We start from the raw sequence: 69103 nt of genomic DNA on the forward strand, positions 1-69103 counted from the left end.
CAAGTACACATTTGTACAAAGTAGTGTGTAATAAGTACAGAAGTACATATTTGTACAAAGTTACATGTAACAAATGTGCATTGTACAAAGTAGTGTGTAACAAATGCACAGTTGTACAAAGTAGTGTGTAACAAATACACATGTGTCCAAAGTAGTGTGTAACAAATACAAATGTGTACAAAGTAGTGTGAAACTAATATGCAGTTGTACAAAGTAGTGTGCAACAAATACACAGTTGTACAAAGTAGTGTGCAACAAATACACAGTTGTACAAAGTAGTGTGCAACAAATACACAGTTGTACAAAGTAGTGTGCAACAAATACACAGTTGTACAAAGTAGTGTGCAACAAATACACAGTTGTACAAAGTAGTGTGCAACAAATACACAGTTGTACAAAGTAGTGTGCAACAAATACATAGTTGTACAAAGTAGTGTGCAACAAATACACAGTTGTACAATGTAGTGTGCAACAAATACACAGTTGTACAAAGTATTGTGTAACAAATACACAGTTGTACAAAGTAGTGTGCAACAAAGACACAGTTGTACAAAGTAGTGTGAAACAAAGACACAGTTGTACAAAGTAGTGTGTAACAAATACACAGTTGTACAAAGTAGTGTGTAACAAATACACAGTTGTACAAAGTAGTGCGTAACAAATACACAGTTGTACAAAGTAGTGTGTAACAAATACACAGTTGTACAAAGTAGTGTGTAACAAATACACAGTTGTACAAAGTAGTGTGTAACAAATACACATTTCTACTAAGTAGTGTGAAACAAATATGCAGTTGTTCAAAGTAATGTGCGGCAAATATGAAGTTGTACAAAGTAGTGTGTAACAAATACACAGTTGTACAAAGTAGTGTGTAACAAATACACAGTTGTTCAAAGTAATGTGCGGCAAATATGAAGTTGTACAAAGTAGTGTGTAACAAATACACAGTTGTACAAAGTAGTGTGTAACAAATACACAGTTGTTCAAAGTAATGTGTAGCAAATATGAAGTTGTACAAAGTAGTGTGTAACAAATACACAGTTGTACAAAGTAGTGTGTAACAAATATGTAGTTGTGCAAAGAAGTGTGTAACGAAATATGTAGTTGTACAAAGTAGTGTGTAACGAAATATGTAGTTGTACAAAGTAGTGTGTAACAAATACACAGTTGTACAAAGTAGTGTGTAACAAATACACAGTTGTACAAAGTAGTGTGTAACAAATACACAGTTGTACAAAGTAGTGTGTAACAAATATGTAGTTGTGCAAAGAAGTGTGTAACGAAATATGTAGTTGTACAAAGTAGTGTGTAACGAAATATGTAGTTATACAAAGTAGTGTGTAACAAATACACAGTTGTACAAAGTAGTGTGTAACAAATATGTAGTTGTGCAAAGAAGTGTGTAACAAATACATAGTTGTACAAAGTAGTGTGTAACAAATATGTAGTTGTGCAAAGAAGTGTGTAACGAAATATGTAGTTGTACAAAGTAGTGTGTAACAAATACACAGTTGTACAAAGTAGTGTGTAACAAATACACAGTTGTGCAAAGTATTGTGTAACAAATACACAGTTGTACAAAGTAGTGTGTAGCAAATACACAGTTGTACAAAGTAGTGTGTAGCAAATATGTAGTTGTGCAAAGAAGTGTGTAACGAAATATGTAGTTGTACAAAGTAGTGTGTAGCAAATATGTAGTTGTGCAAAGAAGTGTGTAACGAAATATGTAGTTGTACAAAGTAGTGTGTAACAAATACACAGTTGTACAAAGTAGTGTGTAGCAAATACAGTTGTACAAAGTAGTGTGTAACAAATACACAGTTGTGCAAAGTAGTGTGTAACAAATACACAGTTGTACAAAGTAGTGTGTAGCAAATACACAGTTGTACAAAGTAGTGTGTAGCAAATATGTAGTTGTGCAAAGAAGTGTGTAACGAAATATGTAGTTGTACAAAGTAGTGTGTAACAAATACACAGTTGTACAAAGTAGTGTGTAGCAAATACAGTTGTACAAAGTAGTGTGTAACAAATACACAGTTGTACAAAGTAGTGTGTAGCAAATACACAGTTGTACAAAGTAGTGTGTAACAAATATGTAGTTCTACAAAGTAGTGTGTAACAAATACACAGTTGTACAAAGTAGTGTGTAACAAATACACAGTTGTACAAAGTAGTGTGTAACAAATATGTAGTTCTACAAAGTAGTGTGTAACAAATACACAGTTGTACAAAGTAGTGTGTAACAAATACACAGTTGTACAAAGTAGTGTGTAACAAATACACAGTTGTACAAAGTAGTGTGTAACATACACACAGTTGTACAAAGTAGTGTGTAGCAAATACACAGTTGTACAAAGTAGTGTGTAACAAATACACAGTTGTGCAAAGTAGTGTGTAACAAATATGTAGTTGTACAAAGTAGTGTGTAACAAATACACAGTTGTACAAAGTAGTGTGTAGCAAATACACAGTTGTTTAAAGTAGTGTGTAACAAATACACAGTTGTACAAAGTAGTGTGTAACAAATACACAGTTGTACAAAGTAGTGTGTAACAAATACACAGTTGTACAAAGTAGTGTGTAACAAATACACAGTTGTACAAAGTAGTGTGTAACAAATACACAGTTGTACAAAGTAGTGTGTAACAAATACACAGTTGTACAAAGTAGTGTGCAACATATACACAGTTGTACAAAGTAGTGTGTAACAAATACACAGTTGTACAAAGTAGTGTGTAACAAATACACAACATGTAACCAAGGCCCCCCAACTAAGTTACTGTCATAATTGGTAAACAATGTGTGAACATTACTCTCGATTCTTTAAAAAAAGTCTGTTTTTTACGCAGTAGTACTAAGTACTCATTGTACAATATTCTACTAAACCATTTTGACATCAAAGTGTGTTTCATTGACAAATATTCAGTCAAGGTCTTGTAGTAAAACCTGCCTGTGTTCCCCACAGTATTTGATAAGTTGAGTAGAATATTGCAGGAAAGAACAACCTCCAGTAGGAGAGTAGTATTACGTGTACATGAGGGAGTACACAGTACTCTGAAGTACTTCAAATCAGCCAAGCAGTGAAAGAAAAGTCAGTTAGCGACTTCCTGTCATGTCCTCCACTTCCTCAGCCTGGTGTCACTTCTCACCGTGCAGATGCCACACAGGGGAAGAACCTCAACACCCCCTCAGTTCTCACAGCCCCCTCATGGCTCATCTCCAGCCCTCTTCTTCTGACGCCATGAGTTGAGGTTGGAAATGACGTTTGTACGAGAAGGCATGAGGTCAGACCATGACGGATGATGGGGATTGTCCCATGCATGAGATGAAATGATAAAACATGATGTTTATGGCAGAATATCACTTTTATATTGACTATCTCCTACATGAGATAAAATGATAAAACATGCTGTTTATGGGAGAATATCACAATGATATTGACTATCTCATACATGAGATGATATGATAAAACATGCTGTTTATGGGAGAATATCACAATGATATTAACTATCTCATACATGAGATGAGATGATAAAACATGCTGTTTATGGGACAATATCACTTTGATATTGACTATCTCATACATGAGATGATGAAACATGATGATTATGGGACAATATCACATTGATATTGACTATCTCATACATGAGATGATAAAACATGATGTTTATGGGACAATATCACAATGATATTGACTATCTCATACATGAGATGAGATGATAAAACATGATGTTTATGGCAGAATATCACAATCATATTGACTGTCTCCTACATGAGATGAGATGATAAAACATGATGTTTATGGGACAATATCACTATGATATTGACTATCTCATACCTGAGATGATATGATAAAACATGCTGTTTATGGGAGAATATCACAATGATATTGACTATCTCATACATGAGATGAGATGATAAAACATGATGTTTATGGCAGAATATCACAATCATATTGACTGTCTCCTACATGAGATGAGATGATAAAACATGATGTTTATGGGACAATATCACTATGATATTGACTATCTCATACCTGAGATGATATGATAAAACATGCTGTTTATGGGAGAATATCACAATGATATTGACTATCTCATACATGAGATGAGATGATAAAACATGCTGTTTATGGGACAATGTCACTTTGATATTGACTATCTCATACATGAGATGAGATGATAAAACATGCTGTTTATGGGACAATATCACAATGATATTGACTATCTCATACATGAGATGAGATGATAAAACATAATGTTTATGGGGGAATATCACAATGATATTGACTATCTCATACATGAGATGAGATGATAAAACATGATGTTTATGGCAGAATATCACAATCATATTGACTGTCTCCTACATGAGATGAGATGATAAAACATGATGTTTATGGGACAATATCACTTTGATATTGACTATCTCATACAGGAGATGAGATGATAAAACATGCTGTTTATGGGAGAATATCACAATGATATTGACTATCTCATACATGAGATGAGATGATAAAACATGCTGTTTATGGGACAATATCACAATGATATTGACTATCTCATACATGAGATGAGATGATAAAACATGCTGTTTATGGGGGAATATCACAATGATATTGACTATCACATACATGAGATAATATGATAAAACATGCTGTTTATGGGACAATATCACAATGATATTGACTATCTCATACATGAGATGAGATGATGAAACCTGACCTTTATGGGAGAATATCACAATGATATTGACTATCACATACATGAGATAAGATGATAAAACATGCTGTTTATGGGACAATATCACATTGATATTGACTATCTCATACATGAGATAAGATGATAAAACATGCTGTTTATGGGACAATATCACTTTGAAATTGACTATGTCATACATGAGATGAGATGATAAAATATGTTTGTTAAAGAATATCGCTATAATATTGACTATCTCATACATGAGATGAAATGATAAAACATGCTGTTTATGGGACAATATCACTTTGATATTGACTATCTCATACATGAGATGAGATGATAAAACATGCTGTTTATGGGAGAATGTCAACATGATATTGACTATCTCATACATGAGATGAGATGATAAAACATGCTGTTTATAGGAGAATATCACAATGATATTGACTATCTCCTACATGAGATGATAAAACATGCTGTTTATGGGAGAATATCACAATGATATTGACTATCTCATACATGAGATGAGATGATAAAACATGCTGTTTATGGGAGAATATCACAATGATATTGACTATCTCATACATGAGATGAGATGATAAAACATGCTGTTTATGGGACAATATCACTTTGATATTGACTATCTCATACATGAGATGAGATGATAAAACATGCTGTTTATGGGAGAATGTCAACATGATATTGACTATCTCATACATGAGATGAGATGATAAAACATGATGTTTATGGGACAATATCACTTTGATATTGACTATCTCATACATGAGATGAGATGATAAAACATGATGTTTATGGGACAATATCACTTTGATATTGACTATCTCATACATGAGATGAGATGAGATGAGATGATGAGTTGGGCTTTGTGGAAGAAAATAATGATGTTGATTTTTTTTAATGAGAAGAAAGCATAATGTTTGAGGTCTCAGATGAGATGTAAAGTATTACAATGATGGTACACACATATAAAGTAGAAACATAGTGAAGTATTGCAGTCCTAGTAAATATAAAGTACAACATTAGTAGTATAACATATAAAAGAGAGTGAAGTACTACAAAGTGGAAGTATCAGTGTACAGTAGTGTTGTACAGTACATGACACACACAAGGGGAGGGGAGTTTTGTGGTCTCCAAAACTTCCTGCAATGACAAAAGTTGCAGTGAGTCACGTTTGTTTCACACGAAAAGACACATGATGAAGGTGAAGATGAAGATAAAGATACAGATAAAAAAATAAGATGTGGATGAAGATGAGGATGTGATGATGAGTCATGATGATATGGTGAGTACACGTCTTCATTCTCACTACTATTCTTTACTTTCATTTCATTACAAATTGTTATTTAGTACTTTCATTTATGTCTTACTTTGTTTCTTCCTCAAGGGCAGAACGCACACACACACACACACACACACACACACACACACACGCAAACACACACTCAGATGCTGATCACACATGGCGGCTCTTTGGCGATCATGGATCAAAATGTCTGCCATGACGCTGCTTCTGGTGCATCTCTGCAGAGGTAATTTGAATACTTTCGTTGGAAATTTACTGGGTTTTAAATACATACAATCATGTTGTAAATATTTACAATCATGTTGTAAATATTTACCATCATATCGAAAATATTCACAATCATAAATAATCATTCGTAAATACATACAATCATGTTGTCAATACATACAATCATGTTGTAAATACATACAGTCATGTTGTAAATACATACAATCATGTTGTAAATACATACAGTCATGTTGTAAATACATACAATCATGTTGTAAATACATACAATCATGTTGTAAATACGTGCAATCATGTTGTAAATACATACAATCATGTTGTAAATACATACAAATCATGTTGTAAATACGTACAATCATGTTGTAAATACGTACAATCATGTTGTAAATACATACAGTCATGTTGTAAATACATACAATCATGTTGTAAATACATACAGTCATGTTGTAAATACGTACAATCATGTTGTAAATACATACAATCATGTTGTAAATACATACAGTCATGTTGTAAATACATACAATCATGTTGTCAATACATACAATCATGTTGTAAATACATACAATCATGTTGTAAATACATACAGTCATGTTGTAAATACATACAATCATGTTGTAAATACATACAGTCATGTTGTAAATACATACAGTCATGTTGTAAATACATACAATCATGTTGTAAATACGTACAATCATGTTGTAAATACATACAATCATGTTGTAAATACATACAGTCATGTTGTAAATACATACAATCATGTTGTAAATACATACAATCATGTTGTAAATACATACAATCATGTTGTAAATACATACAATCATGTTGTAAATACATACAATCATGTTGTAAATACATACAGTCATGTTGTAAATACATACAATCATGTTGTAAATACATACAATCATGTTGCAAATACATACAATCATGTTGTAAATACACACAGTCATGTTGTAAATACATACAATCATGTTGTAAATACATACAATCATGTTGTAAATACATACAATCATGTTGTAAATACATACAGTCATGTTGTAAATACATACAATCATGTTGTAAATACATACAATCATGTTGTAAATACATACAATCATGTTGTAAATACATACAATCATGTAAATACATACAGTCATGTTGTAAATACATACAGTCATGTTGTAAATACATACAATCATGTTGTAAATACGTAAAGTCATGTTGTAAATACATACAGTCATGTTGTAAATACATACAATCATGTTGTAAATACATACAATCATGTTGTAAATACATACAGTCATGTTGTAAATACATACAATCATGTAAATACATACAGTCATGTTGTAAATACATACAATCATGTTGTAAATACATACAGTCATGTTGTAAATACATACAATCATGTTGTAAATACGTAAAGTCATGTTGTAAATACATACAGTCATGTTGTAAATACATACAATCATGTTGTAAATACATACAATCATGTTGTAAATACATACAGTCATGTTGTAAATACATACAGTCATGTTGTAAATACATACAGTCATGTTGTAAATACATACAATCATGTTGTAAATACATACAGTCATGTTGTAAATACATACAATCATGTTGTAAATATGTACAGTCATCTTGTAAATACATACAATCATGTTGTAAATACATACAGTCATGTTGTAAATACATACAATCATGTTGTAAATACATACAGTCATGTTGTAAATACATACAGTCATGTTGTAAATACATACAATCATGTTGTAAATACATACAATCATGTTGTAAATACATACAATCATGTTGTAAATATGTACAGTCATCTTGTAAATACATACAATCATGTTGTAAATACATACAGTCATGTTGTAAATACATACAATCATGTTGTAAATACATACAGTCATGTTGTAAATACATACAGTCATGTTGTAAATACATACAATCATGTTGTAAATACATACAATCATGTTGTAAATACATACAATCATGTTGTAAATACGTAAAGTCATGTTGTAAATACATACAATCATGTCGTAAATACATACAATCATGTTGTAAATACATACAGTCATGTTGTGAATACGTACAATCATGTTGTAAATACATACAGTCATGTTGTGAATACGTACAATCATGTTGTAAATACATACAGTCATGTTGTAAATACATACAATCATGTTGTAAATACATACAATCATGTTGTAAATACATACAATCATGTTGTAAATACATACAATCATGTTGTAAATACATAAAATCATGTTGTAAATACGTACAGTCATGTTGTAAATACATACAATCATGTTGTAAATACATACAATCATGTTGTAAATACATACAATCATGTTGTAAATACATACAATCATGTTGTAAATACATACAATCATGTTGTAAATACATACAGTCATGTTGTAAATACATACAATCATGTTGTAAATACATACAATCATATTGTAAATACATACAATCATGTTGTAAATACATACAGTCATGTTGTAAATACATACAGTCATGTTGTAAATACATACAATCATGTTGTAAATACATACAATCATGTTGTAAATACGTAAAGTCATGTTGTAAATACATACAATCATGTCGTAAATACATACATCCATGTCGTAAATACATACAATCATGTTGTAAATACGTACAGTCATGTTGTAAATACATACAATCATGTTGTAAATACATACAATCATGTTGTAAATACATACAGTCATGTTGTAAATACATACAATCATGTTGTAAATACATACAATCATATTGTAAATACATACAATCATGTTGTAAATACATACAGTCATGTTGTAAATACATACAATCATGTTGTAAATACATACAGTCATGTTGTAAATACATACAGTCATGTTGTAAATACATACAATCATGTTGTAAATACATACAATCATGTTGTAAATACGTAAAGTCATGTTGTAAATACATACAATCATGTCGTAAATACATACAATCATGTCGTAAATACATACAATCATGTTGTAAATACGTACAGTCATGTTGTGAATACATGCAATCATGTTGTAAATACATACAATCATGTTGTAAATACATACAATCATGTTGTAAATACATACAATCATGTTGTAAATACATACAGTCATGTTGTAAATACATACAATCATGTTGTAAATACATACAGTCATGTTGTAAATACATACAATCATGTTGTAAATACATACAATCATGTTGTGAATACTTACAATAATGTTGTAAATACTTACAATAATGTTGTATATACATACAATAAGGTTGGAAATACATACAATTGTAAATACGTATACTCATGATATAAATACATACAATCATGTTGTAAATACATACAATAATTTTGTAAATACAAACAATCACATTGTAAATACGTACAATTGTTGTAAATATTCATGATCACGTTGTGAATATGTAGAATTGTTGTAGATACATACAGTAATGTTGTACATACGTAGAATCATGGTGTACATATGTACGGTCACGTTGTGAATAGATACAATCATCTTTTAAATACATACAATTGTTGTAAACACACAGTTGTAAATCCATACAATCATGTTGTACATATTTACACACATGTTGTAAATACTTGGAATCAAGCAGGATTCTGCTAAAAAAAAAGATTTCAGCTGGGCTTTTATGTTATGTATTATGGTAGAACACATCAGAGTTCCCGAGATGCAAACTTGGGTAAAGTCAAGTTGTCATATTTCATATTAATTCTTGTCACGTGTCTCTCCCACCTCAGGCCAGACGACTTGTGCCATCTGGTCCAGCATTGGCACCGTAGTCCAGCGAGGTTCCAGTTTTGACGTGTACTGCACCTTCTTCACCTGCGAGTGTGACCGCTCCATGTTCAGCGGTCACCCGCCCGCACCGCTGCTCTTCGTTGTGGTCAACTCCAGTACGACGCGCTTCCACGTGGACAACATCACGGACGACAGAACCTACAGCTGTCGATGCAGATGTCGGAGACCGTTGGAGCCCTGCGGCCTCGACATCTGGGTTGAATGTGAGTCGTGCTAATACAGTTTGTGTGGGCTGGTTGCTCTCCTGTTGGGACTCCTTAGATTGGGCAGAATCTAGAAAGTAGGACCCCGAAGCGGAAAGAGACGGGATTCAGATATTAAAAGTTGTATACAAAAAGCGCACTCCGACGGAGTGGAGAAAAAACAATACTTAGGGGCGAAGCCAAATCATCCATCCATCCATCATCTTCCGCTTATCCGAGGTCGGGTCGCGGGGGCAACAGCCTAAGCAGGGAAACCCAGACTTCCCTCTCCCCAGCCACTTCGTCTAGCTCTTCCCGGGGGATCCCGAGGCGTTCCCAGGCCAGCTAGGAGACATAGTCTTCCCAACGTGTCCTGGGTCTTCCCCGTGGCCTCCTACCGGTTGGACGTGCCCTAAACACCTCCCTAGGGAGGCGTTCGGGTGGCATCCTGACCAGATGCCCGAACCACCTCATCTGGCTCCTCTCCATGTGGAGGAGCAGCGGCTTTACTTTGAGTTCCTCCCGGATGACAGAGCTTCTCACCCTATCTCTAAGGGAGAGGAGGAAACTCATTTGGGCCGCTTGTACCCGTGATCTTATCCTTTCGGTCATGACCCAAAGCTCATGACCATAGATGAGGATGGGAACGTAGATCGACCGGTAAATTGAGAGCTTTGCCTTCCGGCTCAGCTCCTTCTTCACCACAACGGATCGGTACAACGTCCGCATTACTGAAAACGCCGCACCGATCCGCCTGTCGATCTCACGATCCACTCTTCCCTCACTCGTGAACAAGACTCCTAGGTACTTGAACTCCTCCACTTGGGGCAGGGTCTCCTCACCAACCCGGAGATGGCACTCCACCCTTTTTCGGGCGAGAACCATGGACTCGGACTTGGAGGTGCTGATTCTCATTTTGGCCGCTTGTACCCGTGATTTCATCCTTTCGGTCATGACCCAAAGCTCATGACCATAGGTGAGGATGGGAACGTAGATCGACCGGTAAATTGAGAGCTTTGCCTTCCGGCTCAGCTCCTTCTTCACCACAACGGATCGGTACAACGTCCGCATTACTGAAAACGCCGCACCGATCCGCCTGTCGATCTCACGATCCACTCTTCCCCCACTCGTGAACAAGACTCCTAGGTACTTGAACTCCTCCACTTGGGGCAGGGTCTCCTCCCCAACCCGGAGATGGCACTCCACCCTTTTCCGGGCGAGAACCATGGACTCGGACTTGGAGGTGCTGATTCTCATTTTGGCCGCTTGTACCCGTGATCTCATCCTTTCGGTCATGACCCAAAGCTCATGACCATAGGTGAGGATGGGAACGTAGATCGACCGGTAAATTGAGAGCTTTGCCTTCCGGCTCAGCTCCTTCTTCACCACAACGGATCGGTACAACGTCCGCATTACTGAAGACGCCGCACCGATCCGCCTGTCGATCTCACGATCCACTCTTCCCTCACTCGTGAACAAGACTCCTAGGTACTTGAACTCCTCCACTTGGGGCAGGGTCTCCTCCCCAACCCGGAGATGGCACTCCACCCTTTTTCGGGCGAGAACCATGGTCTCGGACTTGGAGGTGCTGATTCTCATTCCGGTCGCTTCACACTCGGCTGCGAACCGATCCGATCGAAGCCAAATCAATAGAGACAAAACCAAAAGGAAGTTGCTGCAAAAGAACAAACCATTGCCACTCAGGGTACACACGGAATGCCCAATTCAAGAAAGATTTGCCAAAAAGGGAGCTATGTGGAGAATACGGAGAAACGATCAATAGAAGGAGATGAACACATGCATGAAATATTCAAATTGCACTGAAAGGTTTAAGACTTCAGGTGTGTGTACAGTGACTCTGCCCTGGAATGCCAAGAGGGGTGGTCCAGGGAAAGCAGATAAGCAACAGCTGAGCAGGAGAGTAACACACCGCAGTGTTCCCCCCCTCCTATGAGGTGACCCCTGGTTTGGGCAGATGGAGAGACTGGAAGTCGCGGAGGAACGGCAGGTCAAAGATATCCCATGATCGTACTCCTAGCCTGTAACCCACCCAGTCAAACAGGTACTGCGCTTCTCTTCCCCATCTCCCAGTGGCCTAGTGGTTAGAGTGTCCGCCCTGAGATGGGTCGGTTGTGAGTTGAAACCCCAAAGACTAGAAAAATGGGACCCATTACCTCCCTCAGCTTCAAGGGTTGGAATTGGGGGTTAAATCACCTCTCCTCCCCTCCCAGGGGGCGAACAAGGGGATGGGTCGAATGCAGAGGACAAAATTCACCACACCTAGTGTGTGTGTGACAATCATTGGTACTTTACTTTCAATCAATCAATCAATCAATCAATCAATGTTTATTTATATAGCTCCAAATCACAAATGTCTCAAAGGACTGCACAGAACCCACAAAAGGGCAAGGAAAACTCACACCCAGTGGGCAGGGAGAATTCACATCCAGTGGGACGCCAGTGACAATGCTGACTATGAGAAACCTTGGAGAGGACCTCAGATGTGGGCAACCCCCCCCTACCAGGGGACCGAAAGCAATGGATGTCGAGCGGGTCTAACATGATACTGTGAAAGTTCAATCCATAGTGGCTCCAACACAGCCGCGAGAGTTCAGTTCAAAGCGGATCCAAGACAGCAGCGATAGTCCCGTCCACAGGAGACCATCTCAAGCGGAGGCGGATCAGCAGCGTAGAGATGTCCCCAACCGATACACAGGCGAGCGGTCCATCCTGGGTCTCGACTCTGGACAGCCAGTACTTCATCCATGCTCATCGGACCGGACCCCCTCCACAAGGGAGGGGGGGGCAGAGGAGAAAGAAAAGAAGCGGCAGATCAACTGGTCTAAAAAGGAGGTCTATTTAAAGGCTAGAGTATACAGATGAGTTTTAAGGTGAGACTTAAATGCTTCTACTGAGGTAGCATCTCAAACTGTTACCGGGAGGGCATTCCAGAGTACTGGATCCCGAACGGAAAACGTTCTATAGCCCGCAGACTTTTTTGGGGCTCTAGGAATCACTAATAAGCCGGAGTCTTTTGAACGCAGATTTCTTGCCGGGACATATGGTACAATACAATCGGCAAGATAGGCTGGAGCTAGACCGTGTAGTATTTTATACGTAAGTAGTAAAACCTTAAAGTCACATCTTAAGTGCACAGGAAGCCAGTGCAGGTGAGCCAGTATAGGTGTATATGTATGTATATATGTATATAAAGGTATATACAGTATAGGTATATATGTATGTATATATGTATATAAAGGTATATATGTATGTATATATGTATATAAAGGTATATACAGTACAGGTATATATGTATATATATATGTATATAAAGGTATATACAGTATAGGTATATATGTATGTATATATGTATATAAAGGTATATACAGTATAGGTATATATGTATGTATATATGTATATAAAGGTATATACAGTATAGGTATATATGTATGTATATATGTATATAAAGGTATATACAGTATAGGTATGTATGTATGTATATATGTATATAAAGGTATATACAGTATAGGTATCTATGTATGTATATATGTATATAAAGGTATATACAGTACAGGCGTAATGTGATCAAACTTTCTTGTTCTTGTCAAAAGTCTAGCAGCCGCATTTTGTACCAACTGTAATCTTTTAATGCTAGACATGGGGAGACCCCGAAATAATACGTTACAGTAATCGAGACGAGACGTAACAAACGCATGGATAATGATCTCGGCGTCTTTCGTGGACAAAATGGAGCGAATTTTAGCGATATTACGGAGATGAAAGAAGGCCGTTTTAGTAACGCTTTTAATGTGTGCCTCAAAGGAGAGAGTTGGGTGGAAGATAACACCCAGATTCTTTACCGTGTCGCCTTAATATCACAATCACATATCTGTATCTGTACTAATAAGTAGTTCTGGTCTCTGGGATCTGGTTGAGGAATAAACAAAGAAGGGATACAATTACTCTATCTCTGTATACAACGTACACCTCCTGTAAAGATTTACAGGTGAATACAAAACAATCAAATGTATACCATGTAAATACTAATAGTATGGTTTTAACTATCAAACAAGCAGAACAAAAATACGTAGCTTATTAACTGACCCTATACCAAAGCTTTCTGATCTTTCATTCTGCACTGTTGTATGTGTGTGTGTGTGTGTGTGTGTGTGTGTATGTGTGTGTGTGTCCCAACTTTACTGTAAACGTAAACGCACAGGTCCTGGTTGGGGCTTTTAGGCTAAAGCTAGCAGACTCTACGTATAACAGTGTCACACCCCGCCTCGGGTGAAGGTAATGTAATCTTTGCAAACTGGACTTTAAATCAAGGATGGCAAGGCACGCAGTGGTAACAGTTTACAAACATTTATTTAAAATCCCAAAAAGTGTCAAGGGGAGAACAAAAACAGGAAGACAAAACACCCACAATCTCAGTAGTCGGTTTGATGTATGAACCTCGAAACTCTTGGTCAGGACAGCCAGCAGACTGCAGAAACGTGGCATTTTCCCCACTTCAAAAGCCCCTAGCCCCGCCCACTAGCTGAGACCAATTTGACAGGGGGAATTAAGAAATCAGTTATTTTGTAATTTACACCATAAGTAACTATCACATGTCTAAAAAGTAGTCACATTGTACTTTTGTATTTGTAAAGCAGTCATTTTTGTACCCAGTGCTTAGAAAACACAGCATTCAAATGTCCAGTGTGCCTCTTCAACACCCAGTTACTGACAATCATGGTTTGGCCCAAATTAGTCCAAGCAGGTGTGCTCACCTACACAAAGGCCTCAGCCCCTTCCTGACTCTTTTAGCCACACCTTCAGAGCCATGGTGAGCAGAGGTGGGTAGTAACGCGCTACATTTACTCCGTTACATCGACTTGAGTAACTTTTGGGATAAATTGTACTTCTAAGAGTAGTTTTTATGCAACATACTTTTACTTTTACTTGAGTATATTTATAGAGAAGAAACGCTACTTTTACTCCGCTCCATTTATCTACATTCAGCTCGTTACTCGCTACTTTTTTTTAATCGATCTGTTAATGCACGTTTTGTTTGTTTTGATTTTGTCAGACACGCATTCAAAGTAGGAACTACGCATGCCTGCGTTTCACCAATCACATGCAGTCACTGGTGACGTTGGACCAATCAAACAGAGCCAGGTGGTCACGTGACCGTCAAACGTCGAATCCGACCTAAATAAGCGGAGGCGGATCAGCAGCGCACAGATGTCCCCAGCCGATACACAGGCGAGCAGTACATGGCCACCGGATCGGACCGGACCCCCTCCACAAGGGAGAGTGGGACATAGAAGAAAAAGAAAAGAAACGGCAGATCAACTGGTCTAAAAAGGGAGTCTATTTAAAGGCTAGAGTATACAAATGAGTTTTAAGGTGAGACTTAAATGCTTCTACTGAGGTAGCATCTCGAACTGTTACCGGGAGGGCATTCCAGAGTACTGGAGCCCGAACGGAAAACGCTCTATAGCCCGCAGACTTTTTTTGGGCTTTGGGAATCACTAACAAGCCGGAGTCCTTTGAACGCAGATTTCTTGCCGGGACATTACTTACTTACTTAGGCCCATCGCTCCCAATGGAGCATAGGCCATCAATGACTCCTCTCCATGCAGCACGGTTTTGGGCTGTCCTTTCCGCCTCTCCCCAGCTGGTTCCCAACCTCTTCAGCTCCGCCTCAGAGTCCCGCCTCCAGGTGTTTTTAGGCCGTCCCCTCTTCCTCTTTCCCTGTGGGTTCCACGTCAAGGCTTGCCGTGTGATGGTAGTTGCTGGTTTCCTAAGGGTGTGCCCAACCCAACCCCACTTTCTCCTTAGTATTTGTTTCTCCACTGGCTCCTGATTCCCTTTCCTCCAGAGTTCCTCGTTGCTGATTTTGTTTGGCCACCAAATCCTGAAAATCCTCTTCAGACAACTGTTAATAAACGTTTGTAACCTTTGTACGGTCTTCTTTGTCATCCTCCACGTTTCAGAGCCGTAGAGAAGGACGGATTTTATGTTTGAATTGAAGATCCGGACTTTGGTTGTCATAGATATCTCCTTGGAGGACCAGATGCTCTTCAGGATGATGAAGGCTGCTCTTGCTTTTCCAATTCTTGCTGTTACATCTTTGTCGGTGCCACCCTGTTTATCCACAATGCTGCCCAAGTAGGTGAAGGAGTCTATTTCCTGGATAATTTCCTCTTCTTGCCGGGACATATGGTGCAATAAACAGAAATGTCATTCATTTTAAACGTCTGACAGATTACCCACTGACATTTTCGTCCGTTCTCGTCTCGTCAACAAAAACTCACACACGTCTCGTCATGTTTTCCTCATCTAGCCTTTAAATAGACTCCCTTTTTAGACCAGTTGATCTGCCGTTTCTTTTCTTTTTCTCCTATGTCCCTCTCTCCCTTGTGGAGGGGGTCCGGTCCGATCCGGTGGCCATGTACTGCTTGCCTGTGTATCGGCTGGGGACATCTCTGCGCTGCTGATCCGCCTCCGCTTGGGATGGTTTCCTGCTGGCTCCGCTGTGAACGGGACTCTCGCTGCTGTGTTGGATCCGCTTTGGACTGGACTCTCGCGACTGTGTTGGATCCATTATGGATTGAACTTTCACAGTATCATGTTAGACCCGCTCCACATCCATTGCTTTCCTCCTCTCCAAGGTTCTCATAGTCATCATTGTCACCGACGTCCCACTGGGTGTGAGTTTTCCTTGCCCTTATGTGGGCCTACCGAGGATGTCGTGGTGGTTTGTGCAGCCCTTTGAGACACTAGTGATTTAGGGCTATATAAGTAAACATTGATTGATTGATTGATTTTCTCTCTCAGGAAGGTAGTTACCAAGAGTTGTGGTTGCTGACGCAGATAAACACCGCCCCCTAGGGCTTGGAAAGAGAATTGCAAGTCACACGCCAGCCCCCGCGGAAGAGCTATAAACAAGCCAAAGACATTGACAGAGGGGGCATGACGTGGGACTGTATCCCGGCCTAAAGCCCAGTCAGAGGTACGGTCTGCTAAAACGAGGAATGAAGCCTCGACAAACGTCGACGAATCCCAAGAACATCTGCAAGTGCTTCCATGACGTAGGAGAAGGCCAAAGGACCACTGCCTGGATCTTGGCAGGATCGCTACCGAATGATGTACCCTAAAGTCGGACAGATGCTGGTGAAGACTCCTCGAAATAATACGAATATCCTACAGGTAAAAAAAAATAGAAAGTGGTTATTCATGTCTCTGAGCACGTCATCAGTCAGGCCGGGACATTGGTGAGACCAAAACCCATGACCAGAGACTCAAAATGACCCGTGGTGTAACCTAAGGCGCTCTTAAGCTCATCCCTTGCCTTGACTCTCGAAAGGTGAAGAACATTACACATATCTAGCATTTAAAAAGTAGGTAATAGTATAGTATGTAGTACATTCAAATAGAAATACATGTAATAGTTTAGTATCTAAGGTATAATGTAGTACATTCACATGTAAATACATGTAGTAGTATAGCATGTGAGGTATATGGTAGTACATTCACATGTAAATACAAGTAGTAGTATAGCATGTGAGGTACAGTATATGGTAGTACATTCACATGTAAATACATGTAGTACTATAGAATGTGAGGTATAATTTAGTACATGCACATGTAATACAAGTAGTAGTATAGTATGTGAGGTACAATGTAGTACATTCACATGTAAATACATGTAGTAGTATAGCATGTGAGGTATATGGTAGTACATTCACATGTAAATGCATGTAGTACTGTAGTATGTGAGGTATAATGTAGTACATGCACATGTAAAAATATGTAGTAGTATAGTATGAGAGGTATAATGTAGTACATTCACATGTAATACATGTAGTAGTATAGTATGTGAGGTACAATGTAGTACATTCACATGTAATATATGTAGTAGTATAGTATGTGAGGTACAATGTAGTACATTCACATGTAAATACATGTAGTAGTATAGCATGTGAGGTATATGGTAGTACATTCACATGTAAATGCATGTAGTACTGTAGTATGTGAGGTATAATGTAGTACATGCACATGTAAAAATATGTAGTAGTATAGTATGAGAGGTATAATGTAGTACATTCACATGTAATACATGTAGTAGTATAGTATGTGAGGTACAATGTAGTACATTCACATGTAATATATGTAGTAGTATAGTATGTGAGGTATAATGTAGTACATTCACATGTAATACATGTAGTAGTATAGTATGTGAGGTACAATGTAGTACATTCACATGTAAATACATGTAGTAGCATAGTATGTGAGGTATAATGTAGTACATTCACATGTAAATACATGTAGTAGTATAGCATGTGAGGTATATGGTAGTACATTCACATGTAAATACATGTAGTACTGTAGTATGTGAGGTATAATGTAGTACATGCACATGTAAATATATGTAGTAGTATAGTATGTGAGGTATAATGTAGTACATTCACATGTAAATACATGTAGTAGTATAGTATGTGAGGTATAATGTAGTACATGCACATGTAAATACATGTAGTAGTATAGCATGTGAGGTACAGTATATGGTAGTACATTCACATGTAAATATATGTAGTAGTATAGCATGTGAGGTATATGGTAGTACATTCACATGTAAATACATGTAGTAGTACTGTAGTATGTGAGGTATAATGTAGTACATTCACATGTAAATACAAGTAGTAGTATAGTATGTGAGGTATAATTTAGTACATGCACATGTAATACAAGTAGTAGTATAGTATGTGAGGTACAATGTAGTACATTCACATGTAAATACATGTAGTAGTATAGCATGTGAGGTATATGGTAGTACATTCACATGTAAATGCATGTAGTAGTATAGTATGTGAGGTACAATGTAGTACATTCACATGTAAATACATGTTATAGTATAGTATGTGAGGTATAATGTAGTACATTCACATGTAAATACAAGTAGTAGTATAGCATGTGAGGTACAGTATATGGTAGTACATTCACATGTAAATACATGTAGTAGTATAGTATGTGAGGTATAATTTAGTACATGCACATGTAATACAAGTAGTAGTATAGTATGTGAGGTACAATGTAGTACATTCACATGTAAATACATGTAGTAGTATAGCATGTGAGGTATAATGTAGTACATTCACATGTAAATACATGTAGTAGTATAGTATGTGAGGTATAATTTAGTACATGCACATGTAATACAAGTAGTAGTATAGTATGTGAGGTACAATGTAGTACATTCACATGTAAATACATGTAGTAGTATAGCATGTGAGGTATAATGTAGTACATTTACATGTAAATACATGTAGTGGTATAGTATGTGAGGTATAATGTAGTACATTCACATGTAATACATGTAGTAGTATAGTATGTGAGGTATAATTTAGTGCATTCGCAAGTAAATACATGTAGTAGTATAGTATGTGAGGTATAATTTAGTACATGCACATGTAAATATATGTAGTAGTATAGTATGTGAGGTACAATGTAGTACATTCACATGTAAATATATGTAGTAGTATAGTATGTGAGGTATAATGTAGTACATGCACATGTAAATATATGTAGTAGTATAGTATCTGAGGTACAATGTAGTACATTCACATGTAATACATGTAGTAGTATAGTATGTGAGGTACAATGTAGTACATTCACATGTAATATATGTAGTAGTATAGTATGTGAGGTATAATGTAGTACATTCACATGTAATACATGTAGTAGTATAGTATGTGAGGTACAATGTAGTACATTCACATGTAAATACATGTAGTAGCATAGTATGTGAGGTATAATGTAGTACATTCACATGTAAATACATGTAGTAGTATAGCATGTGAGGTATATGGTAGTACATTCACATGTAAATGCATGTAGTAGTATAGTATGTGAGGTACAATGTAGTACATTCACATGTAAATACGTGTAGTACTATAGTATGTGAGGTATAATTTAGTACATGCACATGTAATACAAGTAGTAGTATAGTATGTGAGGTATAATGTAGTACATTCACATGTAATATATGTAGTAGTATAGTATGTGAGGTATAATGTAGTACATTCACATGTAATATATGTAGTAGTATAGTATGTGAGGTATAATTTAGTACATGCACATGTAATACAAGTAGTAGTATAGTATGTGAGGTATAATGTAGTACATTCACATGTAATACATGTAGTAGTGTAGTATGTGAGGTATAATGTAGTACTTTGTTCTGTTGTCAGATCCTCCAGAGCCCCCTGCAAGTATTTCATGTGAGTACGAAGTACTCAGTACTGAGAAAGGAGTTTTGTATTGTTGGTGGGACAAAGTACAAAGAAATCCTTCTCAAAGTTCTGAGTTGTGGTAAGTTGGAGACACACCATTTACCATTTCTTCTCTTATGTAATCCTGTTACGTTGTTATGTTATTTTATGTCATGTTATATTACGTTATTGTACGTCATGTTATATCAAGTTGTTACGTTATATTGCATTATTATATGCCATGTTACATTATATTACATTATTTTACGTCACGTTAAGTTATATCCTGTTGTTACGTTACATTAAACATGTTTATGTCATGTTATGTTATATTATGCTGTTACGTTATATTATTTTATGTCATGTTACGTTATATTATTTTATGTAATGTTATGATACGTCGTATTACATAGTTTTATGCCATGTTATGTTACGTGAGATTATTTCATGTCACGTTAAGTTGTATCCCGTTGTTACGTTATATTAAAAATGTTCATGTCTCGTGACGTTATATTACATTATTTTATATCACGTTTAGTTATAAGCCATTGTTACGTTATATTAAAAATGTTAATGTCATGTTACGTTATATTACGTTGTTATGTTATATTACATTATTTTATGTGATGGTACGTTATATCACATTATTCTATGCCATGTTACGTTATATTACTTTACTTAATGTCATGTTACATTGTATTACATTATTTTATGTAATGTTACATCCATCCATCCATTTACTACCGCTTATTCCCTTTTTGGGGTCGCGGGGGGGCGCTGGCGCCTATCTCAGCTACAATCGGGCAGAAGGCGGGGTTACATTATGTTCAAAATTATTTTACGTCATGTTATGTTATATAAGATTATTTTCCGTCATGTTACGTTATATTATGTTATTTTATGTCGTTAAATTATATGACATTGTTTTATGTCATGTTACGTTATATTTTGTTACGTTACTTTGTCATGTTACGTTATGTTACATTGTAGCACATTGTTACATTATGTTACATTGTTCTATGTGACGTTACGTTATATTTGGTTACTCTATCGCACGCTGTTACATTATGTTACGTTGTCACATTATGTTACATTGTTTTATGTCACGTTACGTTGCATTACATTATTTTATGTCGTGTTACATCATATAAAGAAAAAAAATCACGTTACTTTATATTGCATCATTTTATGTCACGTTACGTTGTATTACATTATATTATGTCATGCTACGTTATATTATTTTATGACGTTACATTATTCTATGTTACGTTATATCACGTTGATATGTTATATTACATTATTTTTATGTCATGTTATATTATATTACATTATTTTTGTCATGTTACGTTATGTTACATTGTAGCACATTGTTACATTATGTTACATTGTTTTATGTGATGTTACGTTATATTTTGTTACTCAATCGCACACAGTTACATTGTTTTATGTCACGTTACATTGTATTACATTATTTTATGTCGTGTTACATCATATAAAGAAAAAAATTCACGTTACGTTATATTACATCATTTTATATCACGTTGCGTTGTATTACATTATATTATAACATGCTACGTTATATTATTCTATGTTACGTTATATCACGTTGTTATGTTATATTACATTATTTTTATGTCATGTTACATTGTATTACATTCTTTTATGTCATGTTACGTTATCTTACATTATTTTATGTCATGTTACGTTATATATTCTTCGTTTATGTTATTTTATGTCACATTACGTTATATTTTGTTACATTATGTTTTGTTATGTTATATTTTGTTACATTATATTTTGTTACATTATATTTTGTTACGTTATGTTATGTCATATTACGTTATGTTACCGTAAATTATGTCATGTATTGTTATACCATTACCTACTGTTATGTCATGTTAAGTTAGATTACGTCGTGTTGCGATATATTTTGTCACGTTACGTCATATTTTGTCGTGTTATGTCATGTTACATGATGTGTGTGTGTGTGTTTGTGTTTGTGTGTGTGTGTGTGTGTGTGTGTGTGTGTGTGTGTGTGTGTGTGTGTGTGTGTGTGTGTGTGCGTGTGTGTGTGCGCAGTCTGACAAGTGTATCAGAGTACGAAGAGACCCACAAAGTGCCGTTGGGTCCATCAGACAACGTGTTTACCTTCAACATGTCCAACAAAGTCCAGCGGGTGTTGCTGTCGCTGCAGACGCACTACACTCTGGGCTCCTCCGTGTCCCAACGCAACTACACACTTGCTGACATCGGTAGTTATTCATTTTCATTTCACGCCAGCTCACCTTTTTACTCTTCTTTCTTTGTTCTGGTCTTTTTCTACTCTTCTTTCATGTTTTATTCTTTTTCTACTCTTCTTTCTTATTCTATTCTTTTATCACTCTCCTTTCATATTCTATTATTTTTCTACTCTTCTTCCATTTTCTGTTCTTTTTGTACTCTTCTTTCTTATTTTATTTTTTCTACCCTTCTTTCATATTCTATTATTTCCTACTCTTTTTTATTCTATTATATTTTTACGCTTCTTGTATATGTATTATTGTTCTACTCTTCTTTAATAATCCATTATTTTCTACTCTTCTTTCATATTCTATTTTTTTGTAGTTTTATTCCATATTTTATACTTTTCAATTGTTTCATATTCTATTGTTTCTATGTTTCTTTCATATTCCATTCTTTTTCTATTGCCTTTCATATTTTATTCTTTTTTTACTTTTATTTCATAATCTCTTCTTTTTCTACTCTCTTTTATATTCTTTTCTTTCTCTCTTCTTCTTGCATATGCTATTATTTTTATTATCTTCTTTCTTTTTATATATGTATTATTTTTTTACTCTTTTATATTATATTATTTGTATACTTTTCTTTCATATTATATTATTTTTGTACTTTTCTTCCATAGTCTATTCTTTTCCACTCTTCTTTCATATTTATTATGGTTCTCTTTTTCTTTCATGTTCTATTATTTTCTACTCTTCTTTCATATTCTAATCTTTTTCTAAATTCATTTTTGCTCTTCCTTCATATTCTATTATTTTTTTAGTCTTTTTATTATATTGTTTTTCTACTCTTCTTATATAGGTATTATTTTTTTACTCTTCTTTTATATTCTATTATTTTATACCCTTCTTTCATATTCTATTCTTTTTGTACTGTTCTTCAATATTAATTTATTTTCTACTTTTCTGTCATATTATTTGTCTACTCTTTTTTACATGTTATATTCTTTTTCTACTCTCTTTAATACTCTTTTTCTACTCTTCTTTGATATTCTATTATTTTTCAACTCTCTTTCATATTCCATTACTTTTTATACTTTTCATTCATATTCTATTCTTTTTGTACTCTTTTTTTCTTCTCATATTGTTGTTCTACTTTTCTTTCATATTCTATTTTGATATATATTTGGTTGCTACTCTTCTTTCATATTCTATTCTGTTTTTGTAATTAATTTTGTATTCTATTTTTTTGTACTTTTCTATTTTATTATTGTATTACTCTCTTTTTATCGTATTCCTTTTGTCACTCTTTTCTCTGCTATTGTTTTCTCTATTCTATAGTTTTTCCTACTCTTCTACTGTTATTTTCCACTCTTTTTTCTTACAAACTATTTTTTCCAATTTTTTTTTCCTCTTTTTCCTCTTGTTTTTTCTTTTTTTCGCTATTAAAAGGTTAATTTGTTCCACCCTTGGCTCGCGGCTTTGTTCAGTTTTAAATTTTGAACCACTCTGTATTTGAGTTTGACAACCCTGTTATAGAGTATTAATACATCTTCTCATTCTTTAACTAGTTTTATAGTTTATTATTATACCTTATAGTTTTTTTTAATAAACCAATAGTTTATTAATAAATCGTATTGCTTAATACGTTGTATAATTGATTAGTTAGTCTTATAGTTTATGAATAAGTCTTATAGTTTAATAATATGTATTTTAGTTTTCAATAAGTTTTATCATTCTCAAAAAGTCATACAGGCCATTAAAAAGTTTGAACATTTTTTGATTAGTCTTATACTTTATCAAATAGTCTTATAGTGTATAATATGTCTTATAGTTTATTAATTTTGAAGTTTATTAATACATCTTAGTTTATTAATACATCTTATAATTCAATAATTTGTTCTATAGTTTATTAATTAGTTTTATAGTTTATTAATACGTCTTATAATTAAATAATTTGTCATGTAGTTTATTAGTTAGACTTATAGTTTATTAACAAATCTTATAGTTTTTATTGTTATAGTTTATTAATTAGTCTTCCATCCATCCATCCATTTCTACCGCTTATTCCCTTTTGGGGTCGCGGGGGGGCGCTGGCGCCTATCTCAGCTACAATCGGGCGGGATGCAGGGTACAATTAATTAATTAGTCTTATAGTTTATTAATAAGTTGTATATTTTATTAATAAGTCGTATAGTTTATTAATGAGATGTATAATGTATTATTTAGTGTTATAGTTCATTAACACATTTTATAGTTTTTAATCATTCTTATAGTTTATGGATAAGTCTTATAGTCTATTAACATGTCCTAAAGTTTATTAATTAGTCTCACAGTTTATTAAGTTTTATTATTAATAAGTTGTATAGTTTGTTGATACGTTTTAGGATATTTTTCTTCTTGATAGTTTTGCAGTTAATGCTTGTTTTCATCTATGATGGCAAAACGTGTTGTTGTGTTGTTTTTTGTGTTGTGTTTTTATTGCATTGTTTTTGTTGTGTTTATATTTTTTGCATTGTTATTGTTGTTATTTTTGTATTGTTATTGTTGTATTTGTTTTTGCATTGTTATTGTTGTATTGTTTTGGCTTTGTTTTAATTATGTTGTTTTTGCATTGTTATTGTTGTGTTGTTTTTTGCATTGTTAATGTTGTGTTGTCTATGCTTATTATTGTTGTCGTGATTTTGTATTGTTATTGTTGTGTTGTTATTGAATTGTTTTTGTTGTGTTGTTTTTGCATTGTTAATGATGTTGTTTTTGCATTGTTATCATTGTGTTATTTTTGCATTGTTATTGTTATGTTTGTATTTTTTGAATTGTTGTTGTGTTGCATTTGTATTGTTGTTTGTTTTTGCATTGTTATCGTGTTGTTTTTGCATTGTTACTGATGTTCTTGCATTATCATTGTGTTGTTTTTGCATTGTTACTGTTGTGTTGTTATTACATTGTTATTGTGATGTTTTTATTTTTCGCCTTATTTTTGTTGTCTTGCCTTGTTATTTTTGTTGTCTTGCATTGTTATTGTTGTGATGTTTTTGCATTGTTATCGTTCTGTTGTATTTGCATTGTTATTGTTGTGTTGTTTAGCATTGTTATTGTTGTGTTGTTATTGCATTGTTGTTGTGTTGTTTTCGAATTGTTACTATTGCTGTTTTGCATTGTTATTGTTGCTGTTTTTGCATTGTTATCGTTGTGTTGTTTTTGCATTGTTATTGTTGTGGGTTTTTTTGCATTGTTATTTTTGTGTTGTTATTGCATGTTATTGTTGTGTTGTTGTTTTTGCATTGCTACTGCTGTAGTTTTTGCCTTGTAATTGTTGTTGTTTTTGTTGTGTTGTTTTTGCATTGTTATTGTTGTGTTGTTATTCCATTGTTGTGTTGGTTTTGCATTGTTACTGTTGTTGTTTTTGCATTGTTATAGCTGTGTTGTTTTGGCATTTTCATTGCTGTGTTTTATTGCATTATTGTTGTGTTGTTATTGCATTATTGTTGTGTTGTTTTTGCATTGTTATTGTTGTGTTGTTTTGCATTGTTACCGTTGTGTTGTTATTGTATTGTTATTGTTGTGTATTTTTTACACTGTTATTGTTATGTTGTTATTGCATTGTTATTGTTGTGTTGTTTTTGCATTGTTATTTTTGTGTTGTTATTGCATTGTTATTGTTGTGTTGTATTTTGCATTGGTACTGATGCAGTTTTTGCCCTGTGATTGTTGTGTTGTTTTTGCATCGTTTCTGATGTCATTTTTGCATTGTTATTGTTGTGTTGTTATTGCATTGTTATTGTTGTGTTGTTATTGCATTGGTGTGTTGTTTTTGCATTGTTATTGGTGTGTTGTTATTACATAGTTGTGTTGTTTTTGCATTGTTAGTTGTTGTTTTTGCATTGTTATTGTTGTGTTATTGCATTATTGTTGTGTTTTTTACATTGTTACCGTTGTTTTTGCATTGTTGTTGTTGTGTTGTTTTTGCATTGTTGTTGTGTTGTTTTTGCATTGTTGTTGTGTTGTTTTTGCATTGTTATTGTTGTGTTGTTATTACATAGTTGTGTTGTTTTTGCATTGTTATTGTTGTGTTGTTATTGCATTATTGTTGTGTTTTCGCATTGTTGTTGGTGTTGTTATTGCATTGTTGTTGGTGTTGTTATTGCATTGTTATTGTTGTGTTTTTTTGCATTGTTATTGTTGTGTTGTTTTTGCATTGTTATTGTTGTGTTATTGCATTATTGTTGTGTTTTTTACATTGTTACTGTTGTTTTTGCATTGTTGTCGTTGGGTTCTTATTGCATTGTTATTTTCGTGTTGTCATTGCATTGTTATTGTTGTTGTTTTTGTTGTGTTGTTTTTGCATTGTTATTGTTGTGTTGTTCTTGCATTGTTATTGTTGTGGTGTTTTTGCATTGCTATTGTTGTGTTGTTATTGCATTGTTATTGTTGTGTTGTTATTACATAGTTGTGTTGTTTTTGCATTGTTACTGTTGTTGTTTTTGCATTGTTATTGTTGTGTTGTTATTGTATTATTGTTGTGTTTTTCACATTGTTACGGTTGTCTTTGCATTGTTGTTGTTGTGTTGTTATTGCATTGTTATTGTTGTGTTGTTTTTGCATTGTTATTGTTGTGTTGTTATTACATAGTTGTGTTGTTTTTGCATTGTTATTGTTGTGTTGTTATACATTATTGTTGTGTTTTCACATTGTTACTGTTGTTTTTGCATTGTTGTTGTTGTGTTTTTTGCATTTTTATTGTTGTGTTATTATTACACAGTTGTGTTGTAATTGCATTGTTACTGTTGTTTTTGCATTGTTATTGTTGTGTTGTTATTGCATTATTGTTGTGTTTTTTACATTGTTACTGTTGTTTTTGCATTGTTATTGTTGTGTTGTTATTGCATTATTGTTGTGTTTTTTACATTGTTACTGTTGTTTTTGCATTGTTGTTGTTGTGTTGTTATTGCATTGTTATTGTTGTGTTGTTTTTGCATTGTTATTGTTGTGTTGTCATTACATAGTTGTGTTGTTTTTGCATTGTTATTGTGTTGTTATTGCATTATTGTTGTGTTTTCACATTGTCACTGTTGTTTTTGCACTGTTGCTGTTGTGTTGTTATTGCATTGTTATTGTTGTGTTGTTATTGCATTATTGTTGTGTTTTCACATTGTCACTGTTGCTGTTGTGTTGTTATTGCATTGTTATTGTTGTGTTGTTATTACACAGTCGTGTTGTTTTTGCATTGTTATTGTTGTGTTGTTATTACACAGTCGTGTTGTTTTTGCATTGTTACTGTTGTTTTTGCATTGTTATTGATGTTTTTGCATTGTTATTGTTGTATTCTTATTGCATTATTGTTGTGTTTTTTACATTGTTATTGTTGTTTTTGCATTGTTGTCGTTGGGTTGTTATTGCATTGTTATTATCGTGTTGTTATTGCGCTGTTACTGTTGTGTTCCATTCTTGTAATGCTGTTGTGTTGGCAGCAAGGCCGTGCGCTCCACAGCTGGGGGGTGTAGAGTGCTGGTCCAGAGGCTGCAGGGTCACAGTGTCCCCGTGTGTGAGGTCATCAGAGGTGGACGTGCAGCACGCCATGGAGGGACAACACTCATGGAGCACTTGTCAGCTTGCTGTAAGAACAGCAAGTGGAAGAGATGACTCTTTACACACACACACACACACACACACACACACACACACACACACACACACACACACACACCTTCCACCAACCAATCAATTAATCAATCAATCAATCAACATTGTTGACAGCAGTCAGTCCTCCCAAACTGTCTTTGTGTTGATGAAATCCAGGAGGGACAACTTGGTCTGGATCAAATCTGGTCCGCTTCCTCTCTGGACCCGGGCAGCTTGTACCGATTCAGATCCAGAGCCAGATTCAGTACGGGCCTGTGGAGCAAGTGGAGCAGAGTCAGGACCGCATGGACTCAGGAGGAAGGTGAGGGATATCTGGACCTGATCAGGACTACACTCCATGCACACTGCCAGTGGACTTTTACTGCAAGTGGACTTTAGGTCAAGTGTATATATATATATATATATATATATATATATATATATATATATATATATATATATATATATATATATATATATATATATATATATATATATATATATATATATATATATATATATATATATATATATATATATATGTATATATATGTATATATATATATATATATATATATATATATGTGTATATATATATATATATATATATATATATATATATATATATATATATACACAGTATTTAGTCAGCCAGCGATTGTGCAAGTTCTCCCACTTCAAATGATGACAGAGGTCTGTAATTTTCATCATAGGTACACTTCAACTGTGAGAGACAGAATGTGAAAAAAAAAATCCAGGAATTCACATTGTAGGAATTTTAAAGAATTTGTTTGTAAATTATGGTGGAAAATAAGTCTTTGGTCAACCATTCTCACTGATGGAAGGAGGTTTTGGCTCCAAATCTCACGATACATGGCCCCATTCATTCTTTCCTTAACACGGGTCAATCGTCCTGTCCCCTTAGCAGAAAAACAGCCGCAAAGCATGATGTTTCCACCCCCATGCTTCACAGTAGGTTTGGTGTTCTTGGGATGCAACTCAGTATTCTTCTTCCTCCAAACACGACGAGTTGAGTTTATAACAAAAAGTTCTATTTTGGTTTCATCTGACCACATGACATTCTCCCAATCCATTTGTGTGTTTATATATATACCTGTGTGTGTATGTATGTATATATATATACACACACACACACACACACACACACATATATATATATTTATATATATACTTTAAACAATAGTACTTCAAGTGCTCCCAAAATGACTTCAATTTAAGTGAATTAATATTTAGTAGTTATCAACCTCAACTTCTTTCTTGTGTACAATGAAGTAAAATATGAGTTTTCATTTGTACTTTCTGTTGTCTTGCAGTTCCTGACAAAGTACTCGACGTGTGGTACATCCAACCTTCCTCCACGCTCGCCTACATCACCGTCTTCTGGAAGGTGATACTTCACACGCCGTGTACTAGTACCTCACACGCTATGTACTAGTACTTCACACGCCGTGTACTAGTACCTCACACGCTATGTACTAGTACCTCACATGCTATGTATTAGTACTTCACATGCTATCTATTAGTACATCACATGTTATGTATTAGTACTTCACACGCTATGTACTAGTACTTCACATGCTATGTATTAGTACTTCACACGCTATGTATTAGTACTTCACACGCTATGTACTGGTACTTCACATGCTATGTATTAGTACATCACACGTTATGTATTAGTACTTCACACGCTATGTACTAGTACTTCACATGCTATGTATTAGTACATCACACGTTATGTATTAGTACTTCACACGCTATGTACTGGTACTTCACATGCTATGTATTAGTACATCACACGTTATGTATTAGTACTTCACACGCTATGTACTGGTACTTCACATGCTATGTATTAGTACATCACACGTTATGTATTAGTACTTCACATGCTATGTATTAGTACATCACACGTTATGTATTAGTACTTCACACGCTATGTACTAGTACCTCACACGCGATGTACTAGTACTTCACACGCGATGTACTAGTACTTCACACGCCATGTACTAGTACTTCACATGCCATACTCCATCTATAGTAGTACTTTACATGCCATGTACTCCATCTATAGTACTTAGACTACTAGGTCTGAAGTGTTCCAGAGGTACTTGTACTTGGTCTGAAGTGTCCTAGATGTACGTGGTCTGAAATGTCCTAAAGGTACTTGTACTTGGTCTGCGTGTTCTGGAGGTACATGTACTTGGTCTGAAGTGTTCTAGAGATACTTGTACTTGGTCTGTAGCGTTGTGGAGGTCCTTTTACTTGTCCTGAAGTGTTCTCGGGGCACTTGTACTAGTCTTAATTTGAAGTGTTATAGAGGTACTTGTTCTAAAGTATTGTCGAGGTACTTGGTCTGAGTTGTACTAGAGGTACTTGGTCTGAAGTGTCCTACAGGTACTTGCACTAAGTCTGAACTGTTGTAAAGGTACTTGGTCTGAAGTGTGCTAGAGTTACTTGGTCTGAAGTCTCCTAGAGGTACTTGCATTAAGTCTGAAGTGTTGTAGAGGTACTTGGTCTGAAGTGTTCTAGAGGTACTTGGTCTGAAGTGTTCTAGAGGTACTTGCACTAAGTCTGAAGTGTTCTAGAGTTACTTGGTCTGAAGTGTGCTAGAGGTACTTGCACTAAGTCTGAAGTGTTGTAGAGGTACTTGGTCTGACGCGTTGTAGAGGTATTTGTACTTGATCTGAAGTGTTCTAGAGGTTCTTGGTCTGAAGTGTTCTAGAGTTACTAGGTCTGACGTTTTGTATTGGTATTTGTACTTCATCTGAAGTGTCTTTGTGGTACTTGGACTAAGTTTGAAGTTGTCTAGTGGTACTTGGTCTTAAGTGTACTCGTGGTACTTGGTCTGAAGTGTATTTGAGGTATTTGGTCTGAAAAGTTGTAGAGGTATTTGTACTTGGATTAATGTGTTCTAGAGGTACTTGGTCTGAAGTGAGCTAGGGGTACTTGTATTAAAATCTGAAGTGTTCTAGAGGTACTTGGTCTTAAGTGGACTAGAGGTACTTGGTCTGAAGTGTATTAGGTTTACTTGATCTGAAGTGTTATAGAGGTATTTGTACTTGGACTGAAGTGTGCTAGAAGTACTTGTACTTGGTCTGAAGTGCTTGAGAGGTACTAGGACTGAAGTGTTCTAGCGGTACTTGTACTTGGACTGAAGTTGTCTAGAGGTACTTGTACTTGGTCTGAAGTTGTCTAGAGGTACAACTGGTCTGAAGTGTCCTAGGGTTACTTGGTCTGAAGTGTCCTAGAGGTACTTGCACTAAGTCTGAAGTGTTGTAGAGGGTCTTGTCCTGAAGTGTTGTAGGGGTACATGGTCTGACGTGTTGTAGAGGTATTTGTACTTGATCTGAAGTGTTCTAGAGGTACTTGGTCTGAAGTGCCCTTGATCTACTTGGACTAAGTTTGAAGTTGTCTAGAGGTACTTGGTCTTAAGTGTACTAGTGGTACTTGGTCTGAAGTGTATTTGAGGTACTTGGTCTGAAGAGTTGTAGAGGTATTTGTACTTGGACTGAAGTGTTCTAGAGGTACTTGGTCTGAAGTGTTCTAGGGGTACTTGTACTAAGTCTGAAGTGTCCTAGAGGTACTTGGTCTTAAGTGTTCTAGAGGTACTTGGTCTGAAATGTATTAGAGTTACTTGATCTGAAGTGTTGTAGAGGTATTTATACTTGGACTGAAGTGTTCTAGAGGTACTTGTACTTAAGTGTTCTAGAGGTACTTGTACTTAAGTGTTCTAGAGGTACTTTGTCTGAAGGTAGAAAAGCGCTATACAAGTACAACTCATTTAAGTACTTGTACTTGGTCTGAAGTGCTTGAGAGGTACTAGCACTGAAGTGTTCTAGCGGTACTTGTACTTGGTCTCAAGTTGTCTAGAGATACTTGTACTTGGTCTGAAGTTGTCTAGAAGTACAACTGGTCTGAAGTGTTGTAGAGGTATTTGTACTTAGAGTGAAGTGTTCTACATGTACTTGTACTTGGACTGAAGTGTACTGGGGTACTTGTACTTGGTCTGAAGTGTTCTAGAGGTACTTGGTCTGAAGTGTTGGAGAGGTATTTGTACTTGTGTTCCAGAGGTACTTTGTCTGACGTGCTCCAGAGGTACTAGCTCTGAAGTGTCCTAGCGGTACTTGTACTTGGTCTGAAGTGTGCTACAGGTCTTTGTACTTGGACTGAGGTTTTCTAGTGGTACTTGTAATTGGCCTGAAGTGCTTGAGAGGTACTAGGTCTAATGTGAACTAACAGTACTTGGTCTGAAGTGTTCTAGGGGTACTTGTACTAAGTCTGAAGTGTCCTAGAGGTACTTGGTCTTAAGTGTTCTAGAGGTACTTGGTCTGAAGTGTATTAGAGTTACTTGATCTGAAGTGTTGTAGAGGTATTTGTACTTGGACTGAAGTGTACTAGAGGTACTTGGTCTGAAGGTAGAAAAGCGCTATACAAGTACAACTCATTTAAATACGTGTACTTGGTCTGAGGTGCTTGAGAGATACTAGGACTGAAGTGTTCTAGCGGTACTTGTACTTGGGCTGAAGTTGTCTAGAGGTACTTGTACTTGGTCTGAAGTTGTCTCGAAGTACAACTGGTGTGAAGTGTTGTAGAGATATTTGTACTTGGACTGAAGTGTCTACAGGTACTTGTACTTGGACTGAAGTGTACTGGGGTACTTGTACTTTGTCTGTAGTGTACTAGAGGTACTTGGTCTGAAGTGCACTGGTGGTACTTAGTCTGAAATGTTATAGAGGTACCATTAGTTGGTCTGAGTGTTCTAGAGGTACTTGTAGTTGGTCTGATGTGTCCAGATGTAGTTGTTCTGAGTGTACTGGGGGTACATATACTTGTCTGAAGTGTTCTACATGTACTTGGTCTGAGTATCCTGTTAATGATTGTACTTAGTCTGAGTGTTCTGGAGGTACTTGTACTTGATCTGAAGTGTTCTAGATGTACTTGGTCTAAGTATCCTGTTGATTATTGTACTTGGTCTGAGTGTACTGGAGGTACTTGTACTTGGTCTGAAGTGTCCTAGATGTTCTTGTACTTGGCCTGAAGTATTGTAGGGGTCCTGGGTCTGAGTGTTCGGGAGGTACTTGTACTTGGTCCGAAGTGTTCTCGAGGTTCTTGGTCTGAGCGTTTTAGAGGTACTTGTACTTGGTATGCGTGTACTAGAGGTACTTGTACTTGGTCTGCGTGTTCTGGAGGTACTTGTACTTGGTCTGCGTGTTCTGGAGGTACTTGTACTTGGTCTGCGTGTTCTGGAGGTACTTGTACTTGGTCTGCGTGTTCTGGAGGTACTTGGTCTGCGTGTTCTGGAGGTACTTGGTCTGAAGTGTTCTGGAGACACTCGTACTTTGTCTGAAGTGTTCTGGAGGTACTTGTACTTGGTCTGAAGTGTTCTGGAGATACTCGTACTTGGTCTGCGTGTCCTGGAGGTACTTGTACTTGGTCTGTGTGTACTGGAGGTACTTGTACTTGGTCTGCGTGTACTGGAGGTACTTGTACTTGGTCTGCGTGTCCTGGAGGTACTTGTACTTGGTCTGCGTGTACTGGAGGTACTTGTACTTGGTCTGTGTGTTCTGGAGGTACTTGTACTTGGTCTGTGTGTTCTGGAGGTACTTGTACTTGGTCTGCGTGTACTAGAGGTACTTGTACTTGGTCTGCGTGTTCTGGAGGTACTTGTACTTGGTCTGCGTGTTCTGGAGGTACTTGTACTTGGTCTGCGTGTTCTGGAGGTACTTGTACTTGGTCTGCGTGTTCTGGAGGTACTTGTACTTGGTCTGCGTGTTCTGGAGGTACTTGTACTTGGTCTGCGTGTTCTGGAGGTACTTGGTCTGAAGTGTTCTGGAGACACTCGTACTTTGTCTGAAGTGTTCTGGAGGTACTTGTGCTTGGTCTGCGTGTACTAGAGGTACTGGTACTTGGTCTGTGTGTTCTGGAGGTACTTGTACTTGGTCTGCATGTTCTGGAGGTACTTGTACTTGGTCTGGAGTGTTCTTAAGGTACTTCGTCTGAAGTGTCTCATAAGTACTTGGTCTGAAGTGTCTCATAAGTACTTGGTCTGAAGTGTCTCAGAAGTACTTGGTCTGAAGTGTCCTGGAGATATTTGGACTGAGTGTTCTGGAGATACTTGGACTGAGTGTTCTGGAGGTACTAGTACTCGGACTGTACACAAACGGCATACTTTGTGTGTACTTCCTGCAGGCCATGAGCGTGTCTGAGGCCAGAGGGAAGATCCTGGAGTACCGGGTCCGCGTTTACGGCGCCAAGTCCGAGGTGATGTGGACCAGCAGCCTGGGTGCCAACGTGACTAGAACCTCCGTGCCCTTCTGTGACCTCTGCCGGGTGGCGCTGTGGGCCATCAACTCCCGAGGCAGCTCTCCTCCTGCCAACATCACAGCACATCATGCCAAAGGTAACGCTCTTATTTTGAAAAGCCTTGACTCTATTATTAAATGTCCACAAAAATGTAAAACAGGATTTTTTTTTCAAACATAGGTTTATTTTGAAATACACTCATTTATGTTAACATATTCATTTCATAAATTTTGCAATAAACTCTGTTATGTTAACATATTAATGCATTTATTTTGAAATAAACTTGATCATGTTAACATTGATTAATCTATTTATTTTGAAACAAACAAATTCATGTTAACATATTCATTTCATACATTTATTTTTGAAATACAAATATTGATCTTAACATATTAATTGATGCATTTATTTTGAAATGAATTCATTTATGTTAACATATTCATTTCATACATTTATTTTGAAATAAACCCATTTATAATAACATATTGATTTCATGAATGTATTTTGAAATAAACTCCTTTAAGTTAACATATTAATTAATGCATTTATTTTTAAAAACCCATTTATGTTAACATATTAATTTCATACACTTATTTTGAAATAAACTAATTTATGTTAACATGTTAATTTCATGCATTTATTTTTTAAATAAACACATTTATGTTAACATATTAATTAATGCATTTATTTTTTTTTATGATTTAATTTATGTTAATATATTGATTCCATAAATTTATTTTTGAAATAAAATGTATTAGGTTAACGTATTAATGAATGCATTTATTTTGAAATAAACTAATTTATGTTAACATGTTAATTTCATGCATTAATTTTTTAAATAAACACATTTATGTTAACGTATCAATTAATGCATTTGTTTTAAAATGAATTAATTCATGTTAATATAATGATTTCATAAATTTATTTTTGAAATAAACTCAATTAGGTTAACATATAAATTAATGTGTTTATTTTGAAATGAACCCATTTATGTTAACATATTAATTTAAAACATTTATTTTACAATAAACTTATTTTTGTTACCATATAAAATTCATACATTTATTTAGAAATAAACTCATTTATGTTAACATATTAATTTCATACATATATTTTTTTTAAATAAAACTCATTTATGCTAACATGTGAATGCATTTATTTTGAAATAAACTCATTTAATGTTAACATATTAATTTAATTCATTTATTTGGAAATAAATAAATTTATGTTAACATATTAACTAACAAATTTATTAAAAAAAACATTTATGTTAACATTTTCATTTCATACATTTATTTTTAAATAAACTTGTTTTTGTTAACATATAAATTCCATATATTTATTTAGAAATAAACTCATTAAAGTTAACATTAATTACATACATTTATTTTTTACATAAAAGTCATTTGTGTTAACATATTAATATGATTCATTTATTTTGAAATAAACTCATTTATGTTAACTTTTTAATTTCATACATTTATTTTGAAATAAACTAATCTATGTTTAAATATTAATTTCATTGATTTATTTTGAAATAAACTCACTTATTTTAACATATTAATTTCATACATTTATTTTGAAATAAACTAATTTATGTTAACATATTAATGCACTTATTTTGAAATCAACTAATTTATGTTAACATTAATTTCATACATTTATTTTGAAATTAACTCATTTATGTTAACATAACAAAAATACTTGTACTTATACTGCATATCATCCTACATGTACATGTGTGTGTACTTGTACTGCATATCATCCTACATGTACATGTGTGTGTACTTATACTGCATATCATCCTACATGTACATGTGTGTGTACTTGTACTGCATATCATCCTACATGTACATGTGTGTGTACTTGTACTGCATATCATCCTACATGTGTGTGTACTTATACTGCATATCATCCTACATGTACATGTGTGTGTACTTGTACTGCATATCATACTACATGTACATGTGTGTGTACTTATACTGCATATCATCCTACATGTACATGTGTGTGTACTTATACTGCATATCATCCTACATGTACATGTGTGTGTACTTGTACTGCATATCATCCTACATGTACATGTGTGTGTACTTATACTGCATATCATCCTACATGTACATGTGTGTGTACTTGTACTGCATATCATCCTACATGTACATGTGTGTGTACTTATACTGCATATCATCCTACATGTACATGTGTGTGTACTTATACTGCATACATCCTACATGTACATGTGTGTGTACTTGTACTGTATATCATCCTACATGTACATGTGTGTGTACTTATACTGCATACATCCTACATGTACATGTGTGTGTACTTGTACTGCATATCATCCTACATGTACATGTGTGTGTACTTGTACTGCATATCATCCTACATGTACATGTGTGTGTACTTGTACTGCATATCATCCTACATGTACATGTGTGTGTACTTATACTGCATATCATCCTACATGTACATGTGTGTGTACTTGTACTGCATATCATCCTACATGTACATGTGTGTGTACTTGTACTGCATATCATACTACATGTACATGTGTGTGTACTTATACTGCATATCATCCTACATGTACATGTGTGTGTACTTATACTGCATATCATCCTACATGTACATGTGTGTGTACTTGTACTGCATATCATCCTACATGTACATGTGTGTGTACTTATACTGCATATCATCCTACATGTACATGTGTGTGTACTTGTACTGCATATCATCCTACATGTGTGTGTACTTGTACTGCATATCATCCTACATGTACATGTGTGTGTACTTGTACTGGGTCAATAATTATACTAATAACAAATATTTGTTATTCGTCTCTCGCAGCTGGAGGTCATTTGCAGGTGCGCACGCAGGCAGACCAGCACGGTGTCGCCCTCTGGTGGAGCGCAGCTGCACGTGCAGAACACCACGTGGTGCTGGAATGGTACCTTGACGGACTGATGACGCAACACCTGAACTGGCTCCGCCTACCCGGAACACAGCGCCACGCCCACATCACAGGTCTCCTCCTTCATGTCGAAGTTTCCATTTATTTTTTCCATTTATTATTTACATTATTGATCTCTTTCTGTTCATGTATTATCTACACTTTCACTCTTTCACTTTCTCTTTCCAATCATTCATGTTTGTATTTGTGTATTATCGATGTTTGTATTTTTGTATTATTGTTTTTATTGTGTGTTATTGATGTTTGGATTTGTGTATTATTGATCTATGTATGTGTGTATTATTGATGTTTGTTTTTGTGTATTATTGTTTGTATTTGTGTATTATTGATGTTTTTATTTGTGTATTATTAACGTTTTTATTTACATATTATTGTCTGTACTTGTATGTTATATATGTTTGTATTTTTGTATAATTGTTTGTATTTGTGTATTATTGATGTTTGTTTGTGTGTATTAGTGTTTGTATTTGTGTATTGTTGATGTTTTTATTTGTGTATTATTAACGTTTTTATTTACATATTATTGTCTGTACTTGTATGTTATATATGTTTGTATTTTTGTATAATTGTTTGTATTTGTGTATTATTGGTGTTTGTTTTTGTGTATTGTTGTTTGTAATCGTGTATTATTGATGTTTGTTTTTGTGTATTGTTGTTTGTATTTGTGTATTATTGTTTGTATTTGTGTATTATTGATGTTTTTATTTGTGTATTATTAACGTTTTTATTTACATATTATTGTCTGTACTTGTATGTTATATATGTTTGTATTTTTGTATAATTGTTTGTATTTGTGTATTATTGATGTTTGTGTGTATTATTGTTTGTATTTGTGTATTATTGATGTTTCTATTTGTGTATTGTTTTTATTTACGTATTATTGTCTGTACTTGTATGTTATATATGTTTGTATTTTTGTATAATTGTTTGTATTTGTGTATTATTGGTGTTTGTTTTTGTGTATTATTGTTTGTATTTGTGTATTATTGATGTTTTTATTTGTGTATTATTAATGTTTTTATTTACGTATTATTATCTGTACTTGTATGTTATATATGTTTGTATTTTTGTATAATTGTTTGTATTTGTGTATTATTGATGTTTGTTTTTGTGTATTATTGTTTGTATTTGTGTATTATTGATGTTTTTATTTGTGTATTATTAATGTTTTTATTTACGTATTATTGTCTGTACTTGTATGTTATATATCTTTGTATTTTTGTATAATTGTTTGTATTTGTGTATTATTGATGTTTGTTTTTGTGTATTATTGTTTGTATTTGTGTATTATTGATGTTTTTATTTGTGTATTATTAATGTTTTTATTTACGTATTATTGTCTGTACTTGTATGTTATATATGTTTGTATTTTTGTATAATTGTTTGTATTTGTGTATTATTGGTGTTTGTTTTGGTGTATTGTTGTTTGTATTTGTGTATTATGATTTGTATTTGTGTATTATTGATGTTTGTATTTGTGTGTTGTTGTTTGTATTTGTGTATTGTTGTTTGTATTTGTGTATTATTGATCTGTGTATTTGTGTATTGTTTGTATTTGTGTATTATTGATGTTTTTATTTGTGTATTATTAATGTTTTTATTTACGTATTATTATCTGTACTTGTATGTTAAATGTTTGTATTTTTGTATAATTGTTTGTATTTGTGTATTATTGATGTTTGTTTTTGTGTATTATTGTTTGTATTTGTGTATTGATGTTTTTATTTGTGTATTATTGTTTTTATTTACGTATTATTGTCTGTACTTGTATGTTATATATGTTTGTATTTTTGTATAATTGTTTGTATTTGTGTATTATTGGTGTTTGTTTTTGTGTATTGTTGTTTGTATTTGTGTATTATGGTTTATTTGTGTATTATTGATGTTTGTATTTGTGTGTTGTTGTTTGTATTTGTGTATTATTGTTTGTATTTGTGTGTTACTGTTTGGATTTGTGTATTATTGATCTTTGTATGTGTGAATTATTGATGTTTGTTTTGGTGTATTATTGTTTGTATTTGTGTATTATTGATGTTTTTATTTGTGTATTATTAATGTTTTTATTTACGTATTATTGTCTGTACTTGTATGTTATATATGTTTGTATTTTTGTATAATTGTTTGTATTTGTGTATTATTGGCGTTTGTTTTTGTGTATTGTTGTTTGTATTTGTGTATTATTGTTTGTATTTGTGTATTATGGTTTGTATTTGTGTATTATTGTTTGTATTTGTATATTGTTGTTTGTATTTGTGTATTATTGTTTGTATTTGTGTATTATTGATCTTTGTATTTGTGTATTATTGTTTGTATTTGTGTATTATTGATCTTTGTATTTGTGTATTATTGTTTGTATTTGTGTATTATTGATCTTTGTATTTGTGTATTATTGATCTTTGTATTTGTGTATTATTGTTTGTATTTGTGTATTATTGATCTTTGTGTTGATGTGTTTGTGTCTTGCAGGACTAAAATCCTCCGAGTGCTACCAGGCAACTATTTACTTTTTCCATGATGAAAGTACAAGTACTACCAGCAACTTTCAACTAAGTATCAACCAAACAGGTACTACTTCTATTAGTTCTCCATTACTGTGTACGTGTACTACTTCTATTAGTACTCCATTACTATGTATATGTAATACTACTATTAGCACTCCATTACTGCGTACATATACTACTTCTATTACTACATATTATTGTGTACAGGTACTACTTTTATTACTACATATTAGTATGTAGAGGTACTACTTCTATTAGTACTCCATTACTGCGTACATGTACTACTTCTATTACTACATATTAGTGTGTACAGGTACTACTTCTTTTACTACATATTAGTATGTAGAGGTACTACTTCTATTAGTACTCCATTACTATGTACAGGTACTACTTCTATTAGTACTTGTTACTATGTACAGGTACTACTTCTATTAGTACTTATTATTATGTACAGGTAGTACATCTATTAGTACTCCATTACTATGTACAGGTAGTACATCTATTAGTACTCCATTACTATGTACAGGTACTACTTCTATTAGTACTTATTATTATGTACAGGTAGTACATCTATTAGTACTCCATTACTATGTACAGGTACTACTTATATGAGTACATATTAGTATGTACAGGTAGTACATCTATTAGTACTCCATTACTATGTACAGGTAGTACATCTATTAGTACTCCATTACTATGTACAGGTACTACTTCTATTAGTACTTATTATTATGTACAGGTAGTACATCTATTAGTACTCCATTACTATGTACAGGTACTACTTATATGAGTACATATTAGTAAGTACAGGTACTACCTCTATGAGTACTCCATTACTATGTGCAGTATATATGCGTGTATGTGTCATGCAGAGTGCTATTAGTACTTGTACTACTAGTACTAGTAGTAGTATTACTAGCTAACGATGGTTGTAGTTCCTCAGGTTGGTCCGTCAGTCCAACAGGAAGTGGAAGGCAAGAGTTTAAAGGTCATGTGGGCGGAGCTTCCTCGGGCTGAGCGAGGAGGCTGTGTGACCAACTACACCGTCTACTTGCAGCACTTGGATGGACACGTACTCTCATGTACTTCATGCATACTTCACTTCATGTGTACTTCATGTGTACTTCACTTCATGTACTTCATGCATACTTCACTTCATGTACTTCATGTGTACTACACTTCATGTACTTCATGCATACTTCACTTCATGTACTTCATGTGTACTTCACTTCATGTACTTCACTTCATGTACTTCATGTGTACTTCACTTCATGTACTTCATGTGTACTTCACTTCATGTACTTCATGTGTACTTCACTTCATGTACTTCATGTGTACTTCACTTCATGTGTACTTCATGTGTACTTCACTTCATGTACTTCATGTGTACTTCACTTCATGTACTTCATGTGTACTTCACTTCATGTACTTCATGCATACTTCACTTCATGTACTTCATGTGTACTTCACTTCATGTACTTCATGCATACTTCACTTCATGTACTTCATGCGTACTTCACTTCATGTACTTCATGCATACTTCACTTCATGTACTTCATGTGTACTTCACTTCTCGTAGATTTCTAAGTATTCTAATGTTTATTTCCTTCTTGTCTTCTCATCTTCTCATCAGACTTGGTGCCAGCATCACACAGGAAGTTGCTCCTCTCAGATCTCCATGCAGGTGTTTATCACCTGTGTTTACTACCTGTGTTTACTACCTGTGTTTATCACCTGTGTTTACTACCTGTGTTTATCACCTGTATTTACTACCTGTGTTTATCACCCGTGTTTACTACCTGTGTTTATCACCCGTGTTTATCACCTGTGTTTACTACCTGTGTTTATCACCCGTGTTTACTACCTGTGTTTATCACCTGTGTTTACTACCTGTGTTTATCACCTGTGTTTATCACCTGTGTTTATCACCTGTGTTTACTATCTGTGTTTATCACCTGTGTTTACTACCTGTGTTTATCACCTGTGTTTACTACCTGTGTTTACTACCTGTGTTTATCACCTGTGTTTACTACCCGTGTTTATCACCTGTGTTTACTACCTGTGTTTACTACCTGTGTTTACTACCTGTGTTTATCACCCGTGTTTACTACCTGTGTTTATCACCCGTGTTTACTACCTGTGTTTATCACCTGTGTTTACTACCTGTGTTTATCACCTGTGTTTACTACCTGTGTTTATCACCTGTGTTTACTACCTGTGTTTATCACCTGTGTTTACTACCTGTGTTTATCACCTGTGTTTATCACCTGTGTTTACTATCTGTGTTTATCACCTGTGTTTACTATCTGTGTTTATCACCTGTGTTTACTACCTGTGTTTACTACCTGTGTTTATCACCTGTGTTTACTACCTGTGTTTACTACCTCTGTTTACTACCTGTGTTTATCACCTGTGTTTACTATCTGTGTTTATCACCTGTGTTTACTATCTGTGTTTATCACCTGTGTTTACTACCTGTGTTTACTACCTGTGTTTACTACCTGTGTTTATCACCTGTGTTTACTACCTGTGTTTATCACCTGTGTTTACTACCTGTGTTTATCACCTGTGTTTATCACCTGTGTTTACTATCTGTGTTTATCACCTGTGTTTACTACCTGTGTTTATCACCTGTGTTTATCACCTGTGTTTACTATCTGTGTTTATCACCTGTGTTTACTACCTGTGTTTATCACCTGTGTTTACTACCTGTGTTTACTACCTGTGTTTATCACCTGTGTTTACTACCTGTGTTTACTACCTGTGTTTACTACCTGTGTTTATCACCTGTGTTTACTATCTGTGTTTATCACCTGTGTTTACTATCTGTGTTTATCACCTGTGTTTACTACCTGTGTTTATCACCTGTGTTTACTACCTGTGTTTATCACCTGTGTTTATCACCTGTGTTTACTATCTGTGTTTATCACCTGTGTTTACTACCTGTGTTTATCACCTGTGTTTATCACCTGTGTTTACTACCTGTGTTTACTACCTGTGTCTATTACCTGTGTTTACTACCTGTGTTTATCACCTGTATTTACTATCTGTGTTTACTACCTGTGTTTACTATCTGTGTTTATCACCTGTGTTTACTATCTGTGTTTATCACCTGTGTTTACTATCTGTGTTTACTACCTGTGTTTATCACCTGTGTTTACTACCTGTGTTTATCACCTGTGTTTACTACCTGTGTTTACTATCTGTGTTTATCACCTGTGTTTACTATCTGTGTTTATCACCTGTGTTTACTACCTGTGTTTACTATTTGTGTTTACTACCTGTGTTTATCACCTGTGTTTACTACCTGTGTTTACTATTTGTGTTTACTACCTGTGTTTATCACCTGTGTTTACTACCTGTGTTTATTACCTGTATTCATCACTAGTGTTTTTCATAGTGTTTACTACGTCTTTATTACCTGTGTTTATCACCTGTGTTTATCACCTGTGTTTACTCCCTGTATTTACCACCTGTTTATCACCTCTGTTTACTACCTGTGTTTACTACCTGTTTATCACCTGTGTTTACTACCTGTTTATCACCTGTGTTTACTACCTGTATTTACCACCTGTTTATCACCTGTGTTTACTACCTGTGTTTACTACCTGTTTATCACCTGTGTTTACTCCCTGTATTTACCACCTGTTTATCACCTCTGTTTACTACCTGTGTTTACTACCTGTTTATCACCTGTGTTTACTACCTGTTTATCACCTGTGTTTACTACCTGTATTTACCACCTGTTTATCACCTGTGTTTACTACCTGTGTTTACTACCTGTTTATCACCTGTGTTTACTCCCTGTATTTACCACCTGTTTATCACCTCTGTTTACTACCTGTGTTTACTACCTGTTTATCACCTGTGTTTACTACCTGTTTATCACCTGTGTTTACTACCTGTATTTACCACCTGTTTATCACCTGTGTTTACTACCTGTATTTACCACCTGTTTATCACCTGTGTTTACTACCTGTGTTTACTATTTGTGTTTACTACCTGTGTTTATCACCTGTGTTTACTACCTGTGTTTATTACCTGTATTCATCACTAGTGTTTTTCATAGTGTTTACTACGTCTTTATTACCTGTGTTTATCACCTGTGTTTATCACCTGTGTTTATCACCTGTGTTTACTCCCTGTATTTACCACCTGTTTATCACCTCTGTTTACTACCTGTGTTTACTACCTGTTTATCACCTGTGTTTACTACCTGTTTATCACCTGTGTTTACTACCTGTATTTACCACCTGTTTATCGCCTGTGTTTACTACCTGTGTTTATTACCTGTATTCATCACCTGTGTGTATTACCTTTGTTCATCACCTGTGTTTACTACGTGTTTATTACTTGTGTTTATCACCTGTGTTTACTACTTGTGTTTACTGCCTGTCTATATTCCCTCTGTTTATTATATGTGTTTATTACCTGTGTTTATCACCTGTTGTTAGAAAGGTTCCCACACTCTGTGCTACCTTAGGAGACTATTACGAGCAGTCCACCTTGAGAGTGCAAGGCATTGTGGGACGCGCTTATTTATTTGAACCAAAACAGAGCACAGAGTGGTGAATGCCAGTCATTTACCTTTGCTGCCTGTATAAATATATATATATATATATATATAACTTGTGAGATTGTACAGCACTGCGGTGCCAGGTGCGTCAGTCATTAAATAGTTGTTTGGTGCGCAGCGGGCCTTGTTTACAGCGTCTAGACCAAGGTCGGGAACCTTTTTGGCTGAGAGAGCCATACAAGCCAAATATTATTAAAAGTATTTCCGTGAGAGCCATATAAGTTTATTTATTTTTTACACTATATGCGTGCATTTTTAAGAAAGACCAACACAGTATAATAAGTCTCTCATTCTTTTTAATAACATTGTTATTCTGAGGCTAACCAACTATGAATAAAACACTTCTTACCATTAATGCGACTTCTTTAACAGGTGCAGTAGAAACCGGATGGATGGATGAAAATGCATGAGAATGTTTTATATTTTGAACGTTATTTTTGACACTGTGATTACCAGCGGAATTATTCATTACTTATCGTGTTAAGCAATATAAGCTAAGATTTATCCGAGAGCCAGAAGCAGTCATCAAAAGAGCCACATCTGGCTCTAGAGCCACATCTGGCTCTAGAGCCATAGGTTCCCTAGCCCTGGTCTAGACTATGTATTTCATGTAACAGTCCTTTATCTCTGCAAAGAGAGCGTTTCGGACATTTATTACCTGTGTTCATGCACGGCAGGTCACAAGCACCACGTTTACATGCCTTCTGTAGCGTACAGTGACACCTTGTGGTCTAGTTAAGACATTTAAGTTCAGTTAAATGTTGGGATGATGTTATTTGAGTGTTTGGTTTGATGCCATCCTGTAGTGTGTATGGCAGGGCTGTTTACTGGTGAAGCTAGTTTATTACAATTCAGGTGTTTACTTCCTGTGTTTATTACCATGAAGGTGTTTACTTCCTGTGTTTATTACCATGCAGGTGTTTACTTCCTGTGTTTATTACCATGCAGGTGTTTACTACCTGTGTTTATTACCATGCAGGTGTTTACTTCCTGTGTTTATTACCATGCAGGTGTTTACTTCCTGTGTTTATTACCATGCAGGTGTTTACTTCCTGTGTTTATTACCATGCAGGTGTTTACTTCCTGTGTTTATTACATGCAGGTGTTTACTACCTGTGTTTATTACATGCAGGTGTTTACTACCTGTGTTTATTACCATGCAGGTGTTTACTTCCTGTGTTTATTACCATGCAGGTGTTTACTACCTGTGTTTATTACCATGCAGGTGTTTACTTCCTGTGTTTACTACCATGCAGGTGTTTACTACTTGTGTTTACTACCATGCAGGTGTTTACTTCCTGTGTTTACTACCATGCAGGTGTTTACTACCTGTGTTTACTGCCATGCAGGTGTTTACTTCCTGTGTTTACTACCATGCAGGTGTTTACTTCCTGTGTTTACTACCATGCAGGTGTTTACTTCCTGTGTTTACTACCATGCAGGTGTTTACTTCCTGTGTTTACTGCCATGCAGGTGTTTACTTCCTGTGTTTACTACCATGCAGGTGTTTACTTCCTGTGTTTACTACCATGCAGGTGTTTACTACTTGTGTTTACTACCATGCAGGTGTTTACTACTTGTGTTTACTACCATGCAGGTGTTTACTACCTGTGTTTACTGCCATGCAGGTGTTTACTACCTGTGTTTACTACCATGCAGGTGTTTACTTCCTGTGTTTACTACCATGCAGGTGTTTACTACTTGTGTTTACTACCATGCAGGTGTTTACTACCATACAGGCGTTTACTACCTGTGTTTACTACCATGCAGGTGTTTACTACCTGTGTTTACTGCCATGAAGGTGTTTACTTCCTGTGTTTACTACCATGCAGGTGTTTACTTCCTGTGTTTACTACCATGCAGGTGTTTACTACTTGTGTTTACTACCATGCAGGTGTTTACTTCCTGTGTTTACTACCATGCAGGTGTTTACTTCCTGTGTTTACTACCATGCAGGTGTTTACTACCTGTGTTTACTACCATGCAGGTGTTTACTACCTGTGTTTATTACATGCAGGTGTTTACTACCTGTGTTTATTACATGCAGGTGTTTACTACCTGTGTTTATTACCATGCAGGTGTTTACTACCTGTGTTTATTACATGCAGGTGTTTACTACCTGTGTTTATTACCATGCAGGTGTTTACTACCTGTGTTTACTACCATGCAGGTGTTTACTACCTGTGTTTATTACCATGCAGGTGTTTACTACCTGTGTTTATTACCATGTAGATGTTTACTACCTGTGTTTATTACAGGCAGGTGTTTACTACCTGTGTTTATTACATGCAGGTGTTTACTACCTGTGTTTATTACCATGCAGGTGTTTACTACCTGTGTTTACTACCATGCAGGTGTTTACTACCTGTGTTTATTACCATGCAGGTGTTTACTACCTGTGTTTATTACATGCAGGTGTTTACTACCTGTGTTTATTACCATGCAGGTGTTTACTACCTGTGTTTACTACCATGCAGGTGTTTACTACCTGTGTTTACTACCATGCAGGTGTTTACTACCTGTGTTTACTACCATGCAGGTGTTTACTACCTGTGTTTATTACATGCAGGTGTTTACTACCTGTGTTTATTACATGCAGGTGTTTACTACCTGTGTTTATTACATGCAGGTGTTTACTACCTGTGTTTATTACATGCAGGTGTTTACTACCTCTGTTTACTACCATGCAGGTGTTTACTACCTGTGTTTATTACATGCAGGTGTTTACTACCTGTGTTTATTACATGCAGGTGTTTACTACCTGTGTTTATTACCATGCAGGTGTTTACTACCTGTGTTTATTACCATGCAGGTGTTTACTACCTGTGTTTATTACCATGCAGGTGTTTACTACCTGTGTTTATTACATGCAGGTGTTTACTACCTGTGTTTACTACCATGCAGGTGTTTACTACCTGTGTTTATTACATGCAGGTGTTTACTACCTGTGTTTATTACCATGCAGGTGTTTACTACCTGTGTTTATTACCATGCAGGTGTTTACTACCTGTGTTTATTACCATGCAGGTGTTTACTACCTGTGTTTATTACATGCAGGTGTTTACTACCTGTGTTTACTACCATGCAGGTGTTTACTACCTGTGTTTACTACCATGCAGGTGTTTACTACCTGTGTTTATTACATGCAGGTGTTTACTACCTGTGTTTATTACATGCAGGTGTTTACTACCTGTGTTTATTACCATGCAGGTGTTTACTACCTGTGTTTATTACCATGCAGGTGTTTACTACCTGTGTTTATTACCATGCAGGTGTTTACTACCTCTGTTTACTACCATGCAGGTGTTTACTACCTGTGTTTATTACATGCAGGTGTTTACTACCTGTGTTTATTACATGCAGGTGTTTACTACCTCTGTTTACTACCATGCAGGTGTTTACTACCTGTGTTTATTACATGCAGGTGTTTACTACCTGTGTTTATTACATGCAGGTGTTTACTACCTGTGTTTATTACCATGCAGGTGTTTACTACCTGTGTTTATTACCATGCAGGTGTTTACTACCTGTGTTTATTACCATGCAGGTGTTTACTACCTGTGTTTATTACATGCAGGTGTTTACTACCTGTGTTTATTACCATGCAGGTGTTTACTACCTGTGTTTACTACCATGCAGGTGTTTACTACCTGTGTTTATTACCATGCAGGTGTTTACTACCTGTGTTTATTACCATGTAGATGTTTACTACCTGTGTTTACTACCATGCAGGTGTTTACTACCTGTGTTTACTACCATGCAGGTGTTTACTACCTGTGTTTATTACATGCAGGTGTTTACTACCTGTGTTTATTACATGCAGGTGTTTACTACCTCTGTTTACTACCATGCAGGTGTTTACTACCTGTGTTTATTACATGCAGGTGTTTACTACCTGTGTTTATTACATGCAGGTGTTTACTACCTGTGTTTATTACCATGCAGGTGTTTACTACCTGTGTTTATTACCATGCAGGTGTTTACTACCTGTGTTTATTACCATGCAGGTGTTTACTACCTGTGTTTATTACCATGCAGGTGTTTACTACCTGTGTTTATTACCATGCAGGTGTTTACTACCTGTGTTTATTACATGCAGGTGTTTACTACCTCTGTTTACTACCATGCAGGTGTTTACTACCTGTGTTTATTACCATGCAGGTGTTTACTACCTGTGTTTACTACCATGCAGGTGTTTACTACCTGTGTTTATTACCATGCAGGTGTTTACTACCTGTGTTTACTACCATGCAGGTGTTTACTACCTGTGTTTACTACCATGCAGGTGTTTACCACGTGTGGATGACCGCCTCCACGTCTGAGGGGCAAAGTCCTGCTGGTCCAAAAGTCAGATTTTACATCCAATGTCAGTAAACATTCTTGTTTTATTAAATGTTGTTTATTTTATCCAATGTGAGAAAATATTTGTATTAAATGTTTATTTTCATCCAATGTAAGTAAATATTTTTTTGTAATTTATTTTTTATCCAATGTGAGTAAATATTATTCTAATAATGTTTTGTTTTTTTAACTTAAGAGAATACTTTTTATTTGATTAATATTTATTTTTTATCCATTGTGAGCAAATATTTTATTTGATTAATGTTGTGTATTATTTCTTCAATAATGGTAAACTTCTTATTGTATTAAACGTTTGTTGTTGTGCTTTCAGCTGCAAAACAAGAAGTTTCGCGGTTCCTCTTTGTTGGTTTCATCATCCTGCTGCTGATGTCGCTCCTGATGTGCTGCCAGATTTCTCTCGGGAAAAAAAGGTTTGACTTTGGATTTTGTATCTTCACGTGTTTATTAGTTATGTAGTTAGTTTATGAGTTTGGCATCAATTAAAAGTTGATGTGATTTTAGGTGTGTGGGACTTTTGTGCTTCCTGTCCAAAGTTCCAGACCCTGCAAACAGCAAATGGGCAAAAGAATGCAGCCAGGAGACGGTAATGACATCACAGTTGCTAGGCAGACTTCACTAGAAGACAATAATGACATCATAGTTGCGAGGCAGACCTCACAAGACAATAATGACATCATAGTTGCTAGGCAGACCTCACAAGACAATAATGACATCATTGTTGCTAGGCAGACTTCACAAGAAGACAATAATGACATCATAGTTGCTAGGCAGACTTCACAAAAAGACAATACTGACGTCGTAGTTGTTAGGCAGACTTCCCAAGATGACAATAATGACATCATAGTTGCTAAGCGGACTTCCCAAAGAGAATAATGACATCATAGTTGCTAGGCAGACTTCACAAGAAGACAATAATGACATCATAGTTGCAAGCAGACTTCACAAGATGACAATAATGACATCATAGTTGCTAGGCAGACCTCACAAGACAATAATGACATCATAGTTGCTAGGCAGACTTCACAAGAAGACAATAATGACATCATAGTTGCAAGCAGACTTCACAAGATGACAATAATGACATCATAGTTGCTAGGCAGACCTCACAAGACAATAATGACATCATTGTTGCTAGGCAGACCTCACTCGAAGACAATAAAGACATCATAGTTGCTAGGCAGACTTCACAAGAAGACAATAATGACATCATAGTTGCCAGGCAGACTTCACAAAAAGACAATACTGACATCATAGTTGCAAGCAGACTTCACAAGATGACAATAATGACATCATAGTTGCTAAGCAGACTTCCCAAAGAGAATAATGACATCATAGTTGCTAGGCAGACTTCACAAGAAGACAATAATGACATCATAGTTGCAAGCAGACTGCACAAGATGACAATAATGACATCATAGTTGCTAAGCAGACTTCCCAAAGAGAATAATGACATCATAGTTGCTAGGCAGACTTCACAAGAAGACAATAATGACATCATAGTTGCAAGGCAGACTTAACAAAAAGACAATAATGACATCATAGTTGCTAGGCAGACTTCCCAAGAAGACAATAATGGCATCATAGGTGCTAGGCAGACTTCACAAGAAGACAATGACATCATAGTTGCTAGGCAGACTTCACAAGACAATAATGACATCATAGGTGCTAGGCAGACTTCACAAGACAATAATGACATCATAGTTGCTAGGCAGACTTCCCAAGAAGACAATAATGGCATCATAGGTGCTAGGCAGACTTCACAAGAAGACAATGACATCATAGTTGCTAGGCAGACTTCACAAGACAATAATGACATCATAGTTATTCACTTGTCGCTAGGCAGACTTATATATATACATACATGCATGTATGTGTGCATATATACACACAGTCGTGGTCAAAAGTGTAGATACACGTGTAAAGAACATGATGTCATGGCTGTCTTGAATTTCCCATCATTTCTACAACTCTAGTTTTGTTGTGATGTAGTGATTGGAGCACATACTTGTTGCTCACAAAAAACATTCATGACGTTTGCTGCTTTGATGAATTTATTATGGCTCTACTGGAAATGTGCTGGGTCAAAAGTATACGTACAGCAATGTTGATATTTGTTTACATGTCCCTTGGCAAGTTTCACTGCAATAAGGCGCTTTTGGTAGCCATCCACAAGCTTCTACTTACATTCTTGACTACATTGCTGCACTTCAGCTAAATGTGTTGCTTTTCTGACATGGAATTGTTTCTTCAGCATTGTCCACACCTTTAAGTCTGATTTAGCCATTCCTTTATCACTTTTGAGGTGTGTTTGAGGTCATTGTCCTGTTGGAACACCCAACGGCGCCCAAGACCCAACCTCCGGGCTTTATGATTTTAGCTTGTCCTGAACAATTTGGAGCTAATCCCACTTCTTCATTGTCCCATTTAAGGCAGCAGTTCCATTGGCAGCAAAACAGGCCCAGAGCATAATAATACCACCACCATGTTTGTCGGTAGGATTGGTGTTCCTGGGATTAAAGGCCTCACCTTTTTTCTTCCAAACATATTGCTGGGTATTGTGGCCAAAGAACTCCACTTTTGTTCCATCTGACATCACATGGCCAAAGATAAAGATATTTATACACTTACATATACATAGAAATATTTTATATACATATACACACATACATACAAATGTATATACATAAATACAGCTATATATATATATATATATAGGAGACCCTGCCCCAAGTGGAGGAGTTCAAGTACCTAGGAGTCTTGTTCACGAGTGGGGGAAGAGTGGATCGTGAGATCGACAGGCGGATCGGTGCGGCGTCTTCAGTAATGCGGACGTTGTATCGATCCGTTGTGGTGAAGAAGGAGCTGAGCCGGAAGGCAAAGCTCTCAATTTACCGGTCGATCTACGTTCCCATCCTCACCTATGGTCATGAGCTTTGGGTCATGACCGAAAGGATAAGATCACGGGTACAAGCGGCCCAAATGAGTTTGGGTCTCTCCCTTAGAGATAGGGTGAGAAGCTCTGCCATCCGGGAGGAACTCAAAGTAAAGCCGCTGCTCCTCCACATGGAGAGGAGCCAGATGAGGTGGTTCGGGCATCTGGTCAGGATGCCACCCGAACGCCTCCCTAGGGAGGTGTTTAGGGCACGTCCAACCGGTAGGAGGCCACGGGGAAGACCCAGGACACGTTGGGAAGACTATGTCTCCCGGCTGGCCTGGGAACGCCTCGGGATCCCCCGGGAAGAGCTAGACGAAGTGGCTGGGGAGAGGGAAGTCTGGGTTTCCCTGCTTAGGCTGCTGCCCCCGCGACCCGACCTCGGATAAGCGGAAGAAGATGGATGGATGGATGGATATATATATATATATATATATATATGTAGGTGTGGGGAAAAATCACAAGACTACTTCATCTCTACAGAACTGTTTCATGAGGGGTTCCCTCAATCATCAGGAGATTTTAATGGAAGCATTCACATACAATGGTTTATACAGGGCACAGAGTGGGTGGGTACAAGCAGGCGTAGGGTGTGGTGATTGGCTCATGTGTTACCTAGGAGGTGTTTCCGTCTATGGCGGCATGTTGAAATGACGTATTACCAAGCAAAGGTAACACGCAAGGACATTAACACATCCGACACGTACGTAGGATTAACCGAAGGAGCGTTCAAAACAAGATGGAATAATCACAAGGCCTCCTTTAGAAACCAGACTTTGCAGAAATCTACAGAACTCAGCAAACACATTTGGAAGCTCAAAGACAATAATGTTGAATATTCAATAACATGGCAAATTCTTGCATCCAGCACACCTTACAACAGTGGTAATAAAAGATGCAACCTATGCTTAAAAGAGAAACTGTTTATTATATATCATCCAGAGCTATCATCCCTCAACAAGCGCAGTGAAATCATTTCAACATGCCGCCACAGACGGAAACACCTCCTAGGTAACACATGAGCCAATCACCACGCGCCTACGCCTGCCTGTACCCACCCACTCTGTGCCCTATATAAACCATTGTATGTGAATGCTTCCGTTAAAATCTCCTGATGATTGAGGGAACCCCTCATGAAACACTTCTGTAGAGATGAAGTAGTCTTGTGATTTTTTCCCACACCTACATATTGCGCTCTACCACGGTATCGAGCACTATTCTCCGGATAATCCAATCAAGACATATATATATATATATATATATATATATATATATATATATATATACACACACATATATATATATATATATATATATATATATATATATATATATATATATATATACACACATACAGTTGTGATCAAAATTATTCAACCTCCACACACTTTTGGTGTTTTAGCAAGATGGACATTTATTCCGTATTTTGTTTATAGTCATATCAAATAAAGATGTGTCAAATCGACAAATGCAACTTAAATTGTAACACTGTATTTTACAAAATACCAAAAAATGACATTTTTCTTAATATCTCATTGACAAAATGCTTCAAGCCCCTAGTTCCATGCATCTTTAGTACTTAGTAGAACAGTACTGACATCCTTCAAAGGTGATACATAAGCTTCTTGCAAACATCTACAGTATTTTAGTCCATTCCTCTTGGACAAAGGCCTCCAGTTCTTTCATATTCTTGGGCTTGTGTTCTGCAACTGCCTTCTTCAAGTCCCACCTCAGGTGTTCTAGAGGATTTAGGTCTGGCGACTGTGAAGGCCACTCCAGAGTCTTCCAGACCTTCTTCTGATGTTGATTTGGAGGTATGCTTGGGATCCTTGTCCTGTTGGAAGGTCCAACATCTCCCAAGCCTCAGCTTCCTCACTGACTTCATGACATTTGCAGCTAATATATCCTGCTAGGAAATAGAATTCATAATGCCTTGAACGCGCTGGAGATTCCCGGTACCTGAGGCAGAGAAACGACCCCAGAACATGATTGACCCCCCACCATGCTTAACAGTAGGCAAGGTGTTCTTCTCTTTGTAAGCTTCATTTTTTCTCCTCCAGACATAACGTTTTGATTCATAGGCCCAAAGAGTTCCAGTTTTGTCTCATCACTCCATAGAACAGTTTCCCAAAACCTTTGGGGTTTGTCCAGATGATTTTTGACATACTGGAGTCTATTTTACTTGTGCCTGGTAGTCAGAAGTGGGGTGCGCCTGGGAGTTCTGGCATGGAGGCCTTCATCTCGTAGTGTCTGGGACAAAACCTGCCTTCCCCCCTCTGCAATGTCCTGTTGTAGTTCCTCAGCTGTTACCTGGGGGTTTTTCACCACTGTACGCACACAGCATCCTCTTTCTACCACGCCCAGGTAGTGTTTCCACTGTGCCTTTAGCTTTAAACTTGCAAATTATGCTCCCAACTGTGTCTCTTGGAATGTGTAATGTCTTTGCTATTTTCTTACATCCATATCCTTTCTTATGAAGAGAAATGACCTCCTCTCTTGACTTCTTTGACCACTCCCTGGACTTCACCATGTTGCAAATACACCATTGACCATCTACAAGAAGCTGAGCGTCACAGTCCTTTTCAATCAGTTTAATTGTTGCTCGTTATGGTTCTAATCACATCTACAGGTGTTTTCAACACCTGATTGAAAAGACCTTATTCAAGTTCTGTTCTTAAGAGTTATGATCTTCAAGGGGTTGAATAATGTTGTCAATGAGATATTAAGAGAAATGACACTGTTTGGTATGTTACAAAATATAATGTTGTAATTCAAGTTGAATTTGTCTATTTGACACATCTTTATTTGATATGACTATAAACAAAATACGGAACAAATGTCCAACTTGCTAAAACACCAAAATTGTGTGGGGGTTGAATAGTTTTGATCATATATATATATATATATATATATATGGAAGCGTTTATATATATAATTTCCATAAACTCCTTCATCCATCTGTAATTTTAATTTTTTTCTCCATTTCCAAGTTTGAGGATGAAGAGAAGTTCCAGCTGAGTGAGTCCAGCATGAAGGGAGGAGGAGGTGGAGGAGGAGGAGAAGAAGAAGAGTTGATCACAGAAGTGGAGGAGCTGTCAAATGTCAAGATGGACGCCTCTTCACCATCCATCATCAGCACCTACATCAAGACTTACTGCCAACCTTCTCTCTCTCACACCTCCTTCTGCTCACATCTCACTCACCTTCACCACCAGGACCTTGACCTCCACCACCTTCAGGACCATGGCCTTCACCACCTTCAGGACCAGGACCTTCACCACCTTCAAGACCAGGACCTTCACCACCTTCATGACCATGGCCTTCACCACTTTGGCCTGAAGGACCATCACCTTCACCACCTTCATGACCAGGACCCCCACCACCTTCATGACCAGGACCCCCACCACCTTCAGGACCAGGACCTCCACCACCTTCAAGACCAGGACCTTCACCACCTTCAGGACCATGGCCTTCACCACCTTCATGACCATGGCCTTCACCACCTTCAGGACCATGGCCTTCACCACCTTCAGGACTATGGCCTTCACCACCTTCAAGACCATGGCCTTCACCACTTTGGCCTGAAGGACCATCACCTTCACCACCTTCAAGACCAGGACCTTCACCACCTTCAGGACCATGGCCTTCACCACCTTCAAGACCATGGCCTTCACCACCTTCAGGACCATGGCCTTCACCACCTTCAAGACCATGGCCTTCACCACCTTCAGGACCATGGCCTTCACCACTTCGGCCTGAAGGACCATCACCTTCACCACCTTCATGACCAGGACCTCCACCACCTTCAGGACCAGGACCTCCACCACCTTCAGGGCCAGGACCTCCACCACCTTCAAGACCAGGACCTTCACCACCTTCAGGACCATGGCCTTCACCACTTCGGCCTGAAGGACCATCACCTTCACCACCTTCATGACCAGGACCTTTACCACCTCCAGGACCATCACCTTCACCACCAGGACCTCCACCACCTTCAAGACCAGGACCTCCACCACCTTCAAGACCAGGACCTTTACCATCTTCATGACCAGGACCTTCCCCACCTTCAGGACCATGAGGATGACGAGGAATGTTCACGCATGATGACCTTCATCCCTGCTTCATACTCCTTCACGCACACACTCGACCTCACGCTAACCCTCGATACTGTACACATCGACTGTGGTATCATATTTGATAACTCATGATAAACATCGAAACTGTACACGTTGAATGTGGTATATTTAATAGCTCACGATAGACAATACTGTACACATCGGCAGTGGTATCTTATTTGGTAACTCACAATAGGCTTTGATACTGTACGCGTTGACTGTGGTATCATATTTGATACACCTTGAAACTGTACACGTCGACTGTGGTATCATATTCGATGACGCACGATAGACTTGGATACTGTACATGTTGACTGTGGTATCATTTTTGATAACTCACTTTAGACCTCAATACTGTACACGTCGACTGTGGTATCACATTTAATAACTCACTATAGACCTGGATACTGTACACGACTTTGGTATCATATTTGATAACTCTTGAAAGACCTCAAAACTGTCCATGTCGACTGTGGTATCATATTTGATACACCTTGAAACTGTACACGTCGACTGTGGTATCATATTCGATGACGCACGATAGACTTGGATACTGTACACGCTGACTGTGGTATCCTATTTGACAACTCAAGACCGCAATACTGTATACAACGACTTTGGTATCATATTTGATACACCTCGATACCGTACAAGTCGACTGTGGTATCATATTTGAGACCTAGATACTGTACACATCGACTGTGGTATCATATTTGATAACTCACGATAGACCTGGATACTGTACACGTTGACTGTGGTATCATATTTGATAACTCTTGAAAGACCTCAAAACTGTACATGTCGACTGTGGTATCATATTTGAGACCTAGATACTGTACACATCGACTGTGGTATCATATTTGATAACTCACGATAGACCTGGATACTGTACACGTTGACAGTGGTATCATATTTGATAACTCTTGAAAGACCTCAAAACTGTACATGTCGACTGTGGTATCATATTTGATACACCTTGATACTGTACACATCGACTGTGGTATCATATTTGAGACCCGGATACTGTACACGTCGATTGTGGTATCATATTTGATAACTCATGAAAGACCTCGATATTGTACGCGTCGGCTTTGGTATCATATTTGATAACTCACAATAGACCAGGATACTGTACACGTCGACTGTGGTATCATATTTGATAACTCACGATAGACCTGGATACTGTACACGTCGACTGTGGTATCATATTTGATAACTCACGATAGACCTGGATACTGTACACGTCGACTGTAGTATCATATTTGATAACTCACGATAGACCTGGATACTGTACACGTCGATTGTGGTATCATATTTGATAACTCATGAAAGACCTCGATATTGTACGCGTCGGCTTTGGTATCATATTTGATAACTCACAATAGACCAGGATACTGTACACGTCGACTGTGGTATCATATTTGATAACTCACGATAGACCTGGATACTGTACACGTCGACTGTGGTATCATATTTGATAACTCACGATAGACCTGGATACTGTACACGTCGACTGTGGTATCATATTTGATAACTCACGATAGACCTGGATACTGTACACGTCGACTGTAGTATCATATTTGATAACTCACGATAACTGGTTTTGCTGAATTTCCCCCAGGATTCAGTAAAGTACTTTCTACTCTACGATAGACCTTGATACTGTACACGTCGACTGTGGTATCAAAATAGTATCAATCCCAGAGAGATTCTTGAGACATTCTATGAGATCACGGGGAAGCCAGTCATGTGATCCGTGACGTAGCGGAGGAACCACAGATCCCTTCCACATCAACAACAATGTAGACTTTGTGAGACAAGAAAAAGATGATCCAGAACCTTCTAATGGTGATATTGAGTGTGATCTACGATACATCCTGACATCCGCCAAACGTGATGCTGCGAGTCACCGTTGGCTTTGCAGCACTTTCAACATACAACTATCAATCAATCAATCAATCAATCAATCAATGTTTATTTATATAGTCCCAAATCACAAATGTCTCAAAGGGCTGCACAGAACCCACAAAAGGGCAAGGAAAACTCACACCCAGTGGGCAGGGAGAATTCACATCCAGTGGGACGCCAGTGACAATGCTGACTATGAGAAACCTTGGAGAGGACCTCAGATGTGGGCAACCCCCCCCCCCGAAAGCAATGGATGTGGAGCGGGTCTAACATGATACTGTGAAAGTCCAATCCATAGTGGCTCCAACACAGCCGCGAGAGTTCAGTTCAAAGCGAATCCAAGACAGCAGCGAGAGTCCCGTCCACAGGAAACCATCTCAAGCGGAGGCGTATCAGCAGCGTAGAGATGTCCCCAACCGATACAGGCGAGCGGTCCATCCTGGGTCTCGACTCTGGACAGCCAGTACTTCATCCATGGTCATCGGACCGGACCCCCTCCACAAGGGAGGGGGGGGACATAGGAGAAAGAAAAGAAGCGGCAGATCAACTGGTCTAAAAAGGAGGTCTATTTAAAGGCTAGAGTTTACAGATGAGTTTTAAGGTGAGACTTAAATGCACACTTCAGTATCGGACTGGCAAGCAAAACCTTGACGCTGATGCGCTGATGATTCATCTCTTGATACTTCCTCTGATCTGGATCTCATCCGTCAGTTCACCGATGGGCACAGCAGTGAAATTTCCCCAGTAGTCAAAGTCGTCTGGTGAAAAACTGGGGTTCAACCAGTTCCACTGATTACCCTCCCATCCCGCTGGTTGAGTCCCTGACCAACTCTGAGAGTTGTCTGGACGAAAATCAGCTGGGTAGTCGTTCCAGTCTTGTCTGTTGAGGAAATCAGGGAGAAACAGAGGTCTGATCAATCCCTCCGAGAGTTCATTCACCAGTTGGAAACGGGAGAGCATGTATCTCCAACAGTGAGTCACGAGCTTCCGCAATTGGCATTGCTTCTTCGAGAATTGAACCGCCCGGAATTGGCGGATGGTGTCCTCTACGGAAGAAGGAAAGAACTTTTCCAGCTCGTTTTACCTGAAGGGTCCGAGTCCATGGTTCTCGCCCGGAAAAGGGTGGAGTGCCATCTCCGGGTTGGGGGAGGAGACCCTGCCCCAAGTGGAGGAGTTCAAGTACCTAGGAGTCTTGTTCACGAGTGGGGGAAGAGTGGATCGTGAGATCGACAGGCGGATCGGTGCGGCGTCTTCAGTAATGCGGACGTTGTACCGGTCGGTTGTGGTGAAGAAGGAGCTGAGCCGGAAGGCAAAGCTCTCAATTTACCGGTCGATCTACGTTCCCATCCTCACCTATGGTCATGAGCTTTGGGTCATGACCGAAAGGATAAGATCACGGGTACAAGCGGCCCAAATGAGTTTGGGTCTCTCCCTTAGAGATAGGGTGAGAAGCTCTGCCATCCGGGAGGAACTCAAAGTAAAGCCGCTGCTCCTCCACATCGAGAGGAGCCAGATGAGGTGGTTCGGGCATCTGGTCAGGATGCCACCCGGGAGGCGTTTAGGGCACGTCCAACCGGTAGGAGGCCACGGGGAAGACCCAGGACACGTTGGGAAGACTATGTCTCCCGGCTGGCCTGGGAACGCCTCGGGATCCCCCGGGAAGAGCTAGACGAAGTGGCTGGGGAGAGGGAAGTCTGGGTTTCCCTGCTTAGGCTGTTGCCCCCGCGACCCGACCTCGGATAAGCGGAAGATGATGGATGGTTGGAAGGTTAAACACAAATGTGTATTTCACAAATAAAACCCAATTTAGTAAACCAATGTATTTCTTAGCAGTTTTAACTGTTTCAGCAACATAACATGGTAAATAAACTTTCCACCAGTAACCTTCATTGTCTCACACACGTTCTGGCGAGTCCCCAATTTCATGTTGACTTGAACTCAAGATGATGTTGACCGCCAGAATGTCTGGGCTGGTAGGAGGCTCTCGAGCTAACCCTTTGTCTTGTCGTGTCTTGGCTGGGTGAGCAGGTGTCGGACACCTCAGTCCCCAATTTCATGTTGACTTGAACTCAAGATGATGTTGACCGCCAGAATGCGGTTTTTATTATAAGATACAATTCTGAACGTTACAAGCTTGAAATTACAAACCTGAGCTTTTGCTTTTGTAGTCTATGCTGTCGGATCTGACTGGGCCAGAGCGGCGTGTGGTAACAGGACCCTGATGCACGTGTTGTGTACAAATCGTCAAACAAACGTTCGAACTTCTGACTTCGACTTCGGACTGCCGCCCCCCTACCGCCCCCTTCTTCCTCACCGCCCCCCCCAGATCTTTCCACTGCCCTCAGGGGGGCGGTACCACCCACTTTGGGAACCACTGGTCTAGCAGATGCCTATGGTGAGATACTTAGTAGCCCCCCTGCAGGGAACTCGAGCTTAGAACCACCCGTTCACATTATATAGTGTGCACCATCTTAAGGGGGGGAGGGTGTAACGCAGGTGTCAAATACATTTGCGGAGACTATTAGGCTCTTGTCTTTCTATTTACTCTTTGCGCACTTCCCGGTCACGTGACCGCCACAGTCCAATCAGCTGTAGGTATATACCGGTAGCTGAAAGTGACTGGTAATGCTCTTGCTCGAGTTAATCTTTGGCAACTCGGCGCACTCCTCTTTTGTCACGTGACCGCCGCGGTCCAATTAGTGGTGCTTATAAGCCGATAGCAGGAAGTAGCCAGGAGACAGGACATAAGAGATGGATTGCGTTTCTGCTCGAGAGCCGATTTCCGGCGCCAGATTCTTTGTCATTAAGCTGTGTTTGACTGTAGAAACTTAATTGGCCAGGCTTCTCTTTTTGTTGGCAAGCTAAGGAAAATAATCACCTAGTCCAAAGATCAAGTTTGGAAGATTCCAGCCAGGAACCTCACCACCTGCTCTGTCTGGGCTGGTAGGAGGCTCTCGAGCTAACCCTTTGTCTTGTCGTGTCTTGGCTGGGTGAGCAGGTGTCGGACACCTCAGTCACCTTGGACGTATCCTCGCTCATCCATGCGGACTGGACACTGGCCGAGAGTGGAGTCGGCTGTCTTGGTTGCTTTGTTGGGTCTGCTCCTGTCTCTGGCCATGCTCCCTCCACCCCAGCGGACGATGGCGTGGAACACCGCAGAGGCCACCACAGTGGATATGTTTCTTTTACTTTTTATTCATAGCTGTATGTAGAAGTGTCTGCTTGTATCTGCTGCTTTAATGTCTTTAATGTCCTCTGTGTTCTTTGATGTTTGATGTTTCCCTCTTATACACATGGAAGAGGGATGTGTACTATGGCTATGAGTTGTTTTTTTCCCCTTGGCCTCAGTCTGCACCCCCTCTCCAGGGCCCAGGCTAAGACTGATTTTTTAAATTTTATTTTAATCATTACCTAGGAGTCTTGTTCACGAGTGAGGGAAGAGTGGATCGTGAGATCGACAGGCGGATCGGTGCGGCGTCTTCAGTAATGCGGACGTTGTACCGATCCGTTGTGGTGAAGAAGGAGCTGAGCCGGAAGGCAAAGCTCTCAATTTACCGGTCGATCTACGTTCCCATCCTCACCTATGGTCATGAGCTTTGGGTCATGACTGAAAGGATAAGATCACGGGTACAAGCGGCCCAAATGAGTTTCCAGGTCTCTCCCTTAGAGATAGGGTGAGAAGCTCTGCCATCCGGGAGGAACTCAAAGTAAAGCCGCTGCTCCTCCACATGGAGAGGAGCCAGATGAGGTGGTTCGGGCATCTGGTCAGGATGCCACCCGAACGCCTTCCTAGGGAGGTGTTTAGGGCACGTCCAACCGGTAGGAGGCCACGGGGAAGACCCAGGACACGTTGGGAAGACTATGTCTCCCGGCTGGCCTGGGAACGCCTCGGGATCCCCCGGGAAGAGCTGGACGAAGTGGCTGGGGAGAGGGAAGTCTGGGTTTCCGTGCTTAGGCTGCTGCCCCCGCGACCCGACCTCGGATAAGCGGAAGATGATGGATGGATGATGGATGAATATTTATAGAGAAGAAACGCTACTTTTACTCCGCTCCATTTATCTACAATCAGCTCGCTACTCGCTACTTTTTTTTTTATCGATCTGTTAATGCACGCTTTGTTTGTTTTGGTTTTGTCAGACACGCATTCTAAGTAGGATCTACACATGCCTGCGTTTCACCAATCAAATGCAGTCACTGGTGACGTTGGACCAATCAAACAAAACCAGGCGGTCACGTGACCGTCAAACGTCGAATCCGACCTTTGACAAACTTATTGGGGTGTTACCATTTAGTGGTCAATTGTACAGAATATGTACTGTACTGTGCAATCTAATAATAAAAGTTTCAATCAATCAAAAGTGTAAAGGAAAAAAGACACTTTTTATTTCAACCGTACTTCCCGTCAAAAGCCTAAAGACTGAACGCACAGTTCCTGTCTTCACAATAAAAGCGCCGCTCCATCGCGCCCGCGCTAACAAAATAAGAGTCTCCGAAAGCCAGCGCAAACAAGCTAGCAAGCTACGGAGTTTGCCGCCAATGTATTTCTTGTAAAGTGTATAAAAACCAATATGGAAGCTGGACAAATAAGATGCCAAAAACTAACAACTTTCATGTGGTATTGGACAGGAAGGAGGAACTTTTTTTCTCCTCCATTTGAAAACGTTGACGTCTGATTCCAATCAATGCAAGTCATCAGTAACGTAAGGTAACGTGTGGAGTTCCCCAGGGTTCGGTCCTTGGCCCTGTACTCTTCAGCATCTACATGCTGCCGCTAGGTGACATCATACGCAAATACGGTGTTAGCTTTCACTGTTATGCTGATGACACCCAACTCTACATGCCCCTAAAGCTGACCAACACGCCGGATTGTAGTCAGCTGGAGGCGTGTCTTAATGAAATTAAACAATGGATGTCTGCTAACTTTTTGCAACTTAATGCCAAAAAAACGGAAATGCTGATTATCGGTCCTGCTAGACACCGAACTCTATTTAATAATACAACTCTAACATTTGACAACCAAACAATTAAACAAGGCGACACGGTAAAGAATCTGGGTATTATCTTCGACCCAACTCTCTCCTTTGAGGCACACATTAAAAGCGTTACTAAAACGGCCTTCTTTCATCTCCGTAATATCGCTAAAATTCGCTCCATTCTGTCCACTAAAGACGCTGAGATCATTATCCATGCGTTTGTTACGTCTCGCCTCGACTACTGTAACGTATTATTTTCGGGTCTCCCCATGTCTAGCATTAAAAGATTACAGTTGGTACAAAATGCGGCTGCTAGACTTTTGACAAGAACAAGAAAGTTTGATCACATTACGCCTGTACTGTATATACCTTTATATACATATATACATACATATATACCTGTACTGTATATACCTTTATATACATATATACATACATATATACCTGTACTGTATATACCTTTATATACATATATACATACATATATACCTATACTGGCTCACCAGCACTGGCTTCCTGTGCACTTAAGATGTGACTTTAAGGTTTTACTACTTACGTATAAAATACTACACGGTCTAGCTCCATCCTATCTTGCCGATTGTATTGTACCATATGTCCCGGCAAGAAATCTGCGTTCAAAGGACTCCGGCTTGTTAGTGATTCCCAAAGCCCAAAAAAAGTCTGCGGGCTATAGAGCGTTTTCCGTTCGGGCTCCAGTACTCTGGAATGCCCTCCCGGTAAAAGTTCGAGATGCTACCTCAGTAGAAGCATTTAAGTCTCACCTTAAAACTCATTTGTATACTCTAGCCTTTAAATAGACTCCCTTTTTAGACCAGTTGATCTGCTGTTTCTTTTCTTTTTCTTCTATGTCCCACTCTCCCCTGTGGAGGGGGTCCGGTCCGATCCGGTGGCCATGTACTGCTTGCCTGTGTATCGGCTGGGGACATCTCTGCGCTGCTGATCCGCCTCCGCTTGGGATAGTTTCCTGCTGGCTCCGCTGTGAACGGGACTCTCGCTGCTGTGTTGGATCCACTTTGGACTGGACTCTCGCGACTGTGTTGGATCCATTGTGGATTGAACTTTCACAGTATCATGTTAGACACGCTCGACATCCATTGCTTTCCTCCTCTCCAAGGTTCTCATAGTCATCATTGTCACCGACGTCCCACTGGGTGTGAGTTTTCCTTACCTTTATGTGGGCCTACCGAGGATGTCGTGGTGGTTTGTGCAGCCCTTTGAGACACTAGTGATTTAGGGCTATATAAGTAAACATTGATTGATTGATATAGTACTTGTGTTTTTCTCGTTGAATTGCTTTCATGCTGAATGGCCATTCAAGTCATTGTGTGTGTGTATATATCTGCTGTCCATCACTAACTCTCCAATACACGCTGTCAACCAAACTACAATTCAAGCTCCGCCTCTCTCTACGAGTTGAAACTAGTCTTCTGTTCCCAGCCCAAAATACCCCATATATATATTTATTGCATTTCTTTGTAGCACGTATAGGTTGCAATAGACAAGTTGGTGATGCAAGCAACCATTGGGGCGATCGTGACAGCTGCGTTTCTGAGAAATCTGCCGGGAATATTATCATGTCCTGCGGCTTTGTTTGGCTGCGGCCAGCTTGGTTTCTTTAACACGTCATCAGTTTTAACTTTGACTAACTTGGAAGTCATCCTTGCGTACTCCTTTGTTTTTGTACAAGTCTTAGGGTTGGTGTCAGGCAGAGGTGGGTAGTAACGCGCTACATTTACTCCGTTACGTCGACTTGAGTAATTTTTGGGATAAATTGTACTTCTAAGACTAGTTTTTATGCAACATCCATCCATCCATCATCTTCCGCTTATCCGAGGTCGGGTCGCGGGGGCAGCAGCCTAAGCAGGGAAACCCAGACTTCCCTCTCCCCAGCCACTTCGTCTAGCTCTTCCCGGGGGATCCCGAGGCGTTCCCAGGCCAGCCGGGAGACATAGTCTTCCCAACGTGTCCTGGGTCTTTCCCGTGGCCTCCTACCAGCTGGACGTGCCCTAAACACCTCCCTAGGGAGGCGTTCGGGTGGCATCCTGACCAGATGCCCGAACCACCTCATCTGGCTCCTCTCGATGTGAAGGAGCAGCGGCTTTACTTTGAGTTCCTCCCGGATGGCGGAGCTTCTCACCCTATCTCTAAGGGAGAGGAGGAAACTCATTTGGGCCGCTTGTACCCGTGATCTTATCCTTTCGGTCATGACCCAAAGCTCATGACCATAGGTGAGGATGGGAACGTAGATCGACCGGTAAATTGAGAGCTTTGCCTTCCGGCTCAGCTCCTTCTTCACCACAACGGATCGGTACAACGTCCGCATTACTGAAGACGCCGCACCGATCCGCCTGTCGATCTCACGATCCACTCTTCCCTCACTCGTGAACAAGACTCCTAGGTACTTGAACTCCTCCACTTGGGGCAGGGTCTCCTCCCCAACCCGGAGATGGCACTCCACCCTTTTCCGGGCGAGAACCATGGACTCGGACTTGGAGGTGCTGATTCTCAATCCGGTCGCTTCACACTCGGCTGCGAACCGATCCAGTGAGAGCTGAAGATCCCGGTCAGATGAAGCCATCAGGACTACATCATCTGCAAAAAGCAGAGACCCAATCCCGTGGCCACGGGATATTTATAGAGTGGAGGAGTTCAAGTACCTAGGAGTCTTGTTCACGAGTGGGGGAAGAGTGGATCGTGAGATCGACAGGCGGATCGGTGCGGCGTCTTCAGTAATGCGGACGTTGTACCGATCCGTTGTGGTGAAGAAGGAGCTGAGCCGGAAGGCAAAGCTCTCAATTTACCGGTCGATCTACGTTCCCATCCTCACCTATGGTCATGAGCTCTGGGTCATGACCGAAAGGATAAGATCACGGGTACAAGCGGCCCAAATGAGTTTCCATGTCTCTCCCTTAGAGATAGGGTGAGAAGCTCTGCCATCCGGGAGGAACTCAAAGTAAAGCCACTGCTCCTCCACATGGAGAGGAGCCAGATGAGGTGGTTCGGGTATCTGGTCAGGATGCCACCCGAACGCCTCCCTAGGGAGGTGTTACGGGCACGTCCAACCGGTAGGAGGCCACGGGGAAGACCCGGGACACGTTGGGAAGACTATGTCTCCCGGCTGGCCTGGGAACGCCTCGGGATCCCCCGGGAAGAGCTAGACGGAGTGGCTGGGGAGAGGGAAGTCTGGGTTTCCCTGCTTAGGCTGCTGCCCCCGCGACCCGACCTCGGATAAGCGGAAGATGATGGATGGATATTTATAGAGAAGAAACGCTACTTTTACTCCGCTCCATTTATCTACAATCAGCTCGCTACTCGCTACTTTTTTTTTTTATCGATCTGTTAATGCACGCTTTGTTTGTTTTGATTTTGTCAGACACAAATTCTAAGTAGAATCTACACATGCCTGCGTTTCACCAATCAAATGCAGTCACTGGTGACGTTGAACCAATCAAACAAAACCAGGCGGTCACGTGACCGTCAAACGTCAAATCCGACCTAAAAAGGTTGACAAACTTATTGGGGTGTTACCATTTAGTGGTCGATTGTACGGAATATGTACTGTACTGTGCAATCTAATAATAAAAGTATCAATCAATCAATCAATCAAAAGTGTAAAGGAAAAAAGACACTTTATATTTCAACCGTACTTCCCGTCAAAAGCCTAAAGACTGATCGCACAGTTCCTGTCTTCACAATAAAAGCGCCGCTCCATCGCGCCTGCGCTAACAAAATAAGAGTCTCCGAAAGCCAGCGCAAACAAGCTAGCAAGCTACGGAGTTTGCCGCCAATGTATTTCTTGTAAAGTGTATAAAAACGAATATGGAAGCTGGACAAATAAGATGCCAAAAAACAACGACTTTCATGTGGTATTAGACAGGAAGGAGGAACTTTTTTTTCTTCTCCATTTGAAAACGTGAACGTCTGATTCCAATCAATGCAAGTCATCAGAATCAGGTAATACACCAACTTATATTCTTGTCTTCATGAAAGATAGGAATCTATGTGTTAAACATGCATGTATATTCATTAAAACACCTTTAACATGTCAACAAAAACGGCAAAAAATATAAATTATATACTGTATATATGTTTATGTATGTATGCATATATATATATATATATATATGATATATGTGTGTATGTATATTTATATATGAGGTAGATCAACTCGTCTTGGTCATTTATTAAGTAATTGATTAACTTTAAAAAAACTTATTGGAGTGTTACCATTTAGAGGTCAATTGTACGGAATATGTACTGTACTGTGCAATCTAATAATACAAGTTTCAATCAATCAATCAATCAATCAATCAATCGATGAATGCCTACTGAGCCTATGGTGCTGTTAAGTTATTGTGGCTCAATGTGCCTTAATTTTTTTAATTTTCATGTTTTATTATTTAATATATATTATTGTTTTAGTTGCTTAAAAGATATTCCTGGCTCTGAATTTGCTCATTGCTATTTTTATGTTTTTGTGCATTACTTGTTGCCGTAATCATTAAACAAACAGGTTACTCATCAGTTATTCAGTACTTGAGTAGTTTTTTCACAACATACTTTTTACTTTTACTCAAGTAAATATTTGGGTGACTACTCCCCTACTTTTACTTGAGTAATAAATCTCTAAAGTAACTGTACTCTTACTTGAGTACAATTTCTGGCTACTCTACCCACCTCTGGTGTTAGGGTAGAAAGACCCAGCACAGTTGGGGTGGACCCAGGTGGAAAGAAGTCATTCATGATACTCAGGTGAAAGTTGCTTCAAAACACAGTGACCAAACAGGAAACACCAACAAAACAAGAGCACCAGGACCGGAAGTGAAAAACCAAACACTGTCAGTAGCAAGCCTGACACTGAAAACTTCATCACACTATGAATACAAGTCATAAAACTCTGGATTGACATGGGTCTAATACACATTTTACAATTTAATTCAACATTCTGAATACAGAGAACGAATTACAGAAATATGTGTGTATATATATATATATATATATATATATATACAAACCCCGTTTCCATGAGTTGGGGAATTGTGTTGGATGTACATATAAACGGAATACAATGATTTGCAAATCCTTGTATATATTTCTGTAATATGCAGTATATTGTTATTGCTATTATTTAGTCATTTATCTTATGTCATATATTTCTGTCAGATATGATAAATACGCAATTTAGAAGCCCTATTAGAAGTCGGTAACCTTCAAACACAGTAATTACATTGATGAATGATGTGTTTATGGTAAATATTGTATATTTTGGAAATTATATCATTATATAATATGTCTAATAATGCTCTAATATGATCAATAGATTACTGTTTGTTTTGTGCTAAGAGTTACAATACACGCATTGTCATATTTGCTAGTTTGTTGTCCATAAACTGTTTAGTAAATGTTTATAATTATTAGTTTAAATATAAAACAAATGAATAATTAACTAAATATATATAAACAAAGGTTACAACTACTGTACATAAATTTAGTTTAATAAACTTATATTTTACATTTTACAATTTAATGTAACCTGAATACAGAGAACAATATACTGCTTATTACAGAACTGTGTATGTATATATATATATATATATATATATATATATATATATATATATATATATATATATATATACATATCCATCCATCCATTTTCTACCGCTTATTCCCTTTCGGGGTCGCGGGGGGCGCTGGCGCCTATCTCAGCTACAATCGGGCGGAAGGCGGGGTACACCCTGGACAAGTCGCCACCTCATCGCAGGGCCAACACAGATAGACAGACAACATTCACACTCACATTCACAGACAACATTCACACTCACATTCACACACTAGGGCCAATTTAGTGTTGCCAATCAACCTATCCCCAGGTGCATGTCTTTGGAAGTGGGAGGAAGCCGGAGTACCCGGAGGGAACCCACGCATTCACGGGGAGAACATGCAAACTCCACACAGAAAGATCCCGAGCCTGGATTTGAACCCAGGACTGCAGGACCTTCGTATTGTGAGGCAGACGCACTAACCCCTCTGCCACCGTGAAGCCCATATATATATATACATACATACATATACTTGTATATATATACTTATTTATT

The 69103-nt window shown here is 37.8% G+C and overlaps 2 protein-coding genes across 9 annotated transcripts in view; both read left to right on the forward strand.

The window, feature by feature from the left end:
• Positions 1-3774, forward strand: part of LOC133543556 (interleukin-12 receptor subunit beta-2-like) — a 57179-nt gene extending 53405 nt beyond the window's left edge. For 2 of the 4 annotated variants that reach the window (XM_061888186.1, XM_061888188.1), the window contains one exon: positions 3132-3773. The gene's annotated coding sequence lies outside the window, so the exon portion shown is untranslated. Of the gene's footprint in view, positions 1-3131 lie in introns of all 4 variants that reach the window. The other 2 variants (XM_061888189.1, XM_061888187.1) reach the window with 2 other exon arrangements.
• Positions 3775-5672: 1898 nt separating this feature from the next.
• On the forward strand, positions 5673-57750 carry il12rb2 (interleukin 12 receptor, beta 2a). Of its 5 annotated transcripts, none has more exons than XM_061887816.1 (18): positions 5675-6000; positions 6103-6247; positions 9986-10249; positions 20467-20587; positions 22567-22739; positions 28178-28323; positions 28506-28650; positions 29663-29736; positions 34536-34746; positions 37494-37670; positions 40084-40182; positions 41054-41200; positions 41752-41802; positions 48980-49060; positions 49367-49466; positions 49558-49639; positions 54979-55191; positions 55237-57750. In XM_061887816.1, exons 2-18 carry the CDS (start codon positions 6178-6180, stop codon positions 56194-56196), a joined length of 3114 nt encoding a protein of 1037 aa, XP_061743800.1. In that variant the 5' UTR covers positions 5675-6000; positions 6103-6177; the 3' UTR covers positions 56197-57750. The 5 variants fall into 5 exon arrangements, 4 of the variants coding, with proteins under 4 accessions (XP_061743802.1, XP_061743800.1, XP_061743799.1 ...); XR_009804349.1 differs by having other exon boundaries at positions 5676-6000; positions 54979-56299; positions 57224-57750; XM_061887817.1 differs by having other exon boundaries at positions 5677-6000; positions 54979-55917; positions 56005-57750.
• The last annotated feature ends 11353 nt before the right edge of the window (positions 57751-69103 follow it).

This window comes from Nerophis ophidion, linkage group LG26 (genome assembly GCF_033978795.1).
Source record: "Nerophis ophidion isolate RoL-2023_Sa linkage group LG26, RoL_Noph_v1.0, whole genome shotgun sequence".
Lineage (NCBI taxonomy): Eukaryota > Metazoa > Chordata > Actinopteri > Syngnathiformes > Syngnathidae > Nerophis > Nerophis ophidion.

What these genes read in the sequence shown, in the direction of transcription:
- il12rb2 (XM_061887815.1), top strand. Translation starts at nt 6,178, where the DNA reads ATGGCGGCTCTTTGGCGATCATGGATCAAAATGTCTGCCATGACGCTG. An exon ending in CCTCGACATCTGGGTTGAAT is followed by an intron (nt 10,250 to 20,466) that starts GTGAGTCGTGCT and finishes TTCTGTTGTCAG; the next exon opens with ATCCTCCAGAGCCCCCTGCA. An exon ending in CGCATGGACTCAGGAGGAAG is followed by an intron (nt 28,651 to 29,662) that starts GTGAGGGATATC and finishes GTTGTCTTGCAG; the next exon opens with TTCCTGACAAAGTACTCGAC.